Raw genomic sequence first — 72,089 nt, 5'->3', positions numbered from 1 at the left:
TGCGGAGCACGGGCTCCGGACGCGCAGGCTCAGCGGCCACGGCTCAAGGGCCCAGCCGTTCCACGGCATGTGGGATCTTCTCGGACTGGGGCACGAATCCGCGTCCCCTGCATCGGCAGGCAGATTCTCAACCACTGCGCCACCAGGGAAGCCACCATCCCCTTACTTTCAATCTGTATGTGTCTCTAGGTCTGAAGTGGGTCTCTTGTAGACAGCATATATATGGGTCTTGTTTTTGTATCCATTCAGCCAATCTGTGTCTTTTGGTGGGAGCATTTAGTCCATTTACATTTAAGGTAATTATTGATATGTATGTTCCTATTCCCATCTCCTTGATTGTTTTGGGTTCGTTATTGTAGGTATTTTCCTTCTGTTGTGTTTCTTGCCTAGAGAAGTTCCTTTAGCATTTGTTGTAAAGCTGGTTTGGTGGTGCTGAACTCTCTCAGCTTTTGCTTGTCTGTAAAGGTTTTGATTTCTCCATCAAATCTGAATGAGATCCCTGCTGGGTAGAGTAGTTTTGGTTGCAGGTTTTTCTCCTTCATCACTTTAATTATGTCCTGCCACTCCCTTCTGGCTTGTAGAGTTTCTGCTGAGAGATCAGCTGTTAACCTGATGGGGATTCCCTTGTGTGTTATTTGTTGTTTTTGCCTTGCTGCTTTTAATATGATTTCTTTGTGTTTAATTTTTGACAGTTTGATTAATATGTGTCTTGGCGTATTTCTCCTTGGATTTATTCTGTATGGGACTCTCTGTGCCTCCTGGACTTGATTAACTATTTCCTTTCCTATATTAGGGAAGTTTTCAACTATAATCTCTTCAAATATTTTCTCAGTCCCTTTCTTTTTCTCTTCTTCTTCTGGAACCCCTATAATTCGAATGTTGGTGCGTTTAATGTTGTCCCAGAGGTCTCTGAGACTGTCCTCTGTTCTTTTCATTCTTTTTTCTTTATTTTGCTCTGCATCAGTTATTTCCACTATCTTATCTTCCACCTCACTTATCCGTTCTTCTGCCTCAGTTATTCTGCTATTGATCCCTTCTAGACTATTTTTCATTTCATTTATTGTGTTTTTAATTGATGCTTGATTCATCTTTAGTTCTTCTAGGTCCTTGTTAACTGTTTCTTGCATTTTGTCTATTCTATTTCCAAGATTTTGCATCTGGGAAATAGAATCTTGGATCATCTTTATCATCATTATTCTGAATTCTTTTTCAGGTAGACTGCCTATTTCCTCTTCATTTGTTAGGTCTGGTGGGTTTTTATCTTGCTCATTCTCCTGCTGTGTGTTTTTCTGTCTTCTCATTTTGCTTCTCTTACTGTGTTTGGGGTCTCCTTTTTGCAGGCTGCAGGTTCGTAGTTCCCGTTGTTTTTGGTGTCTGTCCCCAGTGGCTAAGGTTGGTTCAGTGGGTTGTGTAGGCTTCCTGGTGGAGGGGACTAGTGCCTGTGTTCTGGTGGATGAGGCTGGATCTTGTCTTTCTGGTGGACAGGTCCACGTCTGGTGGTGTATTTTGGGGTGTCTGTGGACTTTTTATGATTTTAGGCCACCTCTCTGCTAATGGGTGGCGTTGTGTTCCTGTCTTGCTAGTTGTTTGGCATAGGGTGTCCAGCACTGTAGCTTGCTGGTCGTTGAGTGAAGCTGGGTGCTGGTGTTGAGATGGAGATCTCTGGAAGATGTTCGCCATTTGATATTATGTGGAGCTGGGAGGTCTCTTGTGGACCAGTGTCCTAAGGTTGGCTCTCCCACCTCAGAGGCACAGCACTCACTCCTGGCTCCTCAATTTGGGATGATTCGTTGTCTATTCATGTATTCCACAGATGCAGGGTACATCAAGTTGATTGTGGAGCTTTAAGCTGATGCTTCTGAAGCTGCTGGGAGAGATTTCCCTTTCTCTTCTTTGTTCTCACAGCTCCCGGGTCTCAGCTTTGGATTTGGCCCCACGTCTCCGTGTAGCTCGCTGGAGGTCGTCTGTTCTTCGCTCAGACAGGACAGGGTTAAAGGAGCAGCCGTTTCGGGGACTCTGGCTCACTCAGGCCGGGGGGGAGGGAGGGGCACGGAGTGCAGGTGGAGCCTGCAGCAGCAGAGGGCGGCGTGACGTTGCACCAGCCCGAGGCGCGCCGTGCGTTCTCCCAGGGAAGCCGTCCCTGGATCCCGGGACCCCGGCAGTGACGGGCTGCACAGGCTCCCTGGAAGCGGGGCGTGGACAGTGACCTGCGCTCGCTCACAGGCCTCTTGGCGGTGGCAGCAGCAGCCCCAGCGTCCCACGCCCGTCTCTGGTGTCCGCGCTTTCAGCCGCCGCTCGCGCCTGTCTCTGGAGCTCCTTTAAGCAGCGCTCTTAATCCCCTCTCCTCGCGCACCAGGAAACAAAGAGGGAAGAAAAAGTCTCTTGCCTCTTCGGCAGGTCCAAACTTTTTCCCGGACTCCCTCCCGGCTAGCTGTGGTGCATTAGCCCCTTCAGGCTGTGTTCACGCCGCCAACCCCAGTCCTCTCCCTGCGCTCCGACTGAAGCCCGAGCCTCAGCTCCCAGTGCCGCCCACCCCGGCGGGCGAGCAGACAAGCCTCTCGGGCTGGTGAGTGCCGGTTGGCACCGATCCTCTGTGTGGGAATCTCTCCGCTTTGCCCTACCCAGGTACGTGGGGGATTTCTTGCCTTTTGGGAGGTCTGAGGTCTTCTGCCAGCGTACAGTAGGTGTTCTGTAGGAGTTGTTCCACGTGTAGCTGTATTTCTGGTGTATCTGTGGGGAGGAAGGTGATCTCCGCGTCTTACTCTTCCGCCATCTTCCCCGGAAGTCCGCAACCCAAGTTTTAAATGGACAAAGTACTTGAATAGACATTTCTCCAGAGAAGTATACAAATGGCCAAGAAGCACATGAAAATATGTTCAACATCCTCAGTCATTAGGGAAATACAAATTAAAACCACAATGTGATACCACTTCACACCTACTAGGATGTCTATAAAAAACGGAAAATATAAAAAATGGAAAATAACTGTTGGTGAGGACGGGAAAAATTAGAACTCTCCTACATTGCTGGTGGGGATATGAAACAGTACAACTGCTGTGGAAAAGATTTTGGTAGTTCCTTTAAAAAGCTAAATATAGAACTACCATATGACCCAGCGTTCCTTTCCCAAGTATAATACCCAAAAGAATTTGAAATAAGGACTCATATGGATACTTGTATGGCAACATTCACTACAGCACTATTCACAACAGTCAAAAGATGGAAACAATACAAGTGTTCATCCATCAACAAATGAATGAAAAAACAAAATGTATTATATCCATACAATGGAATGGTACTCATCCATAAAACAGAATGAAGTTCTCATACATGCTACAACATAGATGAACCTTGAAAACACTATGCTAAATGAAGTAAGACAAACACAAAGGACAAATATTTATGATTTCACATAAGAAATATTAGAATAAGCAAACTCAAAGAGACAGAAAGTAAATTAAAGGTTATCAGGGGCTAGGAGAAGAGGGGAATGAGGAATTACTTCCTAATGATTACAGACTTTCTGCTTAGGGTGATGAAAACATTTTGGAAACATATAGTAATAATGGTTGCACAACAGTGTGAATATAATTAATGCCACTGAATTATACATATAAAAATGGTTAGGGACTTCCTGGGTGGTCCAGTGGGTAAGACTGCACTCCCTATGCAGGGGGCCCGGATTCAATCCCTGGTCGGGGAACTAGATCCCTCATGCATGCCGCAACTTAAGAGTCTGTGTGCCACAACTAAGAAGCCCAAATGCCGTAACTAAGAAGTCCGCATGCTGGAACTAAAAAAAAACAAAAAGAAAATAAAACAGAAACCTGCGTGCCACAACTAAAGATCCTACATGCCGCAAGGAAGATCCCACGTGCTGCAACTAAGACCTGCACAGTCTAAATAGATAAATAAATATTAAAAAAAAAAAAGACAAAGATTCAGATGACTAACTGCAATCCAGATTTAAGGTGGATCCTCATTCCAAGAAAATTCAAATAAATAAATATTTTTTAAGTAAATAAATAAAAATGGTTAAAATGGTAAATTCTATGTTTTATGTATTTTACCACAGTTTAAAAATATATATAAATAAACACATGTACACTAATGAATGTGAGCAGACATATATCCTGGGAATATGTGCCTTTTAGGAGGGAACTATATTTATTGAACTAACATTTCCTCCTGGTCCAGACTCTGTGCTAATGCTCTGGTCAACAAACATTAAGACAAGGTCCTTGACCTCAAGGAACTTACAATCCAGTAGAAGAGGCAGATATGCCTAATGCCAACCATGATAAATTCAGGGATAGATGTAAACTTGGGAAGCCAAGCCACACACAAAGAAGTACCTAATCCAGACCAGGATAGGTAAAGAAATAAGACTAAAAAGGATCAAAGTATTCTGGGCAAGAACAACAGCTTTTACACGGCTGGAGGTGAGACAAACACTGTACATTATGGAGGAACTGCCAGTGGTTGAGCAAGGTTGGAGCAGAGTTGGGGAGGGAGTGGTGGTTATAGAGGGGCACTGAGGTGGTAATATAATTATGGGCCGCTCTATAAAGATAGATTTAAGGGTGGTAAAACTAAAGTTTAAAGAAGAAATCTTCAGCAGACAGAAGACGTATCAATAATTCCCTAAAATCACAAACTTTTGATAAATTCTCTGTTGGTGAGGCTTTGGGTAAACAGGTATTCTCACACGTTACTGATATAGGGCAGTTATCCTATCAGGGTAATTTGACAATATTTATGAAAACTTACGTACATATTCAGCAGTTCTTCTGGGGATTCATCCTACAGATAGGTATGTTCATGTATAAAATGACATACATATAATGTTATTTATCACTGCAATGTCTATAATCATAAGAGATTGGAAATAGTCTAAATATTCATTAGTTGCAACCTTGTCAAATAAATAATGGTACAGCCAAACACTGGAATACTATTTGATAATAAAAAAAATAAGTGATAAAGGCCTCATAAATACATAGAGAATAATTGCCACGATAAATTTTTAAGTAATAACAATAATGAAAACAGAACAAACTCCTTCCAAAAAGACTGTAAAATATGACACTCTTTATGTAAAAAAAAAAAAAGAAGAGGGAGGGAGGATCTAAATTTAAAGAGAAAGTGTAATTATCAAAATAAAATTTTAAACAATAACAACAAAAAATAAACAAAGGAAAAATAAGTTACTATTTGTGTAAAAACAAAAGAAAAAAAGTCTTGGATTTAAGAAGAAAAATGCTATAAAGGACATTAGTAAGACAATTGGGGAACTAGCATGATAACAATGTTAAATTTCCTGAATGTCTTGATTGTGTTGTGATTATATAGAAGAATGTCCTCTTCTATAAATTCACTATTTGCTTTATAATTCATTCCATAATTTTGGCAATGATTGCTGTAAAGCTCATTTACTATAGTTTCTGCAATTCAACTCACTATATTCTTCTTTGGAAAATAAGGACATTTGCTGCCATCAAATTTATGCCTACTGGAGAGATAATAATGCCTATTGTGCAAATGACTCCTAGCAATATTAGTCATTCAATATCCAATTCTAAATTTCCTCCTGACCATCTGTCTGACATATTGATTAGAGACCTATGGGTTTCTCATCTTCTCTGTGTTTTAGGAACATCCATAAGAATTAATTTTAAAAGTGGGCTCCAGACACAGACCTTACACCCTTCACAAAAATTAACTCAAAATGGATCATAGACCTAAATGTAAAATGCAAAACTATAAAATGCCTAGAAGATAACATAGGAGAAAACCTGGAGGACCTTGGGTATGGTGATGCCTTTTTAGATACAACACTAAAGACATAATCCATGGGAAAAAAAAAAAAAGATAAGCTGGACTTCAGTAAAACTAAAAACTTCTGCTCTGTCAAATACAATGTCAAGAGAATAAGAAGACAATCCACAGACGGGGAGAAATATCAATATTTCCAAGAGACATACATGATAAAAAGAAAAAGATGTTACCCAGAATATACAAAGAACTCTTAAAATTCAACAATAAGAAAACAAACAGGGGCTTCCCTGGTGGCGCAGTGGTTAAGAATCTACCTGCCAATACAGGGGACACGGGTTCGAGCCCTAGTCGTGGAGGATCCCATGTGCCGTGGAGCAACTAAGCCTGTGTGCCACAACTATTGAGCCCGCGAGCCACAACTACTGAGCCGTGTGACACAACTACTGAAGCCCACGCCTAGAGCCCGTGCTCTGCAACAAGAGAAGACACTGCAACGAGAAGCTGGCACACCACAACGAAGAGTAGCCCCCGCTCGCCACAACAAGAAAAGCCCACGTGCAGCAATGAAGACTCAACACAGCCAAAAATAAATAAATAAATGTATAAAAAAGAAAACAAAACAAACAACTCAATTTAAAAAATGGGCCAAAGACCATAACAGACACTTCACCAGTGAAGATATACAGATAGATGGCAAATAAGCATATGACAAGATGCTCCACATATTCAGAGAAATGCAAATTAAAACAACGAGATACCATGACTCGCCTATTACAATGGCCAAAATCCAAAACTCTAACAACACCAAATGCTGTAAGAATGTGGAGCAACAGGAACTCACATTCATTGCTGGTGGAAATGCAAAACAGTGCAGCCACTTTGGAAGACACTTTGGTAGTTTCTTACAAAACCGAACATACTCTTACCATACAATCCAGTAATCATGCTGCCTGATATTTACCCAAAGGAATTAGAAACTATGTCCACACGAAAACCTGCACACAAATATTTACAGCAGCTTTATTTATAATTGCCAAAACTTGAAAGCAATGAAGATATGCTTCAGTAGGTGAATGGATAAACTATGGCACATCCAGACAATAGAATATTCTTCAGTGCTAAAAAGAAATGAGCTACCAAGCCATGAAAAGACATGGAGGAAACTTAAATGCATATTACTAAGTGAAAGAAGCCAATCTAAAAGGCTACATACTGTATTATTCTAATTACATGACATTCTGGAAAAGGCAAAATTATGGAAACGGTAGAAAGATCAGTGGTTGACAGCGGTTGTCAGGGAAGGAGTGATGATTAGGTAAAGGACAGAGGATTTTTAAAGCAGTTTTACTGCTGTACAATACTCTGTATAACACTATAACCATGGATACGTGTCATTATACATTTGTTAAAAACTATAGAATGTACCACACCAAGAGTGAACCCTAATGTGGACTTTGGATGATTACAATATGTCAATATAGGTTCATCAATTATAACAAATGTATTCTCTGGCAGAAGATGTTGATAATGGGGAAAATTATGCATGTGTGGGGTCAGGTGATATATGAGAAAACTGTATTTTCCTCTTAATGTTGCTGTGAACCTAAAACTGCTCCAAAGAAATAAAGTCTTTAAAAAAGGCGGGGGGGCGGGGGGGCTTCCCTGGTGGCGCAGTGGTTGAGAGTCCGCCTGCCGATGCAGGGGACATGGGTTCGTGCGCAGTGGTTGAGAGTCCGCCTGCCGATGCAGGGGACACGGGTTCGTGCCCCGGTCCGCGAAGATCCCACATGCCGCGGAGCGGCTGGGCCCATGAGCCATGGCCACTGGGCCTGCGCGTCCGGAGCTTGTGCTCTGCAATAGGAGAGGCCACAACACTGAGAGGCCCGCGTACCGCAAAAGAAAAAAAAAAAAAGTGGGGGGGGGGCACTTCCCTGGCGGTCCAGTGGTTAAGACTGCACTTCCAGTGCAGGCGCCGTGGGTTCGATCCCTGGTCAGGGAACTAAGCTCCCGCACGCCGCACAGCACGGCCAAAAAAAACCCACTGGACTCCAGACTAAAAAATAAATTCTAAAGAGCACTTAGGAATCTTTGAGTTCAAGGTTAAATATTTAATGGCATTTTTCCTCATTTATAATGAAATATATTTCTTAATTTGTAAGCCTAGATCACAATGCATAACCTCCCTCATCACACCCTTCAAAGAAATTTCAAATAGAAAAAACTTCCTTATCTTTAAAGTGTAGAATGAAGACCAAATGATTTACTATAAAATTTTTCCAGTTCTGGATTTTTAAATTTTTACTTTTACTTCTTGTGATTGTGTGAACTGTGAACAGATACATCTTTCAGGCACAAAATTTCTAGATCAGCAAGTAAACTATTATGTCTTACATTCTCTTTTATGCTCTAGTTTGACCCATGGTAGATAATTGAAAATGAAATTTTAAAGATAATGAAGTTAAATTTCAGAGAAGGAAAGAAGGCAAGGACTTAACATTTATTAAATGAATAATATGACTAGCATTTTCTGTACATTATCTCTTGACATCTGCATAACCATTCTGCTTGGTAGCCAAAAGTATCCTCATTTTAGAGATGAGGAAACAGGCTCATAGAGGTTAAGTGACTTGCCTGAAGTCATTCAGCTAGTTTGTAGCCAATTCAGGACTAAAAATTCAGCTCTCCCTGAAAATGAATGTCTTTTTCTCTATGCCATAATTTGTAAAACATACTGCCTTCTGTTAGTAAAAGGGGAAGTCAGAATGTCTTGCACTATTTTGACTTTTTCTGAGAATGTCTTGCTCTATTTGAAATTTCTGAGAATGTCTAAAGTGACGACGTCTTAAGAAATCTATATTTAAAATGTTCTGTATTTCTGAATCATAGGGAATGATTCTATCGACGATATAAACTGACATTTTGTACCTCTTGATATAAATGATATAAACAAGCATTTCAAAAATGGTCAGTTGTATATAAATCACAAACAAACAAATCTTTATACAAGTCCTTATATTTCCTTGATTTGTAGTGACAAGCCCCTGTTTGGGAAGCAATAATTTGACTTCAGAATCCAAATAATATTGATCATACCTCAGTGACACCCACAACTAGCCAGAAGTAATCCTGTTTTCCTGAAATCTGAAAGATCATTGTATGCCTATTTTAGAACTACTCATTATATATATACAAACACAATGCAACTTGTATATATAATGCATGTATAACATATACATTAATTATATATATAGAGAGAATACATAATAAGAAATATACATTTGGTCTCCCTCCCCTTTTCCTGGCTCACAGTTCCTAAAACCCTTGTAACCTCGGAAGTGCTGTGTCTTTTTTGTATGCTAATGAGATGACTAACAGCTGGGGGATCCTGGAAAGCCTCAGGATGACAGCTGTTTAACCACGGAAAGAAGCCTCCCCAGCTCTGGGAGGAAAGAGGGACTGGAGGTTGAGTTAATCACCTATGACCAATGATTTAATCAATCATGCCTGTGTAATGAAGCCTCTGTAAGAAAACCTAAGGGAAAGGATTTGGGGAACTTTTGGTGGGTGAATACAAGGAGGCACTGGGAGGGCAGCACACTCAGAGAGGTGGGGACTCTTCCAGTCCTTTCCGCCACACCTTGCCCTATGCAGCTCTGTCAAACTAGTAAACATTTTCCTAAGTTCTGTGAGCCACGTTAGCAAATTATCAAGCTCAAGAGGGGTCAGGGGTCATGGGTATATCTGAATCATAACCACCCAGGTGCACAGGTGACAACCTGGGCTTCTGACTGGCATATGAAGGGTGGCCAGGGGCAGTCTTGTAGGACCGAGCCCTTAACCTGTGGTATCTAGCCCTAACCCCAGGTAGAGAGTATCAGAATTTAACTGAATTATAGGACACCCGGTTGTCCTCTGGAGAGTTGGAGAATTGTTTGGTGGGGAAACCCACACATTGGTGTCAGTGTTAACAGTAAAGGAAACAAAGATTTTCCTTCTCAGCCTCCACTGAGGCCTATCCCAAGTTTTGCTAACATAAGACAGTCCATAAGACCAAGCGGTTGAAACCATGGTGACTATGTATTCATCGACTCACCGAAAAGGCACTTGCCTGGTGGCTGGTGCGCTGCCCGCGCCGGACGTGGAGGCCTGGGCTCCAGTCCCCCAGGGCGAGGGGCCGGCAGCCTGGGGGCTCGCCCTCAGAAATGTTGCAGCAGCAGGGCTGCTCGCTGCCCCGGTGGCAGAGGGCGCAGCGGAGCACGCGACACAGGTCGCGGGCAGACTTTGTGTTCGAGGTGCTAAAGCCACAGCTGCCCAGCGACGCTCACGCGATACTGCACGTGGTGGTGTGAGATCTCCTGGTCCAGATCTCGCGATATGACCCGGCACAGGCGTCGGGGCGAAGACCAGCACGGCGAGCGCCGGGCTGTGGGGGCTGCAGCGGCTGCAGAGACTCGGGTGCTCTGTCGCTCCGGTCCAAGTAGTTGTGCTTCAGCCTGCGGGTCCCCCTCCCGGCGGGTAGACGGCATTGGCCCACGCGGACCCCATGCTAGTCCGGAGGGGTGAGCCCTGCGTGGAGACCCTCTGGACCGGCTGCTGAATGCTTGCGGAAAATCGCGGATTTAGAGGTACATCTTGGTTATCACCCAGGTGGTAGCAGAGATCCGTGCACCTGGGCCTTGGGTGTGTTGCCAAAGAAATGTAGATTGCCAAAGTAAATGGAAACATATTTGAAGGACAGGTAAGGAAATCATGGGCGCAAGAAAAGGTCCATGCAGCCGTGGGAGGTTAGAATTCAAGCACCTGTTCCATTTCTGCTGCTTCACCCCCCTGGTGAAGACGGAAATAGGGGGAAATCTGATTTGCTTTCTATTTAAAAAAAAAAAAAAAAAAAAACCACTTACTAAACGTGTACACAAATGTTTATGGCTTTTGAAAATTGCCAAAAACTGGAAACAACCCAAATGTTCAGCAACAAACTGTGTTACATTCATGAAGTGGAATATTGCCCAGCAATTTTAAAAAAAGGAACTGTTGATACATGCAACAAATTTGGATAATCTCAAAGGCATTATGCTGAGTGAAAGAAGTTTGTCTCAAAAGATTATATATACTGTATGACTGCATTTACATGACATCCTGGAAAAGACAAAACAGGCATGGAGAACAGATCAGGAATTGACAGTAGATGGAGTGATTGGGGTGGAGTAGGGGGAGGGTGTGACTAAAAAGAGATAGCACATAAAGTTATCTGGGGTGACAGAACTGTTCTGTATCCTGATTATGGTGGTTATACAAATATATACACGTGTTGAAATTCATAGAACTCTACATAGAAAAGGGGAAAAAATCAATTTTACAGTATGACTTTTTTTTTTTAAAGCACTTACTGTATGCCAGGCGCTATGTTATCTGAGGCAAAAACAATGAGCTCAATGAGATAAGGAGTGGATATAAACACAAAGTAACTATGGCACAAAAATATTTGATATATGATAACTGAAAAGTAAAAACAGAAAATGTTATAGGAAATTAAAGGAGAAAGAGATAATTTCCAGCTTAACTGAACAGAAAATGCTTCAGAGCAGAGGTTGCCTTGGATTTCAGTTTCAAGAGCAAGAGAGGACAGAGGATCATTCCCTACGGAAAATGGTCAATTAAATAATCATGTCAATAGTGTGCAGGAAGGAATGGAACAGAAAGTACCTGAGTGCAGAAAGTGAGTCTGGTTAGACGGCAAGGAATTTGGGGAAAGCCTGAGCTGGGAAAGTGCCTGAGCGCAGAAAGTGTGCCTGGTTAGATGGTAAGGCATTTGGGGAGAGCCTGATCTGAGGTGCTGGCCATATAGCACAGCAATCCTTTCTAGGCAGCTAGACCTATACCTGCAAGTTACCCTGGAGACCATGTATAAGGTTCGCCTGGTCCACATCTTCATTTTATTCCCACCAGTTGAGTTTTTTGCCTCACTTACAAATGTGGGGCACATCTTCATCTTCCTTGCTGCAACTTTGGCTCTTCCTAAAATTATGCTGTCTCTTACCTGCAGTTTGTCCTCAAATCCCCAAGGACATCCCTTTCCAGCTTATTTTATTTACCAGCAACCTCTACTCAGATGCTACCCCCAAAACGGAGTCACAAACTCCTTGAGAATCCAGGCAGTAGTAGTGGAAATGGAAAGGAAAGCAGAGGTTGAGAGACATCATTTTGGAGTTAGGATTGACAAGGGCTGTAAATTGGATGTAAGGGATAAAGGAACAGGGAAGAAAGAACAAATACAGGTTTCAAAGTTCTAAAAGGAGGAAATGTAGATAGTGATACTTTTATTATTATCCAACAATTGCATTTAAATATTAGTTTGCTTTAATCAATATTTTTAAATGAAACCAATTTTTCTTCATTAAAAAAATACATGCAGGGCAATTAAAAAATGTTCGAGAACAGGCCATTCCAACTTCAAATTAAAAACTTAAAAGTATTTTAAGCAACAGCATGATGTAATCCAATTTTTTAAAAAATCAAATAATAGACAATCCCTCAGATCACAATTAAAAACTCCTTACTGGTGTGGAGATGAGAGAATTTTCATGGATTTTACAAAATACAGAACAAGAAAATAGTATATAATCAAAGTATTCTTTTAAAATGAGTATTGGTGACTTTTCTCACAATAAAGAAATTATGTTGAAAGAGAAATAAAAATGACATATAGAGAATAAAGTTTGTTACACAACTTGGAGTAAAAAGGAAAATTTGATAGTACTGGATGTATATTGTTACGGTTTTAGTACTAAACCACAATTGTATGCAGCAGAAGGGATCCACAAACTAATTTGAACACAATGAGATTTTTCCTATTGGTATGAATTTACGTGAAATCATTACTAACACAATAAAAAATACATGCAAGCCATTAAAATAAGCAAGGCACATCAATGAAAACGGAGGAAGTGAAACTGGCCTTTTATTCTTACTCACTTGAAGTCATCACAAAGTTTACTGGGCTCTTGGTTCAAAGGAAACATAATAGACACAAATATTTACCTTTTTACCACGGTTTCATTCTTAGGATTCCTAGGTGGGTCTAATGACAATGCTGTTAGACAAGTACTAAGTAAAACCATTCAACATATTTAGTTATTATGCTTCAGCTTAAAAAGGAATTCCTTAAACGCAGAAGTGTTATCAATATTTGCTGAATATTCAGCAATATTCATTGCTGATAGATGAAACAGAGAGAAAGCACAATGAACACTGATATTCTGTGATTGGACATACTCTATGGAATTGAGTCATCTTATTGTAGTAACTCAGACACCATAAAAATTAGGACACAAGAGTTTCAACTCCTTTTCATCTAGGATAGGTAATAGGGGCCAGCCACAAAACACAGATGATAAATTCAATCCTTTCAGATTTCATTTTGGCTAGCATTTCCATTTCTTCCCATACTAACCTTTTATCAGGAGATAAAATAAAAAAAAAATGATTCAATTAGGCCCTTCCCACTCCCCCTGTGTGTGGCTAAAATGTAGTTAGAGAAAAAAAAAAAGAGGATGGAGAGTCAGAGCTGAAGATGAAGAACTTGGAAAATCCTCTAGAGGAAAAAAATGCCTGAAGTAGGAAAACAGTCTCTCACACAGCAACATGATTTAGAAAGAAACACCCATGGCAACTATTTCGAATCCTCTGCATCTGATTCCTCCTTGGTGATCAGCTCTGCCATTAATTTACTGTTTCTAATTAAGATGTCACTTCTGGGCCTCAAGCTCCAGCTATTAAAAAGTGGAGAGGGGCCAGAAATTAGACTGAATAAATAACATCTGAGCAATGTTCAAGGACGCAATTTAAGAACAATTCTCGTACAAAAAGTTTTCTTGCTGAAATTTCCCAGTGGGGAATAAATGCTAAATAATCAGATGTAATGGTAGTAACTGAATTCACATAACAGTACAGAAGAAACCATTACTAAATAAAAATGAAAAATGGAGAGAGAGAGAAGGCACAATTTCCAATTTTAAGAGGGAGAAGAAAGGCATTCACAAATTTGATACAGTATTTGTAAGTAGTGACCAAGTGGTTAAAAACGTGGAAATCGATGCAAGAGGGAGGAGATATGGGGATATATGTATATGTATAGCTGATTCACTTTGTTATACAGCAGAAACTAACACACCATTGTAAAGCAATTATATACTCCAATAAAGATGTTAAAAAAAAAAAACGTGGAAATCACATGACTCATAGAAAAGCAGTATCCCCAGCACTGATGAATGCAGACCTAAAGATAAGCAAAAACCTCCCACTACACCACACCATGCTCATACTCAGCTGAGTTGAAGACCTCCAAGTGCCCTTTCATCCTGAGATCCACCATCTGAACCCCAGTTCTGAGATTCAGTGCAGGGGTTCTTCATGTGTCCTGCTGCAGATCGGGGGGTATCACATGATGGAAAACTGACACAGCAACCACAGTGACTTACGCTGTAACCTGAGATTCTCAAAAATCAGATCCTTGATCGAGGTCCTCTAAAAAATTGCAGCAATGACACTTGGCATTCACACAAGGAGCCGATGTCACCTGATCCTCATTACAGGGGCATCAAGGGGCCTGGCTGGTGTCACAGCGCTCAGAAATGACAGGGCAAGGGCTACAGGCCGGGTTTCCCTGAGTCCTGGTGTCATGGTGACAAATCCTCTCTACCTGAGAGCTTTTCGGAGCTGTGGACTTCTCTGAAGCTATTTATAGTTTCAGTCAATGACTGGCTTTGGCTGATTCTCCACACCACCCAGTACCCAAACAGGCCTCACTTCTACATCTGAAACTTCCTCTTGGAATAAGAAGGCATTTTCCTTGTGGCCCCAACAGTTCCCCTCCCGGAGTGGCAAATGACGAAATACCCTATTTAGTCCTTATACTATCGCCTTCTTGTTCAAAGTTAGTGAGGATTCTATGATACTTTACTTCCAGTTGTCTTAGATTCTCTACTGTATGTCATTGACACTGGGAGACCAAATTCTTGAAGCTTAGACCTTATGGGGGAAACATACAAAGCTGAAAAGCTTATCCATTTAAATAGACACATTGTTCCCATTTTGAAGGCACACGTAAGAGCAAGATGCTAACACCAAATTAGAAATCATCCAATTCCAATTAGAAATCACCACATACCAAATATTGGACCTATGGTCTTTCAAGCCCATCAAACCACTCCAAAGCAACAATATAAAGCTGAAGCAGTGGCAGAGACATTCTCCTCACTCGACGTTTGAAGTATTTTAATAATAACAACAGTAATAACCAGGTCTTTTCAAGTTACACATCTCTTCCTGTAACTCACAGAAAGTATATTTATCTTGAAAAACGCTATCACAAGTAAACACATCTAAATGACTGTAAGGAAATATCTTTGTGTGTGTGTGTGTGGTACGTGGGCCTCTCACTGTTTTGGCCTCTCTTGTTGCGGAGCACAGGCTCCGGATGCACAGGCTCAGCGGCCATGGCTCAGGGGCCCAGCTGCTCCACGGCGTGTGGGATCTTCCCGGACCAGGGCACGAACCCGTGTCTCCTGCATAGGCAGGCGGACTCTGAACCACCGCACCACCAGGGAAGCCCACACATCATGTTTTTAATGAAAACTTACTCATTCAAGCTTATGAGTATAGCCAACATTTATTTAGCAGTTACTCTGCCAGGTACTATCCTAAGTCATTTACATAGATCATTTTATTTAATCCTCTTAACTTTAAGCAGTAGGTACTATGACATCCCCCATTTTACAGTTAAGGAATCTGAGTGTTTTAGGTAACCTGTCCAGGTCACTCAGCAACAGGCAAGAGAACCAGACTTGAATCCAGAGAATTCTACTCCAAAGCCCATACGCTTAGCCACTTCTTGAAGCATTCTTATGATTTCATATCAGAACTATGGGTAATTTAGGAAAGGTCACCAGTTCTCCTTTGCTGTTTAGCCTCTTTCCTCCTTGTCTCTTCTTCCATCTTCCTTCCTGCTTCCTCTCAGTCTAACTCGCACCTTTAGATTCCTCGGTTTTCTTTTCCAGCCACAGCCAGGAACCTGGCCTCACTCCAGCTCCTAGCTGGCAACAGCGCAAGTTTAGGTGGGAGCCTGTTGGGAGCCACGAGCAGATGGCCGTTGGCAGAAGACACAGCGGAACTGCCTGGGAAGTGTGAGGTTACCTGCATGTCCATGATGACCTCCCACACTTGCGTAAGAAACATTCTCCGACCCTTTCCAGGGATGCACTTATTTTCATGGTGAGGTGGAAATATGTGAGGAGCCCTCAGACTCTGAGGGAAATGTTGAATTTAGCAATGCAAACTCAGAGCAAGATGAACAGCTGCTAATCTAGACTTTCCTTCTTTAATACTCAGTCTGCTATGCATTGAGTTGGAAATTTTGGAAACTTAGGGGTACGACCTGCTTCATTAAATATTTCTTCAGGTTTACTGGGAACCAAAAAGTTTTGCCAAAATTTTTCTGGGGGAGAAAAAAGGAGATCCTTTATTTTTTTTAAAAAATTGTTTTTTTAGAGGGTTGGTTTAAATAACACATTCAATTACATTAGCTCAATTTATTAGATATTACATCCAAAGCTTGAGTTGGAAAAGGAGCTGGTCTCTGTCTACATATTTTTCTGGCAGCATGTGAATGGCGTCACCTGTGAGTTGCAGTAGGCAGCAGATGCATGAGCTCAGGAGTCGACCAGACCTGCATTTTCACCTTACAGCAGTGTGACCTTGAGCCACTTACTTAACTTCTTCAAACCTCAGCTTCTCTGTAAAAAGGTAGGGGCGTTAATGTTCGCACCGCCCGGGGGTTGCTGTAAGGATCAAGTGACATCAAGTCTATGAAAGTACCTAGCACAGAACTAGCAGAGTAGGCATTTAATAAATGGTTGTTTTATTTAATTTTATGTCATTTTAAGGGAGGAGAAGATGTACAGACTTGTTATTAAGAAATAAGGAGACAGAAACTGTAAATTTGTGGTCTGTAATTTTTCCTTCATTTAAGAAAACTGTTCACCAAAGCTATATTTTCAGTTAAAATAGAGAGAGCAAAATCTTTTGCAATACCTCTCCCACCAAAACCTCAACTTTTAGTAATCAGACACTTCGAAGTTTGACTGCACAATGTATGGCTATCTGTGTATTACTGCTACAAACATATTTAGAACATAAAATTCATGGGAACAAACACAAAAAAGTCAACAGGGAAATGCTGATGGTCAGATGTAAATGTTAGGCTCTTGTAGCCTATCAGAAATCATCATTTACAAAGAAAAGATGAAAAATACGTGATTCACAAAAGAAAAAATATCAGTAAATCAAATTCTACACAATAAAGAACATTTATAAGGAAAGTTTATATGGAAACATTGTTTTCCTCTGCCTAAAATTATCTCAGATTTCATTTTTAGCATTATTTCCAGTTTGATTTTTAAGATAAAAAAAAAAAATACGGTCACCACTGCTTTGCTCAACATTTCCCTTTGGGTAACAACATAGCCAATCCTATTTTAAAAAGCAGCCAATGGGGGTGCTCACTGAAGAAACAGAAACTGACATCTGTAATGCATAGCAATCTAGCAACAAATAATTTGCAAGACACCAGTCCCAGAAAGAAACTAAAATGGGAAACTATGATAAAAACTGTTCTTTGCATGAGGTTACTGGGCCTATAGCTGGACAGTCTCCCACTGCCCAAGGGGCTGAAAGGCATTTTCTATGTAAAGGATGCAGTGTCTGGGAAGGAGTTCAGGCCACAGTGACTGTCAGAAAGCTCGGGTTACAGCAAAACCTTCAAAGTCATTTCTAGAATATAATCAAAGCTCTCCTGCACAGAGTCAGAGTGGTGGCAAGTTCCTGGAACTGAATTTTTTTGCTGAGTTCAGCATTAAACAATCTCTGCGAAAGCTCAGATAAGCTAGACTGAATAAACAAGCAGCAAAGTAAATTTTCCCATGGAGTTTCAACCACAGCCAAATGCATTGTGCTGTTTCAACCAAAAAAATTGTGCATATACCTAAGTCTACCCTCCACTGCCAAAAAAACTATACATAGTTGGCCAACTTTCTAGAATTCTCTTAGTTTTGATGATGTTAAAAGTAATGACAGTGAGGCTTCTTTTCCTCAAATACATTATAAATCTACAACAAACACGTAGTATTTTCATAAAAATTATCTATATTCCTACAAACTGTATTATCTCTACTGATGTTAAAAAAAATTGAGTGCTTAGTTGGCATCTATCCTGATTACCCCAGGTCCAAAGTACACAAGAGTAAAAAGTTAGCGATTTCCAAAAGCTTTTTGTTACGGCACAAGCCCTATTTAAAAAACAAATCCTTAAAAGTTTCTGTGGGAACAGAATTTCAATGAGAATTTCATATATTCAAGTTTATGCTTATGAAGCAACAAAAATGTTTAATTAAAATTTACACATTTGTTTTGAAAATAAAATATCTTTTTACTAATTTCAGATTTTGTGCTCATCTTTTGCTGTTACTACTTGTACAGATGTCTTTCTACTAAAATTTATTTGGGGTATTTGATAGACCTCTACCAGGCTTCTCAGGGTATCCTTTCTCAAAGCACCCACAGAGAGAAAAGCCAAAGTCACAGACAGAGGAAACTCCTCTAGAGGCAGTTATTCATTTCCTGAGCTAACCCACTTCCTTCTTCAAACATTTTCTTCTCTTCATCAATGTGTGTTTTTGAAATTAGCATCAAAGGCTTCTTGCAAAATATACTTCTGGGTCTGGGGCCTGGAATCCAGGCAAATGCCAATGGCTGTGTCATTTCTAATATCATCACTGCAGTGATACAAAATTAGAATCTCAAATGAAGTGCCACTTCAGTAGTACAGAAGCCTCCCTGCAATGTTAAACTGATGTTTTAGCAAAAGAATCCAGATCATTACAAGGTAGAGCCATGTTTAGAGAAAATAATTGTCACCAAAGTGAAAAACTGGGCTTCCCTGGTGGCGCAGTGGTTGAGAGTCCGCCTGCCGATGCAGGGGACATGGGTTCGTGCCCCGGTCTGGGAGGATCCCACATGCCGCGGAGCGGCTGGGCCCGTGAGCCATGGCCGCTGAGCCTGCACGTCCGGAGCCTGTGCTCCGCAATGGGAGAGGCCGCAACAGTGAGAGGCCCGCGTACCATAAAAAAAAAGTGAAAAACTGAATGCTACTCCATTATGGAAAATTATAGCAGCTTCCATAATAAGGAAATCAATATTTTAATCTTTTAAACCTTAAACAATTTTAATGAGTTGCTGGGTTTCTTCACATTAAGGACAACATTGGAGAGAAAATTGAAAGTCGCATAATTATTAAAGTTTATTAGAAATGTATCTCCTCAATGACTGTTGTCTTCACTTTAATCAAAGCAGATATAGAAGGCTGAACAGAAATTTGGCTACTATGCCAACTCGATCCCCCAAGACACTGAGAATCTCCCGACCTCCACGGTTTCCATCCCAGACCCCCTAAAGAAGAGGAGGGGCTTAGGGAGCCCTACTTTGTCATGTACCATCAATAAAATACACTGTATCCAGAAAAAAAAAAGAAAGAAAATTTGGCTACTATGATTCTTCTGTGTTAATAATACAAAATGTTATTTAAAAAATCAAATCAGTCTTTACCTAAATATAAATATAAAAAGCTTTATTTATTTACCAGTAAAGAGTGATACCACAAAACAAAGGAAATAAAGTCTCTTAAAATGTTTATTTTTGTCAGAATAGCTGACGATTTTCTATTAAGTCTTTCGGTTTATTATTATAATAAGCATTCCCCCCCTGAAAAATCCATTCAAAATATCTCAATCCTTGAGGTAAAGAACTTAAAAAAAAAAAAATCCCGATTTTTTTAAAGAAAAAAATTCTTAAAATTCCTTTAAGCTTGATAAATAGAAATAATATCTTCTTGTTCTACTCTGGTGAACAAAAATGTACTTTATACAGCAAAATATCCAGTCACTTATTGGCAAACTGAAGGTGAGAACTATTCATTTACATGTTTTATTCAAACAGTGCAATGCTGCCACGTTCATATAGACTTTTTTTTTTTTTTTTTTACAGTTACCAACACTCTTCTGGCAAAGACAAGGTTTTGAAATGGCAAAAGCAACACAAGTTTTAGATCTCAAAGCTCTGGAAAGGAATTAATCTGAGTCTTCATCATCAAGATAGTCCTCGGCATTGCTTAATGTTCGGACTGCGTCTAAAAGGAATGGGGGAAAAGCAAAACAGAGGAATTACAAATGGCTCAGATTTTGTTTTCACTTTCAAAGCTCCTGACAATTCAAAACACTGTAATCATGAGGGAGGGGATGTGGGAACAGATGTATATGTATGACTGATTCACTTTGTTATAAAGCAGAAACTAATAAAAAAAAAAAAAAAAAAAACACTGTAATCTTCCCTCAGACCTAGGGGTTGTATTTTCTCCAAGGATATTTTTCTACTTTTGCTTTCCAGTCTAACTGATTAGTTTCTGTTGCCACAGAGGCTGACAAATACATTTGTCTGCATGTTACCTAGACATGCAGAAAAGTAAAGCACATGGTGCTGAGGTACCATTAGTCTATCTCAAACAAAATACGACCAGCCACATGCACCATGACCAATGTGGAACACACCAGAAGCCCGTCCACCCTGACAACTGTGCTTCCAACCTCCTCTCCCAATGACAAGTGCACAGGTGGCTTCAGTCAGTCGACAACCTGTGGCCTTACCTGAGGGCAAGGTCACTGGGTAGAAAGATAACTAATGAGAGGGGGGGAAAGGAAAAGAAAGAGAATGAAAACACAAAAGCTTCAGTTTCATTTTAGAAAACATTGATAAAGTATACTCAGAAGCAAAAGAAACTGAAATGAAAAATAAAAGTTTTAAAATAGAAAGAGCTGAACCCCACCAAATGTTAAGTCAACCTTAAACAGAGTTCAAAAGGAAGACATCTGATCTTTAACTGTTCACCTGTCCAGTCAAATTCAAACTGTCCAGTCAAATTCCTATAGCAACAGGTTACACGAGGTATAATTTTAAGGGGAAAACTGAAATGCAAGTATAAGCACATTGTTAGAGCTCAATAAATGTGTGTTATATATAGTACCCAGAACATGATCTCTAAATACTATAAGCCCATGCTCATTGGAGATATGACTGATTCCAAGTCTGGGGAAGAAACTGTAAAAGATAGACCTGAAACCTCTTGTTATGCCATAAAACAAGGATCCTAGCAAAGACAGCATCATTTTAAAAGGGCTCAGGATCCAACCAGAAGAGGCCTCCACTAGCCAAAGATAGGCTACCAGTAAGGAAACTATGCTGGATTAAAACACAGCAAATATTTCAACACACACCAAAGAGAATTCATTGGCCCCCTTCGAAAAATAATAGGGAACCAGCAGGTTATTTTGAAAACTCTTAAAAGGCAAAAATCAAGCCTTTATTCTGCCACTGATATACAAACTATTGCTCGAGTAACCAAACAGTTGATAAGGGGAAATTTTTCTTTATAGAATGTTCCAACTATTAACCAAGAAAGGAGTGACAAAATTAGAATATCACCATTTCGCAACCATTAGTGAAATAATGAATCTAGACAATGATCATCCATGGATGCTAACATTGCAGGACAAGTGACAAACAGATATTATGTGCCTCTGATAGAAGAACACAATTTTCTTTATGAAGTATTCTTCCCTCTATCCCTAAAATAGATAGATAGATAGATAGATAGATAGATGATAGATAGATAGATGATAGATAGAATCCAAATCTAATCAAACCTCTAGATGTAACACCAATTGACAAAAATACAGAGGACAGAGGAGCATGACAACACCATGGGAATGCATGCATGCAATGTCTACACTGGGAAATTCAGGGAAATTTTCCCAGTTTCTTTAACAAATAAACTGCAAGGCTAAACAAAGAGGGAAAGGAAACATTAATTGAAAAACAAAGAAACAAGAGACATAGCTATCAGTTTGGACCCTACTTAAAAAAACATAAATAAATAAGCCAAGAATAAACAAACATGTAAGAGAAAATGGTAAATTTAGACCATCACAAGATGTTTGATGATACTGTAGTTTTTTTTAAGTCTTCATAGGTTTAGAAAAATGATTATTGAAAAAAAAAAGGAAGGGGCAGGGGAGAGGGCAGGGATATAGAAACCGATTTATCTTATATGAGAGAGAAAGAAAGGTAAAAGAACAAGTGGCTTTATGCAGAACAGAGGTGGCCTTCAACGACTTCACACAAGCTTCCAAACTATTAGAAGTCTCCAGGTTGACTGTACTCTTCTCCATTCTCCTTAAGAGGAGTTCTGGAGACCTGGGAGGAAGGTATTTTGTTCTGTTCCATACACACCCACAAACTTCAGGACTGGCCATGAACTTGATAAAAGTAGCCTTTTAAGCTAAAGACAAAAAGACAAATAGTAAAGCTCTTCCCCTTTCTACCTTGTTACTACAATCCTGTGTTTTTCGATATTGGAGATATTCTTTGTCCTTCAATGGTTACTTCGGCACTTTGCTTTAAGCAAGAGAAAGATGACTTGCCACGGTGCAAATTCTGACCAAATAGAAAGTGAGAGCCAGGCAAATAAACTTCTCCTTCCTTCCTTCCATGGACTGCTCTGAGGCAGTTTCTCTGGAAACTTCTCATATGGCCAAGTGCTGATAATGAGCTGTATCGTCATAGCCCGTCTTGGGGCATGACTATCATGGTAATGTATCCCCTAGTAGTGCTTCCCAGCCTCCCCTACCTCACTTCCATTTTTTTCTCAGTCTCACTGCCCTGGATTTACATGTTCCAAAGCACCAGAACTTAGACAAACAAACAAATAAATAAACAAATGGTGGAGGGATAAACAAAATAACATGTATAAATCTCATAGACATGTTATGTGAAAGAAGTTAGACACCAAAGAGCACATACTGTTTGATTCCATTTATATCAAGTTTGAAAACAGGCAAAACTAATCTATGGTGAGAGAAGCAGAGGATTCTGAGGGAGGCTTCTATTGTGTGGGAAGTGTCCTCTATCATCTGGGTTATGGTTAATAAGTTTAGGCACAGTGGGAATCCCCTGGCGGTCCAGTGGTTAGGACTCTGCACTTCCACTGAAGAGGGCCCAGGTTCAATCCCTGGTTGGGGAACTAAGATCCTGCATGCCGTGTGGCACAGCCGGAAAAAAAAAAAAGGTTAATTTCAGTGTGGATTAAATCAGGTTAATGAATTTTTTTAAAAAGTGTAAGCACGGTAAAAAAAAAATCATCAAGATGTACACTTAAGATTTATGTACTTTACTTAATGTAAATTATACCCTAGTTTTTAAAAATTGGAAAAAGAACTTAAAGGTTCAATCCTCAAGTATGGCTTGACCCCACCCTATATCGTAAAGTTACCCTTCATGGTAACTGTAAAATGTAAATTATTTTGTCCATATAAGAAATTCAAGATGTGTTTTTAAAAGTGGACAACGATATCAGAATATACCTTTTCTGGTTTAGAGTTCATGCTGGCAATTTGCTATATGGCCAAATATTCAAACTCTCATTCCAACTAGGACCAAAATACAAATTAAATTTTTTTAAACTGGATAATTGGGCAAATGAAGAAAAAAAAAACAGAAAAAGGTAACATGAAAAAATGAAATACGAAAATTCATTTCTTGGCTCTGTGTGCCAGGCCCCAAGATTCCCTCATTACTGAAATCAGTATAGCACACATTTAGGAAGGTAAACTAAAGAAACTTGGAGTAAACAGAGAAACAGAACACCAACGTCCCTGCCCTTTTCTACAAAGACTACAGAAAAATGAGGAGAAAAAGAGAAAAGTTTGCCACCTGTCTCTTCCAGCTCCAGTTGTTCATGTGGAGGCTTCTGGATGTAGCTCTCTGGGGTCTGAGCAGGTGTGATATTTTCACTGTCTATCACCATCAAACTCAGAGTGTGCATGAGACTCTGATAACCTTTAGCTCATAAGAAATCTTACTCCTCAGTCAGGATGTTTTGGAGGTACCCATATAGCAGCAGGAAGTCAGTGGCAGAGAAAGGAAATTAGGTCATAGTCCTTCTTCCTGACCCAACCAAGGCAGCAGGGTGTGAGAGGTCCACCTCAAGTAAAAGTGTTTCTCCCACATGGCTGCAAATATGGCTTCTCAGTCAAAATGTAGCTAGGGAGCACCACTCAGCTGGTAAACACTTTCTCACTCATTTGGTAGAACCTATACACATCTGTGCATGAGTAATCACTTTAAAGAAAGACTTGCACTGCCAGCAAACATTCATGGCTTAAATAATTAAGAAACCCCTAACTGCTTAATAGTTTACACTATACCTGAACTGAGGTTAAATAAGAATCTGGAACAAACACTTATCTGAAATAAGGGACAAACGGAACAATGGATTTGTGAGGAGAACTATGATGGGAATTTGATGATAGGTAAGGAAGATGATTCTGGGAAGTTCCCTTGGGAAGCCATGAAGAGAGGGGGGCTGTTTGCTTTTTTTAATTGACTAAAGCAGGAAACCAGGGGACTGATGTACTTTGCTGCTTCTGCTAGAAATGGAATATGGGACAGCATAATATTGACTCTTCTCATAAATCAAGGGATACCTGAGGGAGAAATAAGTTTTCCAAGGGTTCAAACATTAATGGGAATTTGATTCAAATGATAGAAACAGAAATGAGTATCTCATTACCCAAGTTTGAGAACTCTGAAAATGATAATACCCTAAGGATAAAATGAAAACACATGAACTTAGCCTCTATAATGGAAATTTCTAAAAAGTTGTCTTGGTGATTCTCCACCAACATGAATCAGTCTAAACTTCAGACTCTAAAGCAATACCAAAAAAGCCCAGAATGTTGAGTAGCAATACAAAGACTTGCAAAAGGTGAATCCTCCATTATACTAGTTCCTTTCTAGAAAACGGCAGTAAAAATATATCCATTACAGGCTTATACTTCAAAGTGGAATTAAAGTGCCAAACATGAGATAATTAAGTAGAATAAGGCTTGAGAAGTGAGAAAAAAGAGATCAAATATTCCCTCCAACCAAGCATCTTCCACCTTTCTTTTTTTCTACCTCTCTGGGTTTCTCATGGGCCAGAAGGCTGATGATAAATGAAAGAGGGACAGAGGAGAGGTGGATGGGAAGAAGAGTTCACACCCTGCCACTCCCAGTACTCCTTTCTGGAATCACCATATTAGAATGAATCTAGGGGAGCACATTCAGCAGGCTATATACTGAGAAGTCAAATCAACAGCCAATCTCTGAATAGTAATCATGAACAGTGCAAATGTGTTTAACACCTCTTCTTTCCTTTAACACCTTTTCAAAACCACTACACAAACTCTTCATTTTTATAGAATTGCATGTGAACTTTTCAAACCTCTTCTCCCACATCAATAGATATTATCTTTAAGAATATACACTCTATCTTCAGACTTCCCTGGTGGCGCAGTGGTTAAGAATCCACCTGCCAATGCAGGGGACACAGGTTCGATCCCCGGTCTGGGAAGATCCCACATGCCGCGGAGCAACTAAGCCCGTGCGCCACAACCACTGAGCCTGTGCTCTACAGCCCGCAAGCCACCAACTACTGAGCCTGCGTGCCACAACTACTGAAGCCCACGCGTCTAGAGCCTGTGCTCCACAACAAGAGAAGCCACGGCAATGAGAAGCCCGTGCACCACAACGAAGAGCAGCCCCCACTCCCCGCAACTAGAGAAAGCTTGTGCGCAGCAACAAAGACCTAACACAGCCAAAAATTAATTAATTAAAAAAAAAAGAATATACACTCTTATCTTTAAAAAACCACGCATAGAACTGTGAAGAGATACCGATACATTCACAAAGTCTAGAATAATTTTGATTACAAATAATTTTGATACCCTCATTTAAAATAGAAACAAAATATAATCATAAAGCTCTTGAATGCATAATTTAAAAAATATTTAGCGATAACCACTCATAAAAACAAACCTGAAATGAGAATATGGAAACAATGGTTCTCAGATAAGGACTGTAATGGAAAGTAAAGTAATTAGAACTTGATGGCAAGGAATAAAAGAAACATACTAATCACAGCAAAAAATCGATGTCTCTTCAAATTTGTTTGCATAAAGGTATTCTTCCATGTTGAAGTTCTGATTCAGACCAAGGATATAAAATCTAACTTTAGAATCACCTGAAGAATTTACCAAGAAAAAATTTTCCCTAATATTAAATCGATTACTCTTAGTCATGATGGCATCAGGAGGAAGAAGGATTAAAATCAAGTACCTGTTCCCTGTTTCTTTTTCAGGAGAGATGCACAGGCAGCATTAGTAGCCATGTCCAGGGCCAGCTTCTTCTCATTGTTTCTTAAGTCTGTTCTAGCACCTTCCCCAACACAAGAAAGTAAATTAGGTGTTTTGAAGACTCTATAGTAGCAGCCAATACTTTTTTTTTTTTTAGTTTCCTTTTTCTCTTTTTCTTTTCTTTCTTCCAGTTATATTGAGATATAATTGACACACAACACTGTATAAGTTTAAGGTGTACGGCATAATGATTTGACTTACGAACATCACGAAATGATTATCACAGTAAGTTTAGTAAACATCCATCATCCCATATAGATACAAAATTAAAAGAATATAAAAATTTTTCTTCCTTGTAATGAGAACTCTTAGGATTTACTCTCTTAACAACTTTCTTATATAACAAACAGCAGTGTTAATTATATAGCAGCCAATCCTCTTTCCGTCAAAACTGATCACTTTTGGCAGAACTAACTAGACAACCATTCTGGCCCCGAACTAGGCTCTTTCCAAACAGTAAAACTTTCTCAAAACAGTAATAGCATATTTGGCAGCTTTAATCAGGGAGCTTATTGCTGCACCTGTAATAATTATACACAATTAAAATATAGCCTTCCTTTCGAGTCCCTATAGAATTGCACGTGAACTTTTCAGTGAGGAGTTTACTGTCCCTGTGGACGGTAAATCAGTTAGACTCAACGTGCCTTGGCATGAGTTTTTGGAGATTAAATTCAATACACCCTTTGCCTCTTCTTTTCAAGAAGGTCTTTAGAAAAGACCATGTAAGTTGAGCTTCAGGAGATTAATATTTATCTTCAGTATACTCTCATGCTTATTAGCAGAATTAGTAACACTAAAATCTAGAGGCAATCCATTGTTCCCACAGCCCATCTTCTACTCCCTTTTTTCCATGTCTTTATTATGTGATAAATTACATCAGAATTCATAAATCTTTCTCATTGTCAAAGATTCAAAAATACAGATGTATGCTGAACAAAAGCTTATGTCTCATTTCAGCCTTCAACTAACCCCTTCCTTCCCCATCTTCTACCTTCCCCAGAGGTGACCATTCCCAACAAGTGGGCATCAGTTCCCATCTCCCTTATGTGCAAGAATGCATTCACAGACATATGTGGACATATACACAAAATCATACTCCATGTATTAGTCTGTAATTTGATTTTTTTTTTGCCAATGATATTTTCCTGTTTTTTTAGTTGATGTACAATATTTATAAGTTTCAGGTATATAACATAGGGATTCACAATTTTTAAAGGTTATATTTCATTTATAATTGTCACAAAATATTGGCTATATTCCCTGTGTTGCACTATGTATCCTTGTAGCTTATTTATTTTATACACAGTAGTTTGTACCTCTTAATCCCCTACCCCTATCTTACCCCTTTCCCTCCCTCTCCTCCCTGGTAACCACTAGTTTTGATTTTTTTAACTTAATAATATATCATCGTATTCATTCCTTAGTAGTACACATACTTATAACCCAATCTATGTAAATATTTATAATTATTCCATTTTGTGGGTACTCCAAAATTTATTTAACCACTCCTCTATTGAGGGGTGTTTAGGCTGTTCCTAATTTTCATTATCACAAACAATGCTGCCATGAACTTCCTTGAACAACATCTTTTATATGCATTTCTGAAGGACAGTTTCCTAGAAGTGGTGCTGAAATGTAAGGATATGTATGTTTTCATTCTGCTAGCTACTGTTAGACTGCCTGCCAAGAAGGCTTACCAATTGACACTTTCTGCCACAGTGTTTGAGAGTGCCATTTTCTCTACAACCACATCCTCTTCAGTAAACAAAATATAAATCTCCTAAAACTCAAAGGCACAAAAATACTGTCAAGAAAAGAATAGTATGTTTAATTAGGAATACAGTGACTGTGTGTGAAAATCTCTCATGAACAGATTGAGATATCCACAGCTGGGGTTATAGGGAAAACCTCATTCTCTCGCTGTACTACAGGTCAAAAATCCTGCAGGTTCATAGTTCTGTGACTAAGCATACCTTACTTTACACTTGAGAACTCACATACATGATTTCTGTCAGGACGGGAAATGTTCAGAGACAGGATGCTAGAGAAGAAACTCAACCATTTCCTGTGTCCCTCTCAAACAGCGCTGCCCAGCAGAAAATTATGTGAGCCATAGATGTAACTGAAATTTTTCTAGTGGCTACGTTTTCAAAATGTGAAATTCATTTTAATAATATATTTCATTTAACCCAGTATATCCGAAGTGTTATCACTTCATCATGTAACCAATATGAAAATTATTGTGATACTTCACTCTTTTTGTTTCTACTAAGTCTTCAAAATCTGGTATTCATTTTACACTTACAGCACATCTCAATTCAGACTAGCCTCATTTCAAGGGCTCAGGAGCACGTGTGGTTAGTGGCTGCCATAGCAGACAGTGCAGATGTTGGCGTACCTTTGGGGGGCACTACAGTGGTCCTCAAGGTGTCTGATCTTTTGCACCTGGAGTTTACATCATCAACATCCTTTAAATCAAAAACATTTCCTCTCATATAACCCACAACATTGTTCCAAGGATCCTTGATGATACTGCATCCATGTGACACGTAGGCTGGGGATTCAAGCATCCTATATTACAGCCTTCTGGACCAGGGTGCAGGATGGGGTGATATCCCTGCCCTTCTATAAAGGTTAACTAATATTTGTGGGACAAATAGATGAATGGATGGTGAGTCCATAATTTCACTGTTGCTTCTGACTTGTGTAAAAACAGGGAATCAACGTATCTTCTTATTTTCTGTACATCTAGCATCTGCTCAGCTCAAAGCAGGACATCGCAGCCACAGCATTCTTTGTTATCTATCAAGCTTTCCTGTGAGAACAGGGGCCTCAGCAACTTTACCCATACAGCTTTCTTAGAGAGGTCTCCTCTGTATGTGTGCGTGCACATGTGTGTGCATGCACACATGTACACACACACACCCCTTCCTTCTGAGGCCCTTTAATCCTGCAGAAATGTACAATAAATTCTTACTAAGGGTAATATATGTGATTTTAAAGCTTACCAAGCTTTTGAGTTAAAATTAAAAACTCACACAAATCACCTCAATTTTATCTTATCATAACAACTCTGTGATGCAGACAGAGTAGAGATCAAAATTCCAGTTTTAAAATAAGAAGCCTATTATTTTCCCTACTATTTCAAGTGGTATAAGTGGATGTAGCCTATTTTTCAGGGTAAGCAAAGACCAGATAAACTAAGCACACTTTACCTTTTGCCAGAAGCAACTGGACAATATCTGCATAACCCTTCCAGGCAGCAGCATGCAAGGCTGTGTCTCCCAACTTGTTCTATGGTGATATAACAAGAGAAAGCAGCATTTTAAAAAGAGAGTGTGGATTGAAACCGCGCATGAATTTAGGTTTACTCTAACCTAAGTAAATCTAAAATGAGAACGAAGTTATAAAATCATATAAAATTCCAAAGAGGGAAAGGAGACTCAAAAGATGAGAGGTGAGTCATTTGGGGAAAGGGAATGGGATAGAAGAGGAGAAACTGACTCGGCAGATCACAAGTGGAAGTGCAGATGCTTGCAGAGGGAGACACCAGGAGGAAACAAGCAGATTTGTCTCCGCAGAAACCAGCATGAATTAGGAACTGGAGATGCCTGGAGACACGGGAGCAGGAATGAGGCATGGGAGTGAAACCAAGAGTACTGGGTGAAAGTGTTTCTCAGGAGTAATTAGAACCCCAGAACCCCAGATCACCTTCCTTTCTCCCTGCTGCCAGATGACCCAGTACAGATGGTAGAATTACCCTGTTGAGAAATTAACCAGATAGCTTCCAAGCTCATGGAACTTGCACGCACAAGAGAAGGTGGCAATTAGGCTAGGAACTAAAAGCAGGGGGTTAGCTGAAAAACCTACAAACTGAGCAGTAAGACCCCTCTCCCAGCTGCCTTTACCTACCCCAGTGCCCCAGTGTGTACAGTCTAGCATCTACGCCCAGGGAGGAGGCTGGAGAATACTTCTCTGGGAGAGCTGAACAGTCCCAATGCGGGGGAGGAAGGGAATATTTTAACTGGCATCTGGGTATAAGCCAGCAGAACATCCAGGACCTCACCACTTCACCCTATGGAGAAAACCACCAGTCAATAAGCCCACAAGCACACAGAGCTTTCAGTCACACTCAAACATGAATGGACAGACAAAGGTACTATATATTTGAGTACGGCCTCCAATATCTGAAGAAAGATCAAAACAAAGCTAATGGATCTCAGAGGAAAAAGACACAGTGTAGTGAATAGCAGAACATGTTTTAAAATATGTATATAATTAATATATCAGAGATATAATATGACATTATGTTAGGAAATGAGAAAAAGATGCTATGTAAAAGTAAAAATAAGAGTAAAAGGAGGAGCTTGTGGTAGAAAGAACTCTAAGACAGCCTTCAAGCTCCCTACCCCCTGGAATACACCTCCCTGTATAATTTCCTCCCCTTGAGAGTGGGTGAGACCAGTGAATATAACAGGATATCATGCCCATATTTTCTAATCAGTTGATGTTAAGTTCATCAAAAGACATTACCCTGGGTGGACCTGACCTAGTCAGGTGGGCCCTTATAAGGAAAGGCATAGCACCAGCAACACAATCTCCTGCTGGCCTTGAGGAAGAAAGCAAACAGCCATGTTGTGAACTGTCCATCAGGAGGGGTGGTCTCTAAAAGTTGAGGACCTCAGTACCATAGGTGCAAGAAACACAATTCTCCCAGCAACATGAATGAATTTGGAATAGGACTCGAGCTCCAGATGAGAACCCCACTCCAGCCAATACCTTGATTCCAACCTGTGAGACCCTGAACAGAAAATCCAGCTATGCCACCCAGAATTCTCACCTACAGAAAGCATAAGGTCAATGGGTATACTTTTAAGCTGCTAAATATGTGGCAATTTGTTACACAGCAACAGAGATCTAATACAGTGCTCTGGGGAATTAAAAAGGTGACCAAAATAAAACATAAAGATGAGAAAACCTCTGAGGAAAACTAAGAGAATTAGAGGCTTAATCTGAGAGGTCCAACATAGCTGCTAATAGGCATTCCAGAACCAAAGAAGAAAGGAAACAGTCAGATAAAAATATATAAGAAAGAATACAAGATATTTTTCCAGGCTGAAAGAGTTCACTACCATTTTCAGGAAAAGATCCATTCTAAAAGCACATCATTGTGAAAGTTTGGAATACCACGGATAGAGTAAAATTCTAATGAGAAAACGGAGGGAATTTCCTGGCCGCCCAGTGGTTAGGACTCTGCACTTTCACTGCTGAGGGCCCAGGGCCCTGGTCAGGGAACTAAGATCCTATAAGCCTCGCAGCATGGCCAAATAAAAAAGGGAAAAAGCAGTTAACACACAAAGAATGGGGCTCAAAAAGGCATCAAACCTCTCAAAAGCAACCCTAGAAACTAGAATACCATGGAGCCATGCCTGCAAAGTTCTGAGGGAAGTCATTTTCCACCCAGAATTCTATCAGCCAAATAATCAAGCCCAAGCTCCCCTTTCTCAGGAATTTACTTGAAGGTATTCTTCAACAAATGGGAGACAGAGGATCCAGAAAAGTGAGGACACAACACAGGAGAGAGGTGAAGCGTTCCCCAGGAAGACAGCAAAGGGCAGTAGAGACCAAGTTGCTCCTATTAGAGAATGAAGATGGAAGCCTTCAGTATGATTCCAGGAAGAAAAAGAAGAAAGCAATTATCTTATACAATTTAGGAAAGTATATCAAGAGAGTATAAAACAATGTAGAGGTCTTTGTGAAATACAAAAAAAAAAAAGCACTAAATAAAAGTCAATAAATACAGAAACAAAAAAGTTATACAAGCAGTGAATGATATTTAAATAGCTATAATACCATAAGCACTATATAGTAATATAACCAAAAACTATGCTATGTATGATACATTAGGAGGACCGAAGGAGGAAAGATTGGGCACTGGGTGCTGGAAGATGACAGCCGGGCAGTAGACAAGCGTAAACCTTCATTTACCAGATAGGATACCAAAACACTTTATGAAGATGATGAATTATGAGACAGCTCCACAAGCATATTCCTTAGTAACATGAAGGTAAGAGGAAAGCACTAAAAGCTGAAAGTGATATATGAGGAGGAGTATGGCAGGAATTTGGGGCTTTATGCAATTTGGACTTTAATGTAATAATAATTTTTTAACTATGTGCTTGTTGTATTTTGATTAAAAGTTTTATGAAAAATAATAGATGAGAAAAGGTGAGTTCCAAGACACCAAGATAGGATTTTACATACATATAAGCTGTACCAGGAGAGCAAGGTGGGTGGGTTAAATGACTTCTGTATAAGCAATCTCACCTGTTGGTTCAGTTCAATGTTTGGTTGAGTAAATAGCATTTCCACTATATCTGAAATTCAAATAGAAAAGATCTTTTTAAAGAATGAGACTAAAAGTCTGAAAAGACTCTGCATAATAATTTTAAAAGAAAGGATTCTTTTTAGAAGAATCATCAAGAAAATCGTTATAACAAAGTTTTCAACATTTATGTAAATAGAAGACCTAAGACTGTAAAAGGTAGAATTACATAGGGAAATTTTTTTTCAAATATTTTGGCTTTTGTATTTTCACATGACATCTATGATAGGAATATTTTTACATTTGCTGGGGCACTTAATATTCATACCACTAATTTGTGTTTAAATTTTCCTTTGGCCATGCTATTTAATTTGTTGGATTCTTTGTTTCTCATTACTGTTGGGATCATTTTCTGTGTGTTGTAGAGAGAGGGAGAAAGAGAGTGGGTGTGGTAGGTTCTCGGCCAGGCTGAAATACATCTAGAAATTCCATTTGTCATTATTATTGATTATAACAGAGGAAGTTATCAACTGAATCACTAACTCAAGCAAATGCTGTCTCTTTCCTAAATCTTAAACTTAGAATGTAAATCATAAAAGCTCCCTGGGAGGGCTTCCCTGGTGGCGCAGTGGTTGAGAGTCTGCCTGCTGATGCAGAGGACACGGGTTCGTGCCCCGGTCCGGGAAAATCCCACATACCGCGGACCGGCTGGGCCCGTGAGCCATGGACGCTGAGCCTGCGCGTCCGGAGCCTGTGCTCCGCAATGGGAGAGGCCACAACAGTGAGAGGGCCGCGTACCGCAAAAAAAAGAAAAAAAAAAGCTTCCTGGGAAAAACTAAGTCAGAAGAATCAATTCTGGTCCTTTCTTCCGTGAGATTAGACAGTGGGGTTTGTTTTTATATTACTGTTGTTTCCCTGTAACCTTTGCTAGTCTGAGAGAGGAAAGGAAGCTTCCACTCTTTCAAGTGAAAAGGTCCGTGTAGTGAGGCTGACCAATCACAATCTACCTACTGTTTTACAGAGCTTCCAGGGACTGGGCTTTTGGCTGACGTTCTGAAAAATTTAAAAAGAATAACCAATTTTTTTTTCATTTGTGTAACTCTGGCTCCCCTAGATGAAGCACATTTTCAGTAGCACAGATATTTATGATAACAAACAAAATGTAATACCTTTGTGACCCCCGTGACAAGCCCAGTACAGGGCGGTGCTTCCAGCTTTGTCCAAGCCATTAACACCTACTCGGTTGTCCAAACACTCTCTCAACCAACTCAAGTTGCCTGAAAACATTTTACATTTATAAAAACACATGAAAAAGGTTTTTAGTTTTTTTCATTTTGCTTTTCAATCAATTTCATCCTGCATAAATTCGCATTTGCAAAGGATTAATCAGCAAGTCTGAAATTAAAACCTGCCCCATAACGCATTCTCTATGGTACATTTTGACTTCCAGTTTATTAATGGAAAGCATTAACATCAATTTGTAATGGTAGGTTAATGGGAAGAGTTGCCTAAATGGGTCCATTTAAGGTATTTTTACTTTGTAAAAACAACTTTTTTTTCCTTTGTGAAATCCTGGAACTTTGGGAAAAAATGTCAAACCTAAGAACAAGCAGACACTACTCACATTCATATTTAAAATACATTTTCAGTTCCTACAAGAAAAGAAAAACTAAATAACCTACTCAAAGCTGCTGTTCTTATATGTTAAAGTATAACTATTCATTTAAAATCCTCTGGCTAATGCCCTAAATATCTAGTTTACAAAGAATTTTTTAAATGTCAATTTAGTAGTTCTACTTATGCACAATCCTAAACCAATAATTTCCTTTTGCACATTCAGATTTCAGAAATATCTACAATTAAATGAAAGAGAGCTTACTGTGGCCTTACAAAAAATTCCCCATGATCTACAGCAGGGTTTCTCAACAGCGGCCCTACTGACATCTGGCGCTGGAGGATTCTTTGTTATGGGGGCTGCACTGCACGATGTTTAGCAACATCCCCAGCCTCTACACAAAAGGTGCCAGCATCCCCCCAGTTATGACAGTCAAAATGCCTCCAGAGGGCTTCCCGGGTGGCTCAGTGGTTGAGAGTCTGCCTGCCGATGCAGGGGACGTGGGTTCGTGCCCTGGTCCAGGAGGATCCCACATGCCGCGGAGCGGCTGGGCCCGTGAGCCATGGCCGCTGAGCCTGCGCGTCCGGAGCCTGTGCTCCGCAATGGGAGAGGCCACAACAGTGAGAGGCCTGCGTACCGCCAAAAAAAAAAAAAAAAAAAAAAAAATGCCTCCAGATACTGCCAAATGTCCCAGGGTTTGCAGAGAGGAATTACCCTCTGTGGAGAACCACTGATCTACGGGACAAAGCCCCAAGTATAAGCCCCATCCCTGGTGTTCCCTTCCTCCCCAACTCCATCCTCACCATTCATACTTGCAGTATACCAACACTCTCCCAGATGCTGGACCCCTGAGAAGCCCCCACCCTCTGCCCTCCTGTTACTCATTCTGGACTCTATAGCCTGTTTAACTGAAACACACTTCAACCGCTATACTTATCACACCATCTTGTAATGATCTGCTACACACATCTCTCCCCCGCCAGACTTCGAGCTCTGCGAGTCACAGAGCATGACTTTTCACTTGCAACTAACCACAGGGCAGGTAAGACTCAAAAGTTATTTGTTGACTGACATTTTAAAAATTAAAATCACACATTTCTGTAGAGTGAAAGAAGGCCAGAACAGAGACTGCCTCTGGGGGAGACAAGGATTTAACTGGGAAAAGAACTTTCTGGGATGATAGAAATGTTCTGGATCTTGATCTGGGTGTTGGTTACACAGGTAAATGCATTTGTTAAAAGTCATCAAACTACATAATTAATATGTCTGTGTTTTACTGTACTGTTTATCTCAATCAAAAAGAATCAGACCTACCTCTTTTTGCAGCTTCATGCAATGGATTGTCAATGGATTCTGCCTGCTCAGCCACTAGATCGAAAAAAAAGGTGCATATCAATGTTGAGAGGGCCACCCAAAGGATTCCCTGAAGCCAATTCAGTGTCCCAGCTTCAGAACTGCCAGGACCTTCCACCATACAGCTTCCCTTACTTAATGTGAGTTTTAAAAAATGGCAGAAAATCAAAAGTGATGTTTTGTGCTTTGAAAGAAGCTGAATTATGTGTCAAAAGAAACCAAGCTAAGACAATAACACAGCAATTAACTGGGAGTATAAACAGAAACAAATATAGCAATTAACTGCAAGTATAAATAGAAAAAAACAGATCCAAGGTCTGCCTACCAGTTTGCTCAAATATTTCACCAACAAATTTAGTCAAGAAACTGCAAAAGAAAGCATTTTAGGTTCATTTTTACATTCTATAAAAACACCCTGCTTTGAAGATGGCTGAAAATAATTGTTTCCCTTGTGTGTGTGGATATGAAGGGTGAGGTAAAGGAGAAATCTTTTGCTTTCTATATTCAGAACGGGCAATCAGCCTACCTACCTGCCCCTAAGGAAGGTGTATTCACTGCTGTCCTAGAATCAGTAGGAGTGACCACATGAAGACTGTTGTTCAAATGAGACTCCACACCCACCCCTCCCACCACAAAGGGCTGTAACTAGATACTCCCTTGGCTACCAGGGATCTAGCAACTGAGAAACATTTCGCACCCTCAGTCTATGACCAGCTGGACAAGTTGTTTATTTGGGATTTCAAAGGTTAGAGGAGTGTAGAAATGCTTAAAGTCTTTTAAAATCCAGAATGATATGGCCCTTAGGCCAGGTAAGTGGGGCCCATGTGTTGAGCCCCAGGTCTCACTCATTTCCCTCCCCACCCCCTTCCTCTCCTCTCCTCCACCTCCTCCCCTCCCCTCCCCTAGGAGCTTTGAACTGCCTTCCTTGAAATTTCTAAGTCCCCTTCCAGTGTTTGGAACTGGTTCCTGATGTCAGACTTATTGGTCTAAGGATGTATCTAATGCTAAAGTCCGAAGGAGCCTTAGAAGTGATTTAAATCAAAACCTCTCATTATACAGATGGAGAAACGGTCCCAGGGGTGGCAGTTAAGTGCCCTAACTAAGGTCCCTTGTTGTTAGAAGTGGAAGAAGGATTAAAACCCAGGACCCTTGTTTATCAATCCTGTGCGCTTTTTACTTTACTCTGATGATTTCTACGAAAGTCTGCTTTGTCCCCCTTCCAACTAGAAGTGGCTTCAAGGCAGGGCCCACGTCTCACTGCTCAAGCTCCTCAAACTGCCCTAATATTCATTTAATGAACATCACTGCCCCAAACATTAATTAACATAACAAGACAAGGTTACTTCATCACAAAAGAAAGGGCTAGTCTAAAAAAAAACAAAAAAGAAAGAAAAGAAAAAGAAAGATGTTCTAAGCGTTACCATAAGCATTTCCCTGGAAACCCTAGGTTCTTTCAAGAATGTTACAATGCATTTTCTTAAGCCAAGGAGTCAAGTTCAAGTACATCCAGCATCCCTGACCACTCTATTAAGAGGAGGCTCAGAGTAGAAAATGCCCTAGGCTGGCAAGGACTCCATTGATTTCTCAGCCACAGCAGGAAGCAGAAAGGCCTCAGGAACCAGATAACTGAAAATACACAAAGTACAGCCCAAGTAAAGCCACCGCTGCCATACTTACCATAGTTGCTTGGGATTAGTCCCGTCCGGCCTTTGGAGGTGCCTTTCCACCAATTGGTATCACTCTGGTGAAAGAAGAGTTAAATTAAGTGGCACCAAATCCAGTTTACATTCAGTCATTTTTAAAACCATATGGCTCATATTGGCCTCATTTTGGCCTTTTCAAAGGGTAGAGCAGTTGACACTTTTTGTTTTATTTTAGATAAAATACAACATACTTCCAATTCAAATGCAGAGTTACTGCTTTACCAAATGTCCATCAGCCCTGGTCACATTGATCAAGCTTCCTCACTCCCTAGTTATGGATGTCCATTCCCCTTATCATTAAATTACAAATATACACACATCTGCCTGCAACAAATCAAAGACACTTCATCATAGAGACTCCACATTCAAACAAATCAAACAGAGATAATATGAAAGAGAAGGGAAAAAATTATGTTTAGTTTAGGCTATCTGTAGGATTTTTTGGTTCAGAGTCTAATTTCTCTTAGTCTCAAGATATGCATATATTTGGTTTTCTAAAGATCTCTTTATTTCACCTTTGCTTTTTCGGTAACTTTTTTTCATAGAAAAATTCAAACCTATACCAAAGTAGAAGGAACCGTATGAGGAAGCTACACATACCCATTTCCTAACTGCATGAACTATTTACTCACAGCCAATACTGTTTCATGCATATCCTCACCTACAACCTCCCTCCCCTTCAGATTATCCTGAAATAAATTCTAGACATCATATTCTTTTATCTGTAAATATTTTAATATGAATCTCTGAAAGATAAGGACTTTTCCATAATAACAACACCATTATCATGTGTTATTTTGTTTGCTAGCTTAAAATTTTTTTAACAATAATTCCTTAATATCATCAAATATCTACAATACTCAAAATTTCCAGTATGTCTTATAATAAAGTCCATATAGTATGATTGATTGATTTGCCTCTTAAGTCTCTTTTAGTCTATAGTTTCCCCCTTCATTTTTTTTCACTCCTTCACAATAGACTTTTCAAAGACACTAGTTTGCTCCGAAGAGTTTGGAAGAGTCTGGATTTTCCTTGTTTCCCTTGTTTTAAAAAAATGTGTTCCTCTGCTCCCTGTATTGCCTGTAAATCAGTCATTCGTTCTAGAGGCTTAATCAGATTCAGATTCAATTTTTTAGCAAGACTATTGCATGTGTAGCATTGATTCTTCCATCAGGAGACACACAATGTCTCTCTTTTTGTAACATTAGTAACCACTGATGAGCATTATTTGGATCCATTATTTCATAAGGGTTGCAAATGGTGACATTCTTATTCTATCATTCCTTCTTCATTTAAATAACTAGAATATTACTTTAAAGACGAACTTTCCCTCATCAACTCTCAGGTTACCCAGCGATAAAGTTCATGGAGAAAGGCAGAATAAATACTGATTCTTTCCCTTTAGAGTTGTCAGAATAAATACTGATTCTTTTCCATAACAGTCATCAGAATAAAAAGTTGGTTCCCTAGCATTCTCTCAGGTTGACCAATGATGTTTGTTTTTGTTTTTAAGTATCATTAGGAGCTCATGAATTTAAACAGAGTAGATTTGTTTCAGTCCTTGGGATTGTTGCCCTAACTGATTGCTCAAATTGTCCTTTGACCAGTGGCAGCCTCTTCAATTTAGTTCTGTGTCTTTCCAGTGTGACCCTAGTAGTCTTTGGGAGCTTCCTTGCTTTCTAAGAATGAGATGTCTTGGGATTATCTTGTACCTTTCCTGCCCCCAACCTGGTACCAGACATTTCTCAAAGGAACTTTGTTCCTTTTAATGGGAAATAACATATTATTATTAGCTTGGTCTTTTTTTTTTTTTTTTTTTTTTTGGCCTTTTCAAAGGACAGAGCAAGAAATCTTTTTATTTATTTTCTTTTAGATAAAATATAACATACTTCCAATTCAAACGCAGAGCTACTTAACTTCATTGATCTTATATCTATATGTACATCCTTTCTTGCAGGCTGAAACTGCCAGTTTTCTACATCATTGACTTAATGACTCATTTGCTCTAAACTGCAACACACATGCAGCAATCTCAGAATAACCATACCAACACTTCTCCAACATCATGATTAAAAACTGTTTATAATTTGGGGGTAGAAGTTCTTTTTGTTCTTCATATTATTCTACTAGAGATATTCAGTTGAAATGCTGAGTTCTAAAGTCACTTGGAATAGTTCCTCTCTGTGTGTCATGCCAAATACCTGGGGTACAACTAAGTTCATTTGATTCATTCTGCTTTTGGTTTTTAGGGATTGCTTTTTATCATTTAATTTAATTTTATAACTATACAAAAGTTTACATGATTCCAAAGACAGATCCCCAAAACAAGGTGTAATTTTTTAAAAGTCTATATTCCATCTATGTTTCTTCTACCCTTTTTCCCTGTCCTTTCAGAGAAAAAACTACTTTTTAAAAATTTATGACTCCTCCTTTGACTTTTTATTTTAAATTGAGGAAAATAAGTATATGTATATCCTCTCACCCTTTCTTACTTACATAAGTAAAGGCACACTATCCACACTTTTTTCACCTTGCTTTTTTCACTTAAATTACTCCATAATATCATATAGAGATATTCCTCACTCCTTTTTATAGCTGCATAATACTCTGTAGATAGAGCAAAGTTTATTCAACTATTTTCCTATTGATGGACTAAGGGCTACTTCCAATCCTATGTTATTACAAATTATGCTCAGTGAGTAAACTTGGGTATATGTATTTCTATACAGATATACATGTAAATAATGTACAATATTACAGCTATACAAAGTAGTCTTACACATCTTTAGTTCATGCATGGTATGACAAAATATTGGCTGGGCTTACCATGTCAGTAATGTAGATAATATCACCTTCTTCAAAGTACAATTCATCTGGCTAAAAAAAAAAAAAATTAAGTTTTACTCCATGTGATTTTTTCATGCATTAGAATACAATGATGATGATAATTATACAATTCTAAAATCCTTATAGACAGCATAGTTTTTATATACTTAAATCTGCACATAAACCATATAACAAAACATTATTGACAAGCTAACACACGTAGAAATGTGAATTTTCCCATGATAAACTTCAAAGAATATAAGAAATAAGAATTCCCCCCACACACACACACACCTTATTTTCTTCCACAATGAAAGCAAGGCATTTTTATACCAAAATAGAATATTAATAAAACTTTTTCATTATAAAAATTTCAAAAGGTGATATATGTTTTTTCATAAAAGGATAAATGTCTAGAACTAAAACCATGAAAAATAGCTAGAAGTTTGGCTCTCTCTTAAACGATTAGCCTTCAATCCTTAAACACTTTCATATCAACATCACTCTCTACTTATTTTGAGAAAACCATTATCTTAACTCTTCATGTTCAGAGAGAATGAATATCTTATATATGAGAACAGTTAATACATAATTCAACCATTAATATGGCTAAAGAGCTGAAAGATATGAAGCAGTAACTCATTCTAGACCATAAGCAAGCTCTAAGGGGTTAATTAATTACACAGACAATACGTGCTCTTATACCAGCCAAATGTCCTACAAACTCCCTGAATAAAGCCAGGCACTTTAATTAAACATCTTTTTCCCATCAGTAGATAACACTTATCAGCATGCCTGTATGAGTAAATAAAATGTCTAGAGAGTTCCCTGGTGGTCCACTGGTTAGGACTCAGCACTTACAGTGCTGTGGCCCAGGTTCAATCCCTGGTCAGGGAACTAAGATCCTGCAAGCTGCGTGGTGTGGCCAAAATATATATATATGTATATTTATGTCTACTGATGAGCAAGTTTCAGATATTGGGAAATGTTTACATTGTCATGCTGAGTGAAGAATGTAGGGCACAGAATTTTACATAGGATAAGATCATGAGCACATATTAGTTTCATAATGCTGGTTGGAAAAAAAATTTGTTTTAAAGGCTTTGATATTTGATTCCAGTTACTGTTCCACACAAATAAAAATTATGCTAGTGAAACAAATTATTTCATTCTTTCATTTTCCTTTTGTTTATCTCCTCCTCTCTCAGCTGCAGACTACGGCAGTAAATGTGACTCTGCAACAGTTTCAAAGATGATCTCCATTATTTTTATAACTATTTCCCCGTGAATTTAAATGAAGACTATATCAGCTATATCATGCTTTAAGCAACCACAATTCATAAATATTTAGATGCAATATGCATTCAAATATAAAAATGAGCAAATGATGATTAATGAAACTAAAAAATGTGAGTTCCTCTAAAAAGCACTTTCTGAAGCATTTCTTAATTTACACTTCGATCTGCAGAGACTAGACTTACATATAGCATATCTATGCAAAATTAATTGAGCCTAGGTAGATCAATGACATACATTTTAATATTATTGGAAATAGGCATTTGGAAGAAAAAAAGTAAAGCCTTCTAAAACTTTTCTCAATTTTTCTCTAAAATGTCCTGATGATCTATGATCAATAGTACTATCAATATGTGATGGATAAGGAAAGTGATTAGGGAAACAAATTGTTTAATTTAGCACTTCCCTGCCGTTAACTGGCTCACTTCTCAGAGGCCAGAAAGGTGACTCACTGCCACCATAGCATCCCAGTTGGTGGGATGGAGTAGCCATACTTACAACAGAAAGGTTGGCCTTAGCTGGAAATTTGAACAGCATCTGACTATCTCTCCTTTAGATGACAGTAAGGAATGGGTGAGGACAATGAAGCAGGATGTAAGGAAGTAAAGAAAATAGAATATATGTGAAATCTTAGCATTTTTTTGGAGTGACTGAGTTTCTTGGAGTTTTGAAAGAGTTCAATGTCTTGAAGAGAAGCTAACCTTGCCCACTTATGTCTAACAATGAATCCTCCTCCATCAGTGCTTATGTTGAAGTGAAGGAGTCATGTCTAAAATCACAAAAGTCAAGTTTGCCTGAATTTCCACACTTAATAAGATCATTCACCCTTGAAACAAAAGGCATATTTTGAGAAAGTACCAAACACATAACTTAAAAAACAAAGAACACACACAAGTCTCTGTAATTAGTCTTCCTCATAAAAAGGAATAAAGCCTGGAAGAATGGGAAGTCAGTGTTTAATGGGTACAGAGTTTTCTTTGGGGACAGTGAAAACATTTTGGAACTAGACAGAGGTAATAGCTGCACAACATTGTGATTGTACTAAATGCCGCTTCATTGTTCACCTTAAATACAAAAAATGGTTAATGTTGTGTTATGTGAATTTTACCTCAATTTTTAAAATCATATGGTATTTGTAAATAATTCTTTTCTTTTGTGGTTTGGTAAAATGCATGATTTGGAAAATGTCACCAAGTACAGTCATTTCAAAACTTCTTGTGCTGTTTCGGGTTTTAAATTAATGGCTGCTGTTCAATAGCAGTGCCTGCCTCAGCTACCTATTAGATCAGACTTGTTTTTCAACTAAGGGAGCAACAACGGGCAGTCGATTTCAGTCACGTAAAAAAAAGGTCTCGCTAATTTTTCATCCTGAGAAAAGAGAGTAGAAGGTTTGTTTTCTTTTTAATCAATAGCTCCCAGACACACAATGCTACCCCCGCTAAAATATCTTCTTCCAAAGAAGCTAGGGGTGGTTCTTCCTAATGTAGCTGAGGAGGTCATTTACCAAATTCTTCAGACTGCTGGTGGCAATATAAACAACAAGGTAATTTCATGATTTTAAAACCTAGATAGATTTGTACCTCCAATATTCACACTTTCCATTAAGAAACCACTTGCAGGACACAATGTAAATGTTCAGTGAGCATCGACTTTTAAATTCCTGGCATCGTATTCATGGACCATGATGGGAAAAGAGTGACACAATCAAGTAAGCACTTGTCTATTTCTAGTCTGTTCTTTGGTTTTTAACCACATTCTTCTTTTCCTCTCTCCTTGAAGAACCACAAGGTATCAGAACAAGTAAATTGTTGGCCACTGGGATGTTATAGGGATGAGTACGCACTTGGTAATGTATATCCTGTTCCATATATTCTTGGTAACATATAATTCTCAAGGCATTAATTTTGGTTGGTTTATGCAAGTATATATTTTATGAAAAATTTTGGAAAGACCGTGACGTCCTTTTGAAATTTCCCACATTTGTCAACCTGGAGCCCTGAGAATTAATAAAAAGAAAAAGAAAAAAAAATCAAATTCTCCACAGATGTTTTCATTTAGCACTTTATAGTATGATCATGTGCCAGGCACTGGTCTGGACACTTACAATCTCACAGGAACACTGTGAGGCGGGCACTATTCTTATCATCACATTATAGATGAGAAACTTGTCCAAGGCCATACAGCAGGTACATGGAAGACCCTAAACTTGAACCGTGACATTCAGATTCTGCAGTCCCTGTCCTTCATCACCACCTCTGCTTTCTCTCATACAGAAGGGTCATGCATAGCCATTACTGGCTGCTATGGTGTCATGATCAGGATAAAAGGCAATGGCTGTGGAAAATATCTGTTGTTCCTCTCTTCCCCACCCCAACATAATGCAATACAACAAAATCAACAGCAGTGCCTTATACTTGCAAAGCATACTTAATGTCATTTGATCCTACAACAGCCCATTAAGGCAGGGCTGGGTCCATGGGTATAATCTCCATCTCACAGCCAGGCTTAGAGAGGTTGAAGAACTTGCCACAAATCACACAGTTAGTGAGTGGTAGGGCTGGGCTCCAACTTCAGCTTTTGGAATCCCATCCTAGGGCTCCTTCCCCTACATATAGTGCTATAAACCTAGAAAAGTCCAGCAAATGTTACATGATAGAGAGGAGGATCCTGCTGGTTTCCTTGCAGAAATCAATATACCTCCAGCACACAGGAAATGCTGTTCTCTCTCCATCAGTGCAACTTTACACTTGTCTATCCAGTCTTACCAGGCCTCTATATGGCACTTTATTGGATTGGGGGTTGGGTAAGAAATAAGAACCAAACAGGGCTGGGTGGTGTCAGGACTACCTTGCCTTCATGCACGACAGAGGAGAGAAATGCATTGACAGGAAGAACCAGGAGTGACAAGCTTCCCAGTGGATCACCAAGACGAGTTGGGTATTGCTGTCCCTATATCCTGAGAGTAGTATAGTAGCTAAAAACTGGACCCAGGTATTTCTGGGGTGCTGTACATGTCAGCGATGGTCTCACAGAGTCCAGCTCAGCCCTTCCAACTTCTTTGTCTCAATGACTTGTAGGTGAGTTTAGGATATACTGGGGTACACCCATCCCACTAGAGAAGATGGCCACTGGGCCCAGGGGAGAAAGACCAAACTGAGCTTGTCCAAAAGAAATTCTCATTCAGAAAAGAATGTTAAGATGAACCTAGTTCTAGGGTGATATTCAAAATACTGAACAACTGGTACAGCATGGGCACTTAAGCAGTCAGGAAGACCCCTGGGACCTGATCAGCCAGACACCTCCCCTTCAACATCTGTATTGAGGGGAGATGGAGAGGAGCAGAGTGTGGGAGCAACAGGGCATGAGGTAGCCATTACTGACCATCCAGCACACACACACAGGATGAATTAGCAGCACTGCTCTGCAGCCTAGGATCCTTGGGACCATGGATATTAAAAATAGCATTTTAAATGTGGAATATTCAAAAAACCTAGTGAATTAAATGTCTATTTTCTCCTGTGCATTCAACAATAACCAAGACTTTTAAAAAGCAGTAGAGGGACCTCCCTGGTGGTGCAGTGGTTAAGAATCTGCCTGCCAATGCAGGGGACATGGGTTTGATCCCTGGTCCAGGAAGATCCCACATGCCACGGAGCAACTAAGCCCGTGCGCCACAACTAATGAGCCTGTGCTCTAGAGCCCGCGAGCCGCAACTACTGAGCCCATGTGCCACAACTACTGAAGCCTGCACGCCTAGAGCCCGTGCTCCCAAACAAGAGAAGCCATAGTGATGAGAAGCCCGTGCACCGCAACGAAGAGTAGCCCCCGCTCACCGCAACTAGAGAAAGCCCTTGCGCAGGAACGAAGACCCGACGCAGCCAAAAATAAATAAATAACAGTAGAGAGAATCCATCCTGGCAAAGAACTGGAGGTGAGTTAAAGTAATCAATACATCAACCAATCAAAAGCATGTGTTAAGAGTCTATGAATATAGCAACCACTACTCCTTCTAATAGTAACAATGACTCCTTAACAGTCACAGCAGCTTTATACAATCTCACTTAATTCTCACTAAAACCCTATGAGATTATTATTATTTTCACTTTACAGATGAGTACACTGAAGCACAGAGGTTAGGTAATTTCCGAATTTACCAGGTCACACAGCTGTGAAAAGAGGCAGAGCGGGTCCTAAAAGCTACTGTAAGCTCTAAACCCCTGTGTTCTGCACCCTAGACACTGTGCTGGTGAGCAGGAGTGCAATGCCAAGTGCAGAAGTTCAGAGGTGGGAGAGACATCCCACTCCTCCCTGGGATGACCAGAAAGTCTTTATGGAAGAGGAAGTGTGTAATCAAAGCTTATGGGCTTCCCTGGTGGCGCAGTGGTTGAGAGTCCGCCTGCCGATGCAGGGGACGCAGGTTCGTGCCCCGGTCCAGGAAGATCCCACATGCCGCGGAGCGGCTGGGCCCGTGAGCTATGGCTGCTGGGACTGCGCGTCCGGAGCCTGTGCTCTGCAACGGGGGAGGCCACAGCGGTGAGAGGCCCGCGTATCGCAAAACAAAACAAAACAAAACAAAACAAAAAGCTTAGAGAGGTGCAGAGTCATGAGTCTACAAAGAGTTCAGAGATGAGTTATACTGTGCACCAAATCCAGACTGGAATGATCCACAAAGGGGAAGGAGCAGAGGACGGCAGGACTAGAAAGGGGGCTGGACCACAGAGGACTCTGTCCTTAGTCAAATGAAGGGTTGAAGCAGGGTTGATGACCATTTAGGACAGAGGAAGTATCTAAATGAAATCACTTTTGGTTTTTATGTCAATTTGAAAGTGAAAAACTGAATACTTACAGTTCTGGGTTCAAACGTATAAAGAGCTCTGAACACTTTAACTTGCCCTGAAAGAAAGGAAAGAAAAAACACACGATCAATTCTTCCATTTCTAAATTTGCTGTAAACAGTATTTTCCTTTATATTCTTCAGAATTCCTTAACTAAAAGCCCCTGTGAGAAATTATTTTGGAATTAAGTGTTTTTTCTGCATAGGAGGTATTTTTAAAATATTTGTTAAATGAAAGTATGAATAAACACATACCTTCCCCCTCTCAAAAAACAGGAGCTACCTAATTATTTGTACTTAGCTTCTGTCGTATGTAGAACCTCTCCAACCCTAAGATCTAAGTTTAAAAACAGAAAGGTGAGAGTTTACTTAATGGGACAATCAACAGTAGTTGAATATTCTTAAATTAATGGCTTAGGATTTTATATTTTCCAAGAGAAAAGAAAATATCAGGGAGAAAAACTGTACTTGTTGGAGAAATCTGTGATTCCATTAAGTCCCACAACAGAGTTCAATAACTATCCAAAAATGAGTCATGTTCATGAGAGCTGTCCATTCTGCCAAACCATCTCTCTCTTTCTATGTCCCTTTGCTGCATTTCCATAACACCTGGTATCAAAATAACTGACTTGCTGGCCTGTCTCATTTGAGGGCAGGAACCCTGACTTGTTCAATCTCCTGGCACCTACCTGACATATAGTACGAACTTAATAAATGCTTGCTAAATAAATATATAAGTATAAGAACAAATTCAGGGCTTCCCTGGTGACGCAGTGGTTGAGAGTCCACCTGCTGATGCAGGGGACACGGGTTCGTGCCCTGGTCCGGGAAGATCCCACATGCCGCGGAGTGGCTGGGCCCGTGAGCCGTGGCCGCTGAGCCTGCGCGTCCGTAGCCTGTGCTCCGCGACAGGAGAGGCCACGGCAGTGAGAGGCCCGCGTACCGCAAAAAAAAAAAAAAAAAAAAAGAACAAATTCAAACAGTGTCGGAAAAAGCCTACACATATCAAAATAGAAGAACTACCTACTTAAAATGTGATAACAGTTCAGTTTCAGTACTGGAAGAACCTTTAGAGATGACCACCTAGTCCAAGGGCATTATTCAGAACAGTGGTCCCCAAGGTGGGACACAGGAAGACTACTTCAGAAATTATGTACATTTTTATCTTATTCATTTTCATTCCTATTTTAACATGTTTTAAAATATAACAGCATGATTGGGACTTCCCTGGTAGTCCAGTGGTTAAGAGTCCACCTTCTAGTGCAGGGGATGCAGGTTCTATCTCTGGTCGGGGAACTAAGATCCCACATGTCGCGGGGCAACTATGCCCGCATGCCACAACTACTGAGCTCACGAGCTCTGGGGCCCGTGCGCCACAACTAGAGAGAAGCCCACGCACCGACCGCAACAAAGAGCGCGAGTGCCGCAATGAAAAAAATCTTAGTTGCGTGCCGCAACTAAGACCCGATGCAACCATAAATAAATAAATATTTAATAAATAAGTAAATAAAATATAACAGCATGATAGAATACATATACAACTAATAAATACATTTACTGGGAGTAGTCAAAACCTTTTGCTGGTAGAATGTTAAGCATTATGAGGGTAGGTGTTTTGTTTTATGAATGATATATCCAAGTACCTAGCACAGTGCCTGACACATAGGAAGCACTTAATAATTATTTATTGAATGAATGAAGAATGGATGAATAAAGGAATGGAAACATGTACTCAAAAAAAGTCTGAAAACCAGTAGTTTAGAACAGCACTGTCCAATACAACTTTATGCAATGATGGAAAAGCTCTACATCTGTGCTATTCACATATAGCTACTGAGCACTTGAAATATGGCTACTGAGGAACTGAGTTTTACACATTATTTAATTTGAATAAGGTAAAATTGCCACAAGTGGCTGGTGGCTAGCATACTGAATGATGCAAATTTAGAACATCAGAAAATGAGAAATGACATGATGTCCATTAAGAGGGGACTATGTAAATCAACTCTGATTCAACCTTATGATAAAGTCATTTAAAAAGAATGCTGCAGACAGACCCACAGACACTGATGTAGCAAAAAGCCTGCAAAACATTCAGTGGAAAAAAAAAAACACGTTATAGAACAGTATGCCAGGTACCATCTATTCATGTTGACAGCACACAAACATCTTGAGTGAAAACACCAATTATGGGAATCTTCACATTCTACTTTACACGCATTGCTTAAATTTATTACACTGAGCGTGTATTGCTTTTATTATCAATGAAAACAATAAAGATACTTTCACTGGGGGTATGCAGGGGTGGGAATCATTCTTTCTTCTAAATGCCCTAATATAGAAGAGCTGCTCAAATCCCCTGTTACTTAGTGCGGCTGCAAGAGAACATTATTTTTGCGATCTGAATTCTAGTGCCACTTCTAGAAGCAAAAATGAAAACTTTTTTGTTTGGAGTTTGTTTTTTACCCCACACCCTTAGGCCTAAGAAAGGAAACATTAAATGGAAGGAGGAGCTGCCAGGAGAAATATTTTCTGCTGACCTGTCTCTCTGAGAGGAGAGATTAACCATCTTGATTACTTCAAACTTTCCAAAGAGAAGTTACACAAGGAAGCATCCACTCGTGACCAAACTCAATAATGACAGAATTTCCTTGCTCCTTTGAGGGAAGGGCAGGAATGAGACAGGCTATGTATGATTTTGGAAACAAGATCCAATGTCAACTTAACGAGCTTAGATAAAATTCAGTATAAATTTTAAAACCTGGAAAAAGAAAACTTGGAGTGTGACTAAGCCGCTGATTTTTGTAACTGTATCTTTTGTGATTGTCTTGCTTAAAATGTTCACAACTTAAGAGGAAGTTGGAGATTTATTTGCATCTTGATTTATACTAAACAGAGAACATCAGGCAACCCTCTAGGCCATTATACGAGGGAACACTCTTTCTATGTAATGCTGTAGAAAACACTTTCACATACACGATCCTTTTTATCAATTAATGTTGGGACATTAGCCCCTTGTGGGTCCCTTTTAACTCATATATTATAAAAGTTCTAGGCCTTAATTTATTCCATTCTCAAAGCTGAGTCAAGTAGAAATGAAAGAATACAAAGAAGCAGGCAGAGGTTATGAAAGAATAGCATAAAGAAGAAAAACAGATGACTTTCAACCCTGGATATAGCCTCTCAAGAGAATAGTAATTAATAATACTTAATTCACTGATCATTTTTACATCATATTTAATTCAACTGTGTGCAATATTCTATAGCACAGGTTTACACAGAGTACTAAAGGGAACAAAATCAGGGTACTCTGTGTTTCTATAGTATTGTCCTTGCAGACATCCAAAAAACAAACAAACAAAAAAACCATCTTAATAAGTCATCAAGAGCAGGCGCTGATCAATTCCAAACATTTAATGAAGGCAGATTCACAACGTAAAATAGTTGTGTTCTTGTATACGCAGAGAGGCTAAATTAGATGCCTTCTTCAGATACCCTGCATCTTGATCATTTTCTCACAGAAGTCTGGTTACATACAACGAAGGGAGAAAGTGGAACTGAGAAGATGGCATGAATTACCTGAAGTCACCCTGGAATTCACCCTGAATTAAGACTGGAAACAGGCCCAATCTTTTGCCTGATGCTTTATGTGACTCTCATAAACATGAACTAGCATGTGAATGGTGTTAAGGATTTCAGTAGGGCTGGCCTCCTAACATAAGCAAGATAAGCAAATTCCTATGACACCAACAGCAGCTGGCTCCGCACCTTGCCAGGCACACCCTTCTCTTTTTTTTTTTTTTGCTGTATGCGGGTGTCTCACTGTTGTGGTCTCTCCCCATTGCGGAGCACAGGCTCCGGACGCGCAGGCCCCGCGACCATGGCTCACGGGCCCAGCCGCTCTGTGGCATGTGGGATCCTCCCGGACCGGGGCACAAACCCGTGTCCCCTGCATCGGCAGGCGGACTCTCAACCACTGCGCCACCAGGGAAGCCCCCTTCTCTTTTCTTTGCAATCCCACCTAGACCCTGTAGTGAAAGGCTGAGTCCACTAGTCATCAGCCAAACACTATTTTCCTCTGGAGTTAGGCTGACTGCTTCCCCTACTACCACCTCCCAACCTCCCCTCACCCCTGACTTCAATAAACTAATCCTTGTCCATAGCAGTTGAGGCTGATAGAGGGAAGGGGATCTGGGATGGGGTCTTGAACAGGCAGCGAGTAAGAGAATTTGCTGTTTCTGAGGTCTGAAAAAAGAATATGTATTGTTGCACCACGAAGTCCCTGAAGTAGCACGTAGAAGGACTTGGGGCTTACAAACTCAAACATACAATTTCTAATCTACTTTATTCTCTGTTGGTGGAAGAGTGGAGGAAAAGCTTCTAGAGTGAGCCACTACGACAGCATTAAAGGCAGACTGCTCACCACAATGGGTAGACATACCATAAATGGCAAGAAGAATGACTATTCAAAACATCAGAACTTAGTCATCTGTAACAGATCGACTATTTCATTTACATTCTGCTGAAAAATGTTGGGAGGCATGAGACATTTTAGATGGACTTCATTTAAAATGGCTATGATAACTACTACACACCCACTATGATAGTTAAACCTAAAAACACTGACAACGCTAAGTGTTAAGAAGGATATGGAACAACTGGAATTCTCAGACATTACCAGTAGGTGTGTAAACTGGTACAACCACTATAGAAAATTACTTGGCAGCAGCATTAATTCATTTTTTATGTCTTAACATGTCTTTGAGATCTTAAATGCAATTCTGAGGAAGAAAACCATCCTTATATTGCATACAAAAATGACCCCTCCCAGACAATGTCACTATCCCCAGAGTACAGAGAGTCTCAACATTTTTAAACTGTAGATCATGACATATTAGTAGATGGTAAAACTAATTTAGTGGCTTTAAAAAATATTAAATAAAACAGAAAAGACCAGAGTACACTGTAAATAATAGAAATAATTATGGCTTTGTGAAACTTTTGTTTCAATAGGAGGACTGGACAGGTGGATGCAGAAATGAATGTTTAATTTAGAAATTTACCAAATACACACTTTGGCATAATGCCAAATGGCCACATATTAAAATCAACATTTGCCAAAGCTAAATGTTGCCTTTACAGAATGAACTACTGGGAAAGAAGAATAAATCTGAAATTTTATTCAAAAATTAATTATGATTACAATTTTATTATTAAAAATCCTGGTAGACCCATATTTAAAGTTTGATATAAAAGGGCAGGAACCATAATTCCTCAGCACTATCAACTGCAGCCTGATAAAACTTCTGCAAAACTAAATAAATGTTCTCTCTAAAATGAGGTCTGTGTAAAAGCAAGATATTATGGCGCTACTTCTGCCAGTGTAGCTGTTTCTGATGATGATTTTGCCACCACGTTATTAAGCTGTCCTTCCTCTCTAACAGAAACTGACTGAGGTCAAGACTTACCTCCTCTTCAGCTCCTGGGCTTGAAGATTTGCTCAATGCTGGTGATGCAATTTCATTGAAAGCAGTCCCACAAAGGAGACAATTGTTTCCCCCAAATCATTAGGGACTGTATTCTCTCAACACTGTCAATCCACACCTATGATTTTTACTACTTATATAATAATATTTGGACATATAAAATTCATAGCCTCACAATCATCATTAATTATCACAATATTTTATTCTCCAATTAAAAAATGTACATTTATACTTTCAGTTGACTGAGAGAATTTTCATATATAAAGTACAAAGAGGACATTTGAATTAAGTTACATTTAGAGTATGTACCTATCTTTCAAAGTGAATATTAAGAGAACAATAAATCCAAATGGCATGCCTTGTTTGCATCACTGGCATGGCATAAGGGATACCTATGCAAGCTACAATCCTTGATCAAGTACAAGTCTTGGTGTGCCAAAACTGACACTGAAGTAGGCATTCCATCATTTGGTCAGTCATCCAAAGCTGAATGGCAGACTTTGGAAGAAATATGAGGGGAAGGTAAACTTCTGTGTACCGCTATGCTCGTGTGTGTGTGTGTGTGTGTGTGTGTGTGTGTATTTTTGAATGTACCAGGTCATTAAGTAAAACATATATATTTCTTATTGGAGGTCAAGGTCAAAAGAAGTTTGAAAGCCACTGCTCTAGACTATCTGATCAAGTTAGAAATTTGCTACAGGACTCTAAAGAATGGGTAAAATTCTTCTACTTTATGAATCTCAAAATTCAGCTAGCATATAAAATATAATATTCTCCCATCATCCCCAAAAGCAGATATTATAACCAATTTTAGATAATTATAACCAATCAAAAAGAAAGATGAGGAAGGGAATTATTTGAACAAGGAAAAATTATAGAAAAATAAGAATTTACTATGTACATATATTTCTCACATTTATCTAAGCAAATGCAGGGAGTATTAATCTTAATTTATATCCTGTGGGTATGAAAAAAATGTATCTCAGGGTAAGTAAAAGTATTAATGTTATTTCTACGAGGCATATTTAAATTATTCTATTAAACAAGCATGATGAAACAGGATGTTTTCTGCTCAAAAACAAAACAGAAGGAGTCTATGTGGTAGTATCCAAGAGTCAAGGTCATCATTCCCATTGCTGGGGTGAAAGGAAACAGCTGTGCTCTGTTAGGCCAACACGGGGCTCCCCTGGGCTTTGTGGATTCCAACGCCCATAAATGAGGTGGTCAGCTCAGAGCAGGCTTCAGGGTGACGATCTCTATTTGTCAGTCCACAAAAGCCCAGTGCTCTTGAAAAATAAAATGTTTTTCTTGCAAAGAAAATCATCATGTGAGTAGAGCAATGTCCATGAGTTTCCAATGTAAAGAATAAGTTTCTTCCCTCATACTTATATTCTTGGATGAATTAAATCAAATCCAACGAACTCTATTTGCATATACCTTTAAAGGCTATAACTAACAAAAAATACTATGAATGTAATGTTTTCATCTCTCCTTACTCCAGTACCACCTCTTCCCTGCTTCCACCCTATGCAATCCAAAGGGGGAAAAAAAAAACACTAAAGAATTTGAAACGTGTCTTGATTGCAGCTGCAGGAATGGCAGACTCGTTAAAAACAGTAGCCAGTGTGTTTTCTGACAAGAGGGTTCTGTTTATTAACAGTGTGCCTTTCTTATCCATTTTTTCCTTTGCTTTATACTTTGCAGTGCCTTTCGGTAAACTTGGTTACTTTCACATCTTGAGGGGCCATATCTGCTGGTTATTTTTATTTCTTCTCTGCGGTATAACATAGAAGTCCCTAAGAGCAGGGTTCAAAATTTCAAAAGACAAGCTCACTGCCAACCATGTCTTGACTGGTTAAAAATTAGACAAAAGAGCAATGGCCCGTAAAACCCTTCATCTCAAGACACCCTGCTTCCAGAGTCAGTTTGACAAGGAGACCAGGGGGAAGAATGGAAGAAAACTCTTTATTTCAGTCCTTGGAAGTTAAAGAAAAAAGGCCACGGCACCTTCTGCAAAAGGGCAAGATGAGTCTGAGGGCTGACTCATGACAGCAACGCCTGTTTCTGTACAACCTGTGAGCTAAGAATTAAGAATGGGGACATGTGTATGCATATGGCTGATTCACTGTGTTGTACAACAGAAACTAACACAGTATTTTGAAGCAATTATACTCCAATAAAGATTAAAAAAAAAAAGAATGGCTTTACATTTTTAAATGGTTGGGAGGGAGGGGAGGAGGGAGGATCGAAAAAATATTTCATGACGTATGAAAATTATCTGAAGTTCAAACTGCAGTGTCCATAAATAAAGGCTTTCTGGAACGGAGCCAATATTTGTGTATCCTCTAAGGCTGCTTCCCCATTCCAATGGCAGGGTTGAGTGGTTATAACAGAGACCATCTGTGGCCCACAAAGCCTAAAATATTTACTATCTGTACCTTTACAGAAAAAGTCTGCTGCCCTCTATCCCATGGTCCCCCTTTTCCTGTGAAGGACAAGTCAGACCAAAGAAGCATATGTCAGGCTGAGGAGCTGTGGGCCCGCCTCTCACTGGCCCCGCAAGCAGTCTGGGGCTCGGCCTCGCCCTATGAGAAATGAGTCCATACATCCAAGATTGAAATAGAAAATTCCCTAACACTGGAACCTCTCATCTAAAAGGGAATGAGCCATTTAAGCTCACATTTATGGGACACTTACCATGGACCAGACACCATGCAAAGTGCTGACTTGCAGCAACTCTTTTAATCCTCAAAACAATCCTGGGACATAAATACTTTATTAAGACTATTTTACAGCTGAGGTAACTGAGGTTAGAGGGGTTAACTAGTCCAGGTCTACACAGCTAGGAAGCGGCAGAGATGAGGTTTAAACCCATGCTGTCTGGCTCCAGGGCTCATGCTCTAAACACTCTGGATGTGGCTCCAAAAGATCTGAGCTTTTAATGCTGGCACACTGGGATTCAATGGGTTTAAACAAATTTATATATGTAAAGTACTGAGTGCAGTTTCTGAGGTGTTGTATGTGCCCATAAGTGTTAGCTTTTATTAATTACTATAAAATTTTACCTTATTCCTTATTCCTTGAGTTTTTATCTTCACTGGCAAGATGGCCTTATCAAAACCCTATATATTACATATATCCTGTATATTAGATATACATATCCTATATTATATATATACCCTATGTATCCTGTATGTTAGATAATTTATCATTTACAAGACCCCCACAGAGAAACTGAAATGCTTTTGTTAAGCAAACAAAGCATAACATCTAATATTATATCCCTTAGTGGCTATTAAAAAATTCAATGAGACTTTTTTTTTTTTTTTTTTTTTTTTTTGCAGTACGCGGGCCTCTCATTGCTGTGGCCTCTCCCGCTGCAGAGCACAGGCTCCGGACGCGCAGGCTCAGTGGCCATGGCTCACGGGCCTAGCCGCTCCGCAGCACGCGGGATCCTCCCGGACCGGGGCACGAACCCATGTCCCCTGCATGGGCAGGCAGACTCTCAACCACTGCGCCACCAGGGAAGCCCTCAATGAGACTTTTAAGTTGTCATTTTTGTCATTTTGTCATTAAGTTGTCAGCTCAGGCTTCCTCAACAAAATACTATAGACTGGGTGCTTAAGCAGCAAACATTTACTTCTCACAGTTCTAGAGGCTAGGAAGTCCAGGATCAAGGTGCTGGTCAATTTGGGTACTGGTGAGAGCACTCTTCCTGGCTGGCAGATGGCTGCCTTCTCACTGTGTGCACACATGGCCTTTCCTCTGTACAGGAACAGATAGAGAGATCTCTCTTCCTCATCTTACAAAAACACTAATCCCATCATGTGGGCCCCACCCTCATGACCCAAATATAACCTTAATTACTTCCCCAAGGCCCCATCCCCATCGCATTGGGGGTTAGGACTTCAATACATGAATTCGGGGGGGGACATAAACATTCAGTCCATAACAGCAATGAATATAGAATTACAGAAAAAAAAGAAATGCATGAACATGTAAATGTATACATATGTTGTTACACAGGTTACCACAGTAATAATAAAAAAGGGATTTATCATAACCTTTAAAAAAATTAGCTTTGGGGGGAATAGGCTTATGTTATGTAAATATAATATCGCTGGTGGTAATTTATACATACAATCAGCTATGTAAAATAAAGATATTCACAGAAGGAAAACTGGGAGGAAACAACAACACAATGTAACTCTGGGTGGTAGAACTATGAGTCATGTTTATTTTCTTCTCTATGTTCTTAATTGTCTACAAAGAATACAAATCCCATACATAACCAGGAAAACATGGTCTCTTTTAATGCCCTATTGAAGGACAACCTAAAAATTATGTGTACTTTATTTATCGGCAGAGTATTTATTAACATGAGTCCTTTTCTTTTTTTGGCCACACCGCACGGCTTGTGGGATTTTAGTTCCCCAACCAGGGATCGAACCTGGGCCCTCAGCAAGCAGAGCACAGAGTCCTAACCACTGGACCACCAGGGAATTCCCCTCCTTTGTCCTCTTTGACTCTCTGATCTCACTACCAAAAAAAAGAATTGGTGGAAAGACAAGCAACTGTAATGCCAAGTATGCTCACTCACAAAAATGAGAATACAGGAATCATGTAAGCAACACAGACAGTGGGTAAACTCTTAGGTCAGTGCTGGCTGTATGGGAGAAGGCACACACTTTGTTTTTGGAAAAATGACAGGAGTGGCAAAGAGGGGCAGGCGACAGGGTAGGGCAGACCTGGGAAACAGAGCAGTATACAGACAGAGGGGCTGGAGGCCAGAAAGGGTGGCCTAGGAATGTCACGTAGATCAATGTGCCTGAAGCCTGGCAGGAGAAATGGGGAGAGATTAGGCTGGGGACCTGAGCACAGATGGGCTAGAGATTTCTCAAATTCTTCTGATACCCACATTAAGAAATATTTTGCACATCAGGACCAAGGAAACACACACACACACACACACTCAAAAAATGAAAAATTTTTCACCAAAAATACTTATCCTTACATTTACCATTTGAACGTGTGTAACCAGTGTTTAGAGACCAAATGGAAATTTTTCAGATTTAGATATCTGGTACTCCTTGCAATAATAAAATATTCTCAGAATATATTTAAAAATGGCCTTGGAAATTATTTTATTTCAAGAGTTTTTTTTTCATTTGAGCAAATAATAAGTGGACAAGCTTAAACTTCAGACTTCATGAATGACTAATTCCTTGGGAATTAGTACATGGGAAATAAAAATTTGCAAAAACAGCAACAAAAATGGCTTTAGCCCTCTATAAAGACACACGCTAGCAAGACAACATGATGATAAAAATGTTTCCTTTATTTAAAGCAGAACCCCTTTAAAACCTGATATAGGGACAAAGATATACACTGTATCTAAAAAAAGAATAAGAGAATCTCTAGAGATATAGAACAGAGCTTAAGTACTCACTTCATGCTTACCGGATGGACACACAGGGGTCAAATCTGTAGCGAGAGCATTTTACTATTTCTAGTTAATCCTAGAACTCTTGTATAATAATACAAACTCTGGATGTGTGAAAAATATTATCAAACACAACAGGAAAAATTAATTAGATGGCAAAGAATAAGCAATAACCTTGAAACTGAGCCCCTCTCAGTTCAGAAGAATTAAAATTTTCTTCTGCAGCACATATGAGAGACTCTGAAAAAGTCCCTATCCACCACAAACAATAAATGCTGGAGAGGGTGTGGAGAGAAGGGAACTGTCTTGCACTGTTGGTGGGAATGTAAATTGATACAGCCACTATGGAGAACAGTATGGAGGTTCCTTAAAAAACTAAAAATAGAACTACCATACGACCCAGCAATCCCACTACTGGGCATATACCCTGAGAAAACCATAATTCAAAAAGAGTCAGGTACCACAATGTTCATTGCAGCTCTATTTACAATAGCCAGGACATGGAAGCAACCTAAGTGTCCACTGACAGATGAATGGATAAAGAAGATGTGACACATATATACAATGGAATATTACTCAGCCATAAAAAGAAACTAAATTGAGTTATTTGCAGTGAGGTGGATGGTTACCTAGAGTCTGTCAGACAGTGATGTAAGTCAGGAAGAGAAAAACAAATACCGTATGCTAACACATATATATGGAATCTAAAAAACAATAAAAAAAGGTTCTTAAGAACCTAGGGGCAGGACAGGAATAAAGACAGACGCAGATGTAGAGAATGGACTTGAGGACACGGGGAGGGGGAAGGGTAAACTGGGATGAAGTGAGAGAGTGGCATGGACATATATACGCTATCAAATGTAAAATAGATAGCTAGTGGGAAGCAGCTGCATAGCACAGGGAGATCAGCTTGGTGCTTTGTGACCACCTAGAGGGGCGGGATAGGAAGGATGGGAGTGAGACCCAAGAAGGAAGAGATATGAGGATATATGTATACGTATAGCTGATTCACTTTGTTTTAAAGCAGAAACTAACACACCATTGTAAAGCAATTATACTCCAATAAAGATGTTAAAAAAAGTCCCTATCCAGAGTTATAACAGAACCAAAACCAGGAAAGTGAGTTCAGAGAGGCCATCTATAGGAAACCAACAAGATGTCTAAGACATTCATTCCTTCCAAGATCATCTACTCACTAAGACAACAGCTTTTAAACTGGAAATTGTTTCCCTAATTGCATCCTTTCTCAAGTCACACAACAGTGCTCCTTCAAAAGGTTTATGAAGGGCTTCCCTGGTGGCGCAGTGGTTGAGAGTCCGCCTGCCGATGTAGGGGACACGGGTTCATGCCCCGGTCCGGGAGGATCCCACATGCCGCAGAGTGGCTAGGCCCGTGAGCCATGGCCGCTGGGCCTGCGCGTCCAGAGTCTGTGCCCCGCGGCGGGAGAGGCCACAGCAGTGAGAGTTCCGTGTACCACACACACAAAAAAAAGGTTTATGAAGTATTCCAAAGGGTCACGTTCCTGGCATGAAAGTGGTGAGCCTTGCCCGGTGGCCCCAGAAACGTTGGACATGACACCTCTAGTGGTAGCTACGCCCATCGGCCGTTCCAGGGCCAGACCTGGCATTGTTGAAGACTCAGCCCTGGCAAGGGGTTGCCCTAGGTGATGAGTTCCTCTGCCCAACTCACCTGGTCCTGAAAGTCAAGATTGCCTATGGAAAGGAGGGGCTACAACTGGAAGGTCTGGGAAGACCCAAAGAGACCAAGTGACTCCTGGAAAAGGTCAGGGGAGAATCTTAACCCCAAGAAATGCTCAGGTATTTTCCCAAACCAGATCAGCTGTTGGGAGGAGGAACAGAGGAAGAGAGAATGGAGTCCTTAGGATTTCCCCCTAGAGAAGGACAAGGCTAGAGAGAGACAAACAAAAAGCTCTAGTTTTCTGGGGTTATAATTAACATAGGGTAATTACAGGACCGTTCTTATGAAAATCTCCCTTCTACTCAAGGTCTTGGGCAGGAGCTGTGATAACATTCCTGAGGGTTCTACACTTACTTTCAGTGACTAACGTCAGCCACTAGAAGGCCCAAGGAACCTTTCACACCTACTCCTGAGACTGCAAATTGCTCTGGACTTTTTCTTAACTCTTTCATTAATGGATGCCCAGAAGATCATTTCTCTTTTTTATTAACACAGGGTCATGGGGGAAGGCAAAGTATTGAGACATTGGAATTTGTTCTTAAACTTCTAGGAATACCGCTGGTCCCCTGCCTTGAGCTTGCAGAACTATTTGTTGTTTACAATGTGGATAGGTAGACAGTGAAAATAACCTCTCTGTCCACAGGGACAGAAGAGGGAAAACTCCATGCTCTCTAGGGCAGTGGCTTTCCACCAATATGCAACGGTCATCCAAATTGCAGGCTTTTGTAATAATTACTAGGAATTTGCCCGCCTTCAGTATCCACCGTCCAGATGCAGACGTACCCTGCCTCCTCTTGTCATCTGTCCTAACAAATTGCAGTTCTTTACCTATAGTCTTAAAGATGTTTAGTGGAAAATTAATACTCAAAAGCACTATAATAATTTTTAACTATGAACCAAATTTTTTGTGTGTGAGTTCTAAAGTTATAGCAATAAAACTTATTCCCATCAGTACAATGCTATGTTCTTAACACTGTCATTGTATCAGAAGCCCTGTAAGCATGTAAATGTTATTTTCTTTAAAGAGTTGGTTTCTTGTGTGAGATCTACATAACTGACAGAGCGATGGGTGGGCTGAGAACCACTCTCTTAGAGGAAGACTGTCAACCCTCTTTCAGAGAGAAGCATTGAAAACCCTCCTTCCTGGAATGAAATGTGAGAATTTCTATACGGCGAGGTCTGAACTTGAATTCATGGCTTAAAACTATCACCTCCAATAAAGACAGGAAAGAAAACAAGGAGAAAAGGGGATTCTGAACAGCATTTTACACAGAGAATTAATTTCTAAAAACTAGCCAAAGGGCTTTCCTGGTAGCGCAGTGGTTAAGAATCGGCCTGCCAATGCAGGGTACATGGGTTCAAGCCCTGGTCCAGGAAGATCCCACATGCCACAGAGCAACTAACCTCGTGTGCCACAACTACTGAGCCTGCACTCTAGAGCCTATGAGCCACAACTACTGAGCCCGCATGCCACAATTACTGAAGCCCGCGCACCTAGAACCCGTGCTTCGCAACAAGAGAAGCCACCACAAGAAGCCCACGCACCACAACGAAGAGTAGGCCCCCCTCACCACAACTAGACAAAGCCTGTGCTTAGCAATGAAGACCCAACTCAGGCCCAAAAAACAAAAACAAAACTAGCCGAAGATATATTCTTAGATCTCAAATCTATGGAGCTGATGTTATTGAGTTATAATTAATGTTATACATTTTCCAAACATAAACATCCACATGATGGCTACATTTTGCGAGGGTCTTACTGGAATCCGTGCATGCAGACCCCAGACACATTTCTACAGAGCCATCCCAATGTTGCCTTCTAAGCAGCTGCAAAAAAAAAAAAAAAAACAACCCAAAACTCCACTGCCCTGTGTAGCCAGAGACCTAAATGAAATCAGATCAGACCTAATTAAGAATACATTATGTCCCCACCCTAACCCACTTCCCATCCTTCTCTCTCTCTCTCTCTCATAGAAATCTGGATTTATGAACTGCCTTTAAAAAGTATTTAATTCCTCCATGTTTGCATTCATGTGGCACTGAACACTGGAAGTAGCAGGAAGATGGGTAGGGCTTATCGAAAATGTCCAGGGGTTCTATAAAAAGCACAGGATGAAATCATGTAGAAATTTGGGGAATTATCTGAAAAGTCAGTCTAAGGCAATAAAGATGCAGAATCAGATTTAGAATCAAACGAAAAACTGAGGCCCAGAGTAGTCTAGGGACTGCTTATCAAAGTGACCTAGCAAATTAATTAAAAAAAAAAACTGGGACCAGAACTTCACCCGAAAACTAATGTCCATTTCCCATGACTATATTCTGCATCCTTCTCCTCCAGATCACAGCCTAGTCCTAGAATATCTGCCCTAATTAGCCCACCTTTATGCTTAAATTCCTATTACTAAAGACTAGTTCATTTGAAAAGCGAATTTCTCTCTCAGGAATCTTACTTTTAGCTTATTTTTTAATGTAAGCACATTGGGGAAGGGGATTTTGATAAATCAATGATTGGTTTAACACTGCAGGTGAATTTAGTCATCAGATGTGAAGCAGTGAGTTTATTCTCAGAGGAGAGGAAACCAAGTCCCAGGTGATGTCAGCAACGAAAACCAGGATGGTCCTGAGCGGGATATTATAAGGCTCTCTGGTAGTGCGGCCCTGGTCCCAGAGGTGCCAAAATCAGAGCTCCAACAACAACTGGCTATGGCACTCAGGTCTGCCAAAGGTTAGGTCTGAAGGATGGGTGTCCCAGGGGAAATCCATCTAAGAGCAGACACAGATGGACGCCAATCTTAAGGTCACAGCATGTTGGAAAGGCACGGGTGTGTTATCCAAAGGGCCGTACAACATGGAGCACGTGTCCAAGCAAGCTAATGACAAGGGTTCAGGGCAGCAGATATCCCAGGGCCAGTTAACAAGAGAGTGCCTGGTTAGATGTCAAAACATCAGAGAGACCCAGTACCAACCACGAATCAGGAAACGGGCAGGAACCCATTATGGAGAACAGAGCTCCTACTAAACCAGCGTCAAGTCCTAGGGACCATTTAGAGACCCAATATTTAGGTATAGAATTGGCCCTCAAGAGTGGCAAGGTGTTAGGCAAGAACTAGAAGCAGCCCTATATGGATGGGACAGACTCCCTGAAAGAGGAAGTGGGCAGTCACCATAAGCAGCTGACTCCCACTTCACGGCTCTGCTTAACGTAGGCCCAGGTTGTGGTTAGCAGCTGCTTGCGTGTCTTAGATTTAGAACCTGAGTACAGACGAATAACAGAGAATGATTTACTCCTCAACAGAAAAACAACGTTGAAAACTATCTCGGGTTTGGTATACTGTTCAGAAACGAACTTTGGAGGAAATGGTGTCTGTTGCTATGTTTCCCAGCCAGTTTCTTTGCCTGAAAAACCAGTTTAGGTCCTCCCAGGGCTACTGTCAACAAACTTGCACTGACTCATCAAAACAATGGGCCCAACAAGCAGCCCCCAAACCCTGTAAACATGGATAGGCAACATTTTAGAGATAGTCCTAAGAATCTGGTTTCCAAGAAAGGAAATATGAGACTGTGGAATCTTCCAAATCTGGAGTCTTGAGATACCTGCCAACTGTGCCAAAAGCCTGGAGGAGCTTCTCTCAGCCTCTAGCTGCCCTCATCTATGCTCAGAGAGCTGGAATTTGGAGGGGTCCTCCCCCTAAGCATGGATTGGGTCAAGAAATTCCAAGAAGATAACAGCCACTCCAGAACACCCTCCAGGTGGAAGTAATTTCCTTGTCTCATACAAGTGAGTGGAATCAAGCCTTTCCTGGTAGATGAGAGAATCCTGAAATAGGACCCATGAGTTTCTCAGAACCTACCAAAATCCCTGGAGTGTAGGGATGCCAGAAAGACTCTCTAGGGCTGCTTTCAGATCATTGTTAAGAGGCTGGAGGCAGACCCTCCAGCAAGAGAATCAACTTGGTCTAGAGACCCTAGATCCGTCTCTAGGGTCTTCCTGAATTTGAATTTAAATTGCTTTTAGGTTCCCTGGGAAACAGGAGCACCAGACTGGGAAGCAACCCTCAGATCCCTCCCCCCAACCCCGGGACCCCCGGCCTCTCGCCATCCCACTGTCCCCTCTGTGGCTTGCCCTCTTGCTGCAGCCACCACCTCCACCTTTTGCCCGTCTTACCCAAGTGCCCTTCCCAAAACCCTGAGTGGCACCACCCTCCCTCCCAAGCTTGTCTCTCAGTGGCTGAAGACCCCAGGGGTGGGGGGCTTCCTCACCGTCCTGCCCACCTAGCCGCAACTGGAGCCAGGCACCTACATCCTCCACACCCTCTCGAAGCTGCTGCTCTGCCCTCGGCCCTGACACTTGGAGGGTGAAGACCAGCCTGTCTGCTCGCCTGCTGACTCAGTGCTCTACTGGCTGTGCCCCCTCGGGCCCCCTGTCTTCTTGGCTTCAGGCTGGCAGGGCTGCCCATGCCCCCTGCCCCTTCCTCTCAACCTGCAACTTGTACCCACTCTGAGCTGGCTCCTCTAATAAATTCATGTCCACAGGGGGGTAAAAAAAAAAAAAAAAGAAAAGAAAAGAATGAGTACATTCTTTCGTTCCAAGAATATAAAACCAAGGTAATTTATCAAATTCTAAGGAATGCTAACAAGTTGAACATGCTAATCAAAATGCACAAATACAAAACTCTCCCCTAACTCTTACCCTGAGAGTAAGCTGAGAGATTTGCCTTGTAACTTTCTAAAAATTCTACAGATACTCAAACAGTGAGTGGGAAACAACTGGCAAGAACTAATAAAAAGGAGGTGGCCTCAGCGGTCCCACCAGTGACCTGTGTAAGTGAGCTGAAGCTGTGGCCCTCTTTAACTCATTTCTTCAAACTACCACCCCCAGCTCTTGTTAACACTCTAACAAACAGATAAAAGCACATGGGTAGATGGCTCACATGTGGACGTTCAAATGCTTCCTTTCTGTGTGGAGCGATACTGTTTTCCACAACCTGCCACACTAGGCAAACGGCTTTCTCTTTAATTCAGAACAAATTTCTCTGGTTCACAGTTCCACACCAAATCCCCCTGGCTTCTGTGAGAGAAGCTCAGCTCCTACGCAGTCAATCAAACGTGGGCAGGACGTCATGTCAAGTTATTTCATTTCTGTTCACGTCAAACGACTTTTCCCTTTTTTCTGCCTACCAAATTCTTACTCAGCATTCAAGACCCTGCTTAATTTTCCCCTCTCCTGTGACATCTTTTCAGCTTCCTCAAGCTCCTTGCCTTGTACTTCCTAGACCTCTGACCACACTTTGATAATATCTCCTATCACATGCGTTGTAATTTTTCTGTGTAAGGCATGCACACACATACTTGGTAGGGAAGTATATTAGTACAACCTCTTTGGAGAGCATTTTGGAAATGTCTGTGAATACGGCAATGCACATACCCTCTGACACAACAATCCCACTGCCAGGACTTTGTCCTGTGGATATACTCACACAGGTAAGCAACAAGGTTGTTGTAACACTATTTGTTGTAACAAAAGAGTGAAAATGATCGAAGCACATTTTAATATGGGTCTGGTTAAATAAATACAATAGAGTACCATGCAGTAAGAATCAGAAATCTCTCTCCATACTGGTGTCTGATACTCTTTTCCCAAAGTCCTTTAATTTATCTGATAGAGAATCTTTTTTCCCCAGCTTTATTGAAGTATGAATGACAAGTCAGTAGAGAATTTTGACTTAATAGCTCACGTCAGCCCACTAAAAGGGTGTGTCTGCCCCCTCTCTCTCCTCCTCTCCTCACCCCCATGTATTTTGCTTCCCCTGGCCATAAAGCAAGTGAGGACAAATTTGGCGATCGTCTTCATTGGACGTGAAGTATATGAGGTGAAGGGGATCAGGAAATGTCAACCCAAAATATGCCACTTTGGCATAAGGATTATTTTGAGTTGAAGGCAATTGAGAAAAAGCAGACACAGGAAGAACTCTGAGCCCTCCCCCATCTTCCTGAAAGCAAGGCATAAATTCCCCATGAAGGTATCCTCCTCCTGTAGGTCCCCCATTAAAGACAGAGGAGAAGAACCCTTATCACCAGGGATAGAGATGGCACAGAGATGACTCTGCATAAGTCAACCTTACTAAAATAACTCTTATTTCCCATTAGTTTCCCCATATCTCTACCTTCCCACAATTTACTCCCCCAGAAGTTCAACGCCTCTTTCCTTTTAGTCACTTCTCTACAATGTGTCGCCCTTTGTTAAAGTGGTATATAAACGTCCAAGTCTAACCACTTCTTTGGATTTTGACTCTTTTCTGTATAGCCGTTATGCACATAAAATTAAAAACATCAATTCAATTTGTATGCCTTTTCCTCCTGTTAATCTGGTTTTTTGTTGGTTTAATTCAGTTAATTCACAGTAACTAGATATCAAACCTAAGAGGGTAGAGGAAAAGTTTTTTTCTCCCTTACAGAGGCATGTCAGAAAAGCTCATCACTTAGTCCCATTGAAGTCAAACCATGGGAATGCTGAAAACACAAGACGGAGGGGACCCCACTACTTCCAGGAGTCGTGTTGATGGACACTGCCTCCATCCTTTGCTATTTAATGTGAAGCTACAAGATATGCCCAATCACAGTCTCCCCTGCTTTCTTCTAGACAAAGACTTTAGTATGTATCAAGACTTTTTATGTAACTGCCACACATACAAAGTATAGTTGCTGTGCAGTTACAAAGAAACAAGAGACTATTCTACTCTCAAAAAGTGTCAAATATTGTTAATCAACTATGCTCCAATATAAAATTAAAAAACATGGGCTTCCCTGGTGGCGCAGTGGTTGAGAGTCTGCCTGCCGATGCAGGGGACGCGGGTTCGTGCCCCGGTCCGGGAGGATCCCGCGTGTCGCCAAGCGGCTGGGCCCGTGGGCCGTGGGCGCTGGGCCTGCGCATCCGGAGCCTGTGCCCCGCGACGACAGAGGCCACAGCAGTGAGAGGCCCGCATACCAAAAAAAATTAAATTAAATTAAATTAAAAAACAATTTTAAGTGTCAAATAGTCTAATACAGATCCAATTAAAGAGGGGAACTATACAAAGCAAATGCAAATAATACAACTGCATAAGTTAATAAAGGTGGCTGCCCAAGTAAACCCGGTCCAACCTAAAAGAACCCTCACAGGTTTCTCTGCCCAAAATGCATAGACTCCAGTTAAGGCTTTTGTTCCATTCCCAGGCCAAACCAACCACTTCCTAGCTTTGAGACCTTACAAAGTTTATTTAACCTCACTAAGTCCTATTTCATCCATAAAATGGGGATATTAGGATCCACCTCATAGGGAAATTAGAACAATTAAATGAGACAGAGCATACAAAGTACTTGGCACAGTGCCTGACACTCAGGGCCAAATAAATGTTAACTATTACTATCATCATCATCATCATCATCATTCTGGAATTTTCAAGATGTTTCTCAGACTTTATTCTGCCATCAGGTATTAACAGAGCATCAAGTTTATGAAGGAAAATTATTCATGTGCACACCTCGGGCCAACTCCGTATCTCACCTTTAACTAATTCATTTATTCAGAGAAGAAAAAATTATACAAAACTTCAGATCATTTTAGGTGAAAACCTTTTCCCTCTCAAAGGTGTTATATAAGCAACATATGTGTGACATCTTTGAAGTTTTATGATGTTTTTACTGTAAATATGAAAGAATCCAAAACACTGACATATGCTCCTTCAAAGTCCCACTAATTTATTTTCCCAAGACAAGCGAAATATTTACACCACTTTACTTCCACCACCAAAATTAATAAGCCATTTAAAAGAATTGGTCAAGGTCAGACATCAGGCTTCTAACTACAGAGGAAGGTTATCAAACGTGCTTCGAATGAGAGGATTCTAGTCCAAATCTCATTCAACATCTTTTGGCCCATCTTTACCTCGAGACTCAGAATAAAGTCTCTTTTTAAAAAGTTTTTGTGAGGGAGTTCCTCAGTGGCCTTATTGGTTAGTATTCCAGGCTTTCACGGCCATGGCCGTGTGATCCCTAAGCCACACCTGGGCAAACACACACATAAACATCACGTCGATGTCCCTCCTGCTACAGCACAGACATCACTTAACGTCTAGAGATGAAAAACCTCATGAACGGCTTCTCAGGACCTTCTTTGAAATAAAGTACTCTGTTTAGCTATCAAAGAACAACTCTTCTTTGTTGGTTACTTGAGGTCCTGATTTACATCTGAGTTTAGAAGGTTGCTGCCTCCTACAAACGCACTTAAAATGCAAATTCCTCATCAGACTCCATATCTAAAGAAGCACAGAGCCCACTTCTAGCCTTTCTCCACCATTGCTCACAGTGGAGCCAAAGTCCCAACAAAGTCACGCCCAGCCCAGCAAAATTTAAGTCCTCAGTGAATGACTATGTCATATATGTGAGTATGTACATAATTTTCAAATAAAATGATTTGAAACTACCACTGTATGATGGTAAAGGAAGAAAACTGGAAAATCTTGAAAGTTGAAGTGCTTGACTAAAGTTTAGAAAAATCAAGAAAAAAATTAATCACTGAAATTACTCCTTCCTAATCAAGGTTACTTCGAAATTCAATGTAAATGGATAAATGTCAGCCTGTGCTATACTGAATGAAGTTGCATGAGATTGGAAGAAAAAAGTTCAGAGTATGTAACAGCCACGTCTCTTCCATTTCCCACGTTTTCAGTAACTACCTACTCAATGAATGCACGAAAGAGTTTATTACAGTGTTTAACTGAAATACCTCAGTCGCTTTTAAATTTTCCTTTCTCCATGTCCCAGAAAATATTCCAAGGATCGAATAAAAAATGAACAAGGACTATCGGCCAAGAAAGCTGCTTGAGGAACTTAGTAAGCTCACCCTCTCCAGTTTAACTTGCCTAATTCACTGAGGGGGTGGAGGCAAACGACTTGTACTGCATGATAAAGTGACACTTCCGAATAGTAATAGCTGAGATTACTCTGCCGCAGCCTAGATTCTTCTAGTCAGGAGCTCGAGTACAGTTTTCTAAAAGCTTTTCCCAAGATCTCGAGGTCAATTTGCGGAGACTCATTCACCCACCCCACCCTACCAGCAGCGCACTTCCCGTTCGCTTTGGCCGGTCAAGAACTAAAACTTGACAGCGACACACACTGGGGAAAAAAAAAAAAAAAAAAAGAGGAAGTGGTTAAAAAACCATTTCAAGACATTTATTTAATTTTTTTCCTAAGGGAGATCAATGGCCCTGTCTTCCAGGAAAACTCAATGGGACGTAGCCATCACGTCGACTGGAAAGTTGCAGCGAATGACAATGCTGCAAAACCGAGGGTGACTCCTCTTTAAAAATCAAATTTTTAAAATTCCTCGAAAAGCTTCTTGCTATCCAAAACGATCCGTCCCCTGCAGCGAACGCAGCAACGCTAACAACTCCCACCCTGGTGGGTGGCATCGAAAGCGAGGCTCGGGGCCGGGTACGTGCCTTATCTGCCCTGCCAAGTGGCAGAGGGAGCGCAGGGCACGGCGGCGGCCAGGGGACCCAGCGAGCACCTTCCTTACCTGGTTTGACCGGTTTGGGTGGCGGCTTCGACATCTCTCTTCCTGGAGCGGCTGATTTCTAAAGACCACGCACGAAAAGCCAACCGAACGCCCCTCCAGCCGACACTCCGGGTGCCTCAGAGTTTCTTTATGTCTGGTTTGCAGTGGTGCGCCTTCAAGGACCTGCGTCCACCCTGGGCACCCGGACAAGCAGAAGCAGGCAGAGCAGCTCGGCGCAGCGCCCCGCCTCGCCCCGCGGCCGACAGAGATGTCCAGAGCGCGCAGCAGGGCAGACGAGGAAGTAGCCGCTGCCTCGCCGAGCGCTAATTGGCTCCCCGGCTGCCAGCTTCGCCGCTGCAGGAGCGCGGGCGGCGCGCACGGCGGCGCGCGCGGCGGCCGAAGCAGCGGGAGCCGAACGGGGGCGCCGCAGGCTCGGGGCCTGCCTGGCCGCGCGCGCCCCGGACGGGAAAGGGCTGGACTGGGCAGGAGCGCGCGCGCGCAACCACGCTCGCCGGAGTCCCGCCCCATCCAACGCTGGCCGGAGTCGGGCCCCGCGTCCGCTCAGGGTGGGGCAGAGCCCTAAGTTGGCCACCTCTATCCTGCGCCGCCTCTCACCCGGGAGGGGCACGGGGGAAGGGGCCGTGGGCCTTTCGGTTAACGAGCTTCGGGGGTTGCGGCGGGTTAGTGACAGGCGCGCTTGGCAATCGCCTGTGCCGCTTTGCTTGGGAGCACTCGAACTGGCGCCCGGTGAGTACCTGCCTGACGCCCCGCCGCGCAGACTCCTTGGGGCCTGGAGGTGTTTCCAAAGTGTTCCTGCGCTGGAGCCCGAGCCCCGTTGTGTCTTGCAAGCCCTTTTGGGACTCCTACCACCCTAAATGGGCTGATAAGTGGCCTGCCAAGGAGGACGTGCACTCGTGATGGTGTAGTGCCCTCACGCCCCCTTATAATCCTGAAAACGGGAGTCTGCCTTCTAGAGACCGGACAGGTGGTTGGGAGAAGTCACTGAGTTTAGGGTCAGGTGTTGATCCCTGCCAGAGGAGCCAGCTTGACTCCTCTAGCGTTGAGGTTGACTAACTGCAGCCCTCCTGCTGCCTGTTATTGTACAGCCTAAGAATGGTTTTCAGGTTTATTTTAAAGGCTTAAAAGAAATCAAAAGAAGCAGATTTTGTGGCACGTGAAAATTATATGAAATTCAAATTTCAGTATCCATAAAGTTTTATTAGAACAGAGCCACGGTCATTTGCTTATGTATTGTCTGCGGCCGCTTTCACTTCCTAACAGCAGAGTTGAGCAGCTGCCCGCAAAGCCAAAAACATTTACCATCTAGCACTTTGCAGAGCAAGTTTGCCGACCCCAGACCTAGCCGACTGAATTTCCACTGAGCGGTAAGGGCTGGAGCAGACAATAAATGCACCGTGCGTAAATTCAAAATAGCACAGGCAATGTGATAAATCGCTTGTATGTTTGGGGGAAGAAAAATTGAAAAGAAAAACTTTACGTGAGAGTCTATGTAAAATTAAGCTTCGAAGTTTCTACTATGGGTTAGTGACAGAGTGATTCCAAGAGAACTGGGCAAAGGTTGTGTATTCAAACACGCCAGCCTTGGCATTTACCAAAAAGGAGCAAAGTTTAAAAAATGGTAGAAAAAGACTACCGTGTCACATAGAAGATAATCAAAATATTGAATTAAATAAATGAGTGAGAAGTCCTGAAACATTTCACTCTTTTAGAATCCAAAATGTACCGTATTTAGTAGTGAAATAATTTAAATATAGTAAACACATACCAGTTATGAAAAAAGGACTCAACAACATATTTTACTTAGGGTTAAAAAAAGTATAAAAAAGTTAAAAGTACTCATTTTGGATTTGCTGTTTGCCATCTTCATCTGTTCTCCTCCTCCTAAGCAAATTCACTCTGCTGTTGAGGAAAGCCTTGCACTTACTGGGAGAATAAAGTACAGTTGACCCTTAAACAACACAAGTTTTAACTGCATGTGTTTATTTATACTCGGATTTCTTTCACTAAATTCATACTGCAGTACTACACAATCCAAGGTTGGTTTAATCTGAGAATGCAGAATGGTGGATACAGAGGGCTGAGTAAAGTTATACGTGGATTTTTGATTGTGAGGAGGTTGACATATCCAACCCCTGAGTTGTTCAAGGGTCAGCTGTACATAAATATCCCACAAGAGTGGCAGTGGTATGTACTCCCTAGTAATTGGATGCCCTGGATTGATGAGGTTGGAAAGGCCAAATGGTTGTCCCTCCGGAGACATCCAGTGATTTACAGTTTGTAGGGGATGGAGATTGTGTTTCATTCATTGAGGAGATTGTGTTTCATTCATTGAAGTCTACTTCTACGTATTTTTGGAGCCTGGCACCTCTCGAGTGCAAGCTTTTTAAATGTGATTTTAAAATAGTTCTTAAACGGGACAACAGGCAGTGAAATAATAGAACATGGTGTGGAGATCGACAGTGCCAGGGCTGAACTTAGAGTTCACCTGAAGCTGCCCTGTGCATCCAACACTGGTTTTGAAATACATGGCTTCTGGAATTGCTATACCCATCCCACACCCCAGCCACTCAGCCCAGCCATAGGTCTTGCTTGTGCTTCTCTCAATTCCCTAACCTCCCACCACAGTGTCACCTGTTCATTGCTAATGGACTGTGCCCAATATTTACCCAAACACTGTCTTGGAAAGGCTAAAACTGCTAACTAATATAGAAGTGAGGGTTCCTATTTTGGTAAAAACTGGCATTTGACTGTGGGAGTTCTCTCCCGAGCCCAGGAGATGTCATAAGAAGATTCTTGACTCCCTTACTGTTAGTTTCTGAATTGTTAGATTTTCCACCCAAATAACCACCTCAAGCCTATTTCAAGTGCTTCAGCCACACTTCCTTGTTATTTACATGCTATGTAATCAGTACAACATCCTCATGTTTATGCATAGATGTGGCAAGAAGCACAGGAGACTAGTAGTCCTTGCCATTCAGTGGATACAGAAAATACCCCATCAATAATACATCAATAAAAATAACATCTATTATACATGAGAGCCTCACAATTAAGCCAGCACCTGTGCAACATCCTTTCTTTGCTCTTGGTAATAAAGTGCTTTTTAGCAGCTTAGAAAGATGGAAAGAAGTTAACTCACTTGGTTTAGTTTTGTTTCTAGTTCTGTTTTGTTTCTTGGCCACACCTCACGGCTTGTAGGATCTTAGTTCCCTGACCAGGGATCGAACCGGGGCTCCAGCAGTGAAAGCGCTGGGTCCTAACCACTGGACCACCAGGGAACTCTCTCTAGTTTTCCATTTACTATCCATGTGATCTTGAACAAGTCACTCCATTGTCTGGGCCAGTTTCAACTTCTGCAAAATGAAGGGGTGGACTGTGTGATATCTAAGGCTATATTTCTCCAGGCTTGAGAATGTATGCTCTGATAAATTATCCAAAAATAAGTGACGTGGAAGCAAGGAATAACAAACTTTGATGAATTTTTTTTCTTATTTTGCCAAGTGAGGACATCAATCTACTACTACCTAGCCAACATGATTTCATAGGAGAAAGGACATTTAGCACCAAAAAATGTAAGCAAGCTACCATCTTGCTTGGAAAAGGGCAACCTTTCCTTTCCCAAAAAAGGATAGTTGGCAGCCTTGCACTGACATATTAAAAATAATAATAAGGTAGGGCTTCCCTGGTGGCGCAGTGGTTGAGAGTCCGCCTGCCGATGCAGGGGACACGGGTTCATGCCCCAGTCCGGGAAGATCCCACATGCTGTGGAGCGGGTGGGCCCGT

At 40.7% G+C, this 72,089-nt stretch overlaps 1 protein-coding gene across 2 annotated transcripts; it reads right to left on the bottom strand.

The window, feature by feature from the left end:
- Positions 1 to 19,435: 19,435 nt before the first annotated feature.
- On the bottom strand, positions 19,436 to 68,531 carry OSTF1 (osteoclast stimulating factor 1). 2 transcript variants are annotated; one of them, XM_079706021.1, is made up of 10 exons: positions 68,307 to 68,531; positions 46,136 to 46,182; positions 39,994 to 40,044; positions 37,142 to 37,205; positions 35,426 to 35,479; positions 33,666 to 33,773; positions 32,499 to 32,548; positions 29,387 to 29,465; positions 26,095 to 26,193; positions 19,436 to 20,014 (listed from the first exon to the last, which is right to left on the bottom strand). In XM_079706021.1, exons 1-10 carry the CDS (start codon positions 68,338 to 68,340, stop codon positions 19,956 to 19,958), a joined length of 645 nt encoding a protein of 214 aa, XP_079562147.1. In that variant the 5' UTR covers positions 68,341 to 68,531; the 3' UTR covers positions 19,436 to 19,955. The 2 variants fall into 2 exon arrangements, with proteins under 2 accessions (XP_079562147.1, XP_079562148.1); XM_079706022.1 differs by lacking the exons at positions 46,136 to 46,182; positions 68,307 to 68,531 and adding an exon at positions 43,133 to 43,171.
- Between the last annotated feature and the right edge of the window lie 3,558 nt (positions 68,532 to 72,089).

The sequence above is a fragment of the Hyperoodon ampullatus genome (genome assembly GCF_949752795.1).
Source record: "Hyperoodon ampullatus genome assembly, chromosome: 6".
Taxonomy (NCBI): Eukaryota; Metazoa; Chordata; class Mammalia; order Artiodactyla; family Ziphiidae; genus Hyperoodon; species Hyperoodon ampullatus.
The sequence above is the reverse complement of the archived record's forward strand: the minus strand, read 5'-3'. Positions and strand labels throughout refer to the sequence as shown.

Bases quoted from the DNA above. Each gene is read 5' to 3' on its own strand.
- OSTF1 (XM_079706021.1), bottom strand. From the start codon at position 68,340: ATGTCGAAGCCGCCACCCAAACCGGTCAAACCAG. The intron at 35,480-37,141 runs GTAAGTATGGCA...TTTTCGATCTAG, and splicing joins ACTAATCCCAAGCAACTATG to TGGCTGAGCAGGCAGAATCC. The intron at 32,549-33,665 runs GTATTACATTTT...TTTGAATTTCAG, and splicing joins TTGTCACGGGGGTCACAAAG to ATATAGTGGAAATGCTATTT.